Raw genomic sequence first — 72,089 nt, forward strand, 5'->3', positions numbered from 1 at the left:
ACCAGAACATCAGCTTCACCACCCCCAGACCCTCTGAGTAATAATCTGCATGTTTCCACATCCCTGGGCGTCTCGGGGTCCAGGAAAGGCTGAGAAGGTCTGCTCCAAGTTCCTGGAGGCCTGCCTTAAATGCCAGGTCAGGATTGAGCGTTCTGTGGGAGTCTTCCTAGGGTCAAGGTCTCAGCACACGGGGCTGCTATAGGTAAGAGGGCTCCCTGCAGCCACAGAGGACGGCAGGTGTGAAGGCTGTTGGCTGAGTGAGGCCCAGGAGTCACTCTGCCTGGACAGAGCACTGCCTGGACAGAGCACACTGAGAATCTGGTCCAGACACCTCCTCAGGGCTCCTGTCCACATGTGGGCAGGTGCCAAGCAGGGCTGTGGATGCCTGCCATCACTGCTGGGACACCTGAGGTCACTGTGACCATGGGGTCTCCTCCTGCCTCCCTGTCCACCCAGAAAAAGTCCAGTTCCATGGGTCCCTCCACTACACTTCATAAAGCTCCTACTATGCTCCAGGCCAGGGTCCCCACAGGGAGTGAGAATTGGTCCTGCCCTCTAAGACTTGCAGACCTGCTGGGGACAGATACACAAAGCAGGAAATGACAAAGTAGTGTGGAAGCAGAGGGGCGAAGCTGGACTCAGGTGTTGCCAGCGCACAGAGAAGGACCAGCCAGGTGACTGGTCCCGTGTGGACATCTGGCCAGCCTGGAGTTGGTGAGTCCGTATACAAGGGCTAATGTTTCTATTTCTCTAAATAGATCTTTCTCCTTCCTTGGAATTATTAGTTTTTGTTTTTATTTGTTTTTACATCTTTATTGGAGTATAATTGCTTTACAATGGTGTGTTAGTTTCTGCTTTATAACAAAGTAAATCAGTTATACATATACATAGGTTCCCATATCTCTTCCCTCTTGCGTCTCCCTCCCTCCCACCCTCCCTATGCCACCCCTCTAGGTGGTCACACAGCACCGAGCTGATCTCCCTGTGCTATGCAGCTGCTTCCCACTAGCTATCTATTTTACGTTTGGTAGTGTATATATGTCCGATGGAAACAACCTAAGTGTCCATCATCGGATGAATGGATAAAAAAGATGTGGCACATATATACAATGGACTATTACTCAGCCATAAAAAGAAATGAAATTGAGCTATTTGTAATGAGGTAGATGGACCTAGAGTCTGTCATACAGAGTGAAGTAAGTCAGAAAGAGAAGGAATTATTAGTTTGTTAAAGTACATTTACATACAGAACAGGGCACTAATCTTAAGGGTGCAGTTTAGTCTCGACAAGAATATACGCTTGTGTCATGGCCCCCACATCAATGCATGGAATATTTTGCCACTCCAGAAATTCTCTCCAGAGATGGCCACTGTTCTGCTTCCACCACCAGTGGTTGTTCTTTCATGTTCTTGACCTTCACATGAACAGACGCACATGGTGTGAGCATGCTGTGTCCCAGCACAAGGTCTGTGAGATGCACCCATGTTTGAATTTACATACATTGTCCTTGCTGTGTAGGATGTCAGCATGTGGATAAAATACACTTTATTCGGAGACTGGTGGACATTTTTGTCATTTCCAGTTTGGAACTACTATTAATAAAGCTGATGGGCAGTTTTTTTCATTTATTTTTTTTAATTTATTGAAGTGAAATTCACATAACATAAAACGCATTATTTTAAAGTGAACAATTCAGTGACATTTAGTACATTCACAATGCTTTGCAATCACTAACTTCTATTTAGTTCCAAAACATTTCCATCACTCCAAAATGAAAGCCCTGATCCATCAAGTAGTTTCTCCCCACTCTCCCTCACTACCAGCCCCACCTGAAGCCTCTGGCCACCACCAGTCTGCATTCTGTCTCTGTGAATTTACCCATTCTAGATGGTTCACATCAGTGGAATCATAGAATATGTGACCTTTTATGTCAGCTTCTTTCATTGAGCATCGTGCTGTCCAGGTTCATGCATGTGGTAGTGTGTCAGAACTTTACTCTTTTTACAGCCAGAGTCTATTACATAGTGTGGAATGACCACAATTTGTGCTACAGACACTTGAGTTCATCTTTTTTTTGGATACAGAGTACATACGTATCTAGAGTACGTATCAAGGAGCTAGATGGCTAGGTCATGGAGTGTTTGCAGCAGGTGTTTGGTTAGCCCTTACTAGACACTACCAAACAGCTTTGCCCCGAGGAGTGCACAGTTCTGGGGTCCTAAGCAATGGGGAAGGTTAGGGGTGGGTCCTGTGAGGGCTGATTGGCCTTCATGGTCAATGTGGACATCATGCTCCATTACCCAAGCCTACATGGGGACAGCTACGGGCCCAGGCTGGGAGCCTGTTCTCCAACCTCCTGAGCCCCATGAAACCATTATTCTCTGAAGCCCTGTCCCTTTCGGGACCCCTTGAGGATCTTGGGAATCACCCTGAAAATTTGAACAAAGCAGCACCCAGGCCCCAGCTCAAAGGTCAGGATTGAGTTGAATGTGTGGCCAGGGCTTGGACTCACCAGACTCCCCACCTTGCTCCAGCCTGCTGGCTGTATCCTGCAAGCGTCCGTGCATTAATGCCTTCAACAGACAGCTGGTCCCTCCACCATAAGTAGGGCGACGAAAGAGCCATCACCAATCTCCTTGAAGAGTCGGCACATAATTCCTCACCCTCAGCCAGAGGCCCACCTCCCTGGCCCACTACAGGGCCCTCTCCTGGGTTACTGCCCTTGCACCACAGGGCCTCGCAGCAGGAGACCGTTCACAGGGAAAAGGTGATTCAAAGTGGCCCTGTGAGGCCTGGCCAGATTCTCTCACATCCTGTTGCATTTCCCTGGTTGTGTGTTGCTTTCTGGTGCGGCTCCAAGGCAGGTGATGGAAATGCCTCCTGCACAGCCACACAATGAGTGTAGTGCTGCATCTGGGCCATGGCAGCTGGCACCTGTCTGCTCAAGTAAGGGGGCACTGAGCAGGTCCTTCCTGACCAGAGCGCCTCTCTCATTGTGCCAGTTTGGGAATGCACACGCTCTTCCAATTCCTCGTATTCCCTGAGGGTCCAATTCTTGGATTTCCTTTTCAGTAGAACATATATTCCAAGGAAACAGACACACAAGATCTAATACAATACAAGGTGTTTTCTGCATGATTTCTTTGGTAGTCCTTAAGTAAATAACTCATCAGCCTCTAAGTACTTTCCACTGGGGGAGAAAATAGCTAAGTAAATACAGCACCTGCCACAGGACAGGAGGAAGACAGCGACATCCGGCCAAGTCACAGTCATTTATCACTGATACCCAGAAAGCTTCCCAAGCTGAACAATCCCAGGGGCTGTGGCCTGCATAAAAAATCAACAGGACTTGGGTTGGTTTTTAAGGTCATTTAGAGAGCTGTTTTCTCCTCCTTCTTTTATGTTTTCATGCATGTACGACCATGCCTACACACCAAGAAAACAGAACACAAGTACAATAGAGTCTCTGGGGGCTAATTTGTCCCCTACAGAGAGGCAAAGGGTTGAATTGAGGTGGACAATTCCAGGCTGACATCACCAGTTCATTCTTCCCGAGAAGCAGCTGGGATCTGTGTTGAGAAAAGGTGTTCAACCAACATTTCCTGAGCATCTGAATGACGCACAGCAGGGAATTTGATGTTCAGGGTTTCATGCCCCAGGATCCTTGCCTTCCAAGGTGAAGCAAAATCAAAAGGAAAATAAATCAATTTATGAATTACTTTCTAATTGTCTAACGGATCATTCAAGGTTTGTTTCAAAACTAGAGAGATGCCCCCTCAACACCATCTCACATTTACTGAGTACCTTCAGCCACAGATATTTTCATACCAGTCACCTACTTCCCGGGGAAGGGGGCTTTTCTTAATAGGTTATGTGTGCAATGCAGAGGTCTGAACCATATGTCACCCATAAGACCGATAGGATGGAAAGTTAAATTACTGATAGAGAAAATTATTCTAAAATGCAATTATCAAAGGAAATATAAAGTACTTTTTAAAAAATAGCTAAATATTTTCTCTGTGTGAAGCTCCTTAATTGCCTTACCAGCATCACGTTTGAAATAACATCTGGAAGGATGCTTTTCTTCCAGCCATCCTCAGCACCCCAGCATCTCCTAAATGTCTGTGAATAACTCTGGGAGCTATGACTAGCTCTGCAGGCGTCTTTACATCTTTGTGCTACGTCTTTGCTTGTAATCTCCCCTCCAGCAGACAGTCATTGGCCATGTCGAAAGTGAATTAAATGACCAGAAATGGCTTTACTCCCAAGATGGATCTGTAGGGAGAGTGCAGTTTATCTGGAAGCCTTAACAAATCAGGCTCGAAGAGGAAGAGCAAAGGGAGAGGAGCTCCAGGGCAGAGACTGAAGCAGGGTCCTAAGGACCCCTCATGTGTGGGAGAAACAGGAGGGCCACAGACTTCTCCTTGAAGGGGAATCTGATGTCAACACACTTCAAACCGTCGCATACCTTTAACACGAGGGGTTAAACAGGAGCCGTGGGCCTTCCCGCCTACAATTCCTGGCTTCCCCATTTGGCCTATTCCTAAGTCCCCATGAGTCTTCTCAACAGTCCTGTTGGTCATGAAATGCTGAGGACCCCTTGTGAGGAAGCAGGAGCTGTAGGTGCAGAGCTGGCTTGTTCTAGAACATTCTACCTCCCTCCACACTCTCCATCCGGGGCTCAGGCAGAACCATTCTTACCAAACTGACACTTGGTAAGCACAGTCTGGGCCAGGGAGCCATGCCACTGTGGACTATGGGGACCAGATCCTGCTTTGCCAGCTGTTTTGTAATCAGGAAACCCGTGCATTAATGTGAAGTGAGGGGCACAGGGTGGCCACCAGGAAGAAAGGAATGGTGAGGCCACCACATGGAAAAGGGACTGCCGCAGAGCTGGGCCACTTACCCGTGCCATGATCTTCATCACCAGGTCACTCCTGCACTACTAACCTCCTGGCACTGCCTTCCTCAGAACTTGGCCATTCCAGAAGAAGAGGGAAGCACACGTGGCTCAGTGTCTGGACCTCATTACCCCTAACATGCCTCCCATTCACTCTGGGATGAAGCTGGAGTGGGGGGGGGATTAAAGATAGTTCCCATTTCTTTGACACACACACACACCCATAGACAGGTGGTTGTCTGTGTCCCTCCCCAGTGAATCTGGGTGGCTCTGGGTCTCCTTTGACCAATAAAATATGGCTGACATGACAGGACATGATACCAGGTTCTGGGCTCAGGCATTATGAAATAACTGCATTCTCTTCCCATCTCATGGGACCCTCTGGGAGAACCCTGAAGCACCATTAGGCAGCCTTCCACCCTCAGGTGCTCTGCTGAAGCCCTCTGAGCCATTGCCCTAGCCGGGTGTAGCCTACAACCACCTCCGCCAATGTGCCAGGTATGGGAACAAAGAGCTCGGACGCCCAGACACCTCTTGGCCAGTAGATAACCACCAAGTTAGCTCAGCCCATGCTACCTGGAGCTGAAAAGTCACCCAGCCATGCCCTGACAGAATCCCTGGCCCAAGGTAGCCATAAGATCTAACAAGTTGTCTCCAGTCGCTGAGTTCTGAGGAGATGTCATGCAGTAGATAACCAGCCAGAGCACAAGCAACCATGATGTCTTCCTCACACTATTTCCAGCTCCCGCTGGACTGACCATGAGGTCCCCCTTCACCGCTTTAGAGCAGAACAGGGTCCCCCTTACAGCCCCTGGGGCACACTCACACACCTAGTGTGCCTGGAGCTCTCTGGTGCTTGGGGTCCAGTCTTTGGGGACATAGGGAGCTACACAAGGAGGAAAGGCAGCAGCTGTGGCCAATGAGCCAAACTCGGAGCCTTGGCAGGACACCCAGAGCTCTCCTCTCCTCCTTAGAACCTCAGCATGAGGCCCGGCCACATGGAAACTCTCTCAGTCCACTAAGTAGAACCAGCCCTCCAGACAGCCACTCAGAACAGTTTCTCGACCTCGGCACCATGAACCTTTGGGGTCGGGTGATGTCATGGGGCTGCCCTTTGCCCTGGAAGACATTTGGCAGCTTCCTGGCCTCCTACCAGTTGTGACAACCAGATGTACCTCCAGCATCACCTAATGTTCCCTGGGGACAAAATGGCCCCGGGTCCAGAACCTGTGCCCTCGAGTGTTCTGACATGGCCAGAAAGAAACAATCCCCACTGCACTAGAACTTGCAACCCCAGCAGGCCATATGTCACTCAATTTATTCCTGCAGATGCCACCTTGGGAAACATCTGCCCTGTTTGGATCACCTGACTATTACAGATTTCCCCTTTGCATGTGGTCCTGGAGGGAGAGAGATTCCCAGTGACCGCCTTCCCCTGGGTCACAGCCAGGACCAGGAGGTGATGTACACTCACCCACTGAGGCCTCTCTCCTTCCACCTGCACCTTTGAGCTGGGAGTGAGGACACAGATGCAGGGAGAGGAACGTCCAGAACCCAGGGCCCCAGCCCAGGTGCCAGCATGCCCAGGCCTCTGCGCACCTGCCACCAGCCCCCAGGCAATCCTGCTTCCAGGGAGGTCGCTCCAGCTTAGGTGAGGCTCTCCCAGCACATCCCGTGGGTGCTACTCCTCGTCAGAAGGCGAAAGGTAGAGAAGGCCCATCTCCGGCCATTTAAATTTGTAGTGGCAATAAAAATTCTCCAACTCAACCTGAGTAGATAAAAGTTGTGAGAAATGCATTCTCCCTGCCACAAAAAAAAAAAGAGAACAACCTGTTGGCCTTCAGAGTACTTCAATTGTTCAGCGAATATGTAACAGCTACATCTCTCAAGCCAGGGTGATAGCCGGCAGGGATCCTAAGAGAAGGTGCATCATGAAGAAATGGGGGCCATGGGGATGCCCTGAAGGTGCCTACTTGGATGTAGATGCATGAAGTCCCAGGTGGCCTGAGTAGGAGCTGAGTGTGTTCTCTCTTGGGGGTGGGAGGAGCTGGATGGGAGTGGACTGGGGAGGGGAAGGTGCTGAGAACGTCCGTTCTCTCACGAATCTCATGAGAATGAGAGAGAAGAGATGGGGAGTATATGTGGGGCAGGCTGGGGGAAGGGAGGTGTTTGTTTAAAAGGAGACTCTTGATTATATTTAAAAGCACTGAGAAAGACCCAGTGGTGGGGAGAGTGGGGACTCCTGGTGAGAGGAGTCATGTTGGAGATGGAAGAGCCTGTAGACACAAGTGGATGGAGAGATGGATGAATGGATGGCAAGTCTAGGTGAGTAGCTGCCCTGCAGGGCACACCCACCCATCCCAGAACTGGCCTCAGGTCCAAGATGGCGGCTCCATCTCTACTCCTCATGTCGGGTACAGTGGCCTCTGTAGCCGTGGGGACAAAGCCCAGGACGTCTGCCCCACCTAACCACCGTGATGCACTTTACTTGCCTCTTGATGGTGGAAATAAAAACTTAGGAATATCTTTGCATCCAGTACTTCTTCATCTGAAACTCAGTGCCCCAAGCAAAGTAGCCACAGCCAAGTCCAGCTGGAGGAAGGACCACTCACCTCTTTAGGATTTGTAAAATGCGTGACCGGGAGGGGCTACAGGAGTCATCCAGCTCAGAGCCAGAAGAAATGAACACACAGGGGACGGGCTTGTACGTGCAGGGGCTTCAACCAGAAGTTCCGGTACCCTCTGCCGAGCATAGCTGAGGGGGTGTCATGGAACAGACTAAGGGAGTGTGAACCAGGCCCCCTACTTTATCTAGAGGGTCAGGGAAATGACACCTAAGCCACATTCCTAAAGGACGACATGGGTGGCCAGTCACAGCAGGGGCACCCACAGGCCAGTCCACTCCAGCATTGGCCTTGCTGGTGTTCCCATGAAGGAAAGCCACCCGAACTTTTGTCACAATCTCCTCTGCAGCCATCTCGGCACATCAGTGTCACAAAGCTCTTAATAGCCAGACTGGCTGCTCCCTGCCCAACTCCAGGGCTATTTCCTCTCAGTCTTTTTTTATCTTAATTTCTCTTGCTGCCATTGACTGCACAGAACTTGATCCCTGACTCAGGGATGCTACTGAAGGAGGAATTTTGTGAACTGTGATATCACAGCGTGATAGGGTGCCATAGTTTTCTACATACAGGTTTTCTGGACAGAGGTATTTAAACTCACGCCCTCTGCTTTCATCTGAAGGTGAGTTACTACTCCAGAAATAAATACATAGCCAATATCAAAATCCAAATTTTACTTACAAAGTGACACTTAAAATGATCCAACATAAACTGTGAAATCTCAAATAAAAATGGTGCCTTGATCAGTAACCTAAAGTTGTCAAAGGATTTTTTCACAGCTTCATTTACAATATTGATTAGATTCCCCTGAGACAAAAGTACATTTATTTCGTGTATTCAGGATTTAGATATAGAGCAATTCCAAGGTATAAGATTACTGAAAATGCATTTCCACGCATATTCGAATATTTACACATTTGTGCATTGAAGCGTCATCCCCAGGTATTCAATTTCTTTGCTGTTCGTAAATACAAAACTGAGATTCACATGTATACTCTTTTATACTCCAAGTATACATTTGAGTAGTTTCCATGCTAATGAAGACAGAAGACTGAATTTGCCACGTTCAACCTTCAGCACCTCCCCCTCACTCTGCACTTTATACCACTTTACAGGGCCTTATATGGCCCCCCACACACACACACCCAGTCCACTGTGCAGTGGAAAGAGAGGGGCAGAGGGCATGCTGCTCACCTGACCTGAAGAAAATCCCACCCAGTCATGGTGGCAGCTCTTGCAGGGCCCTTGGCTCCATCCTCCCCACCAGAGATAGCCTTGCCCTGAGTGCACCACCTCTAGCCTAGGCAGGTCCGTCCAGAGATGGGGCCATGCATGACACCATGCCCAGAGACAATTGGCAGTCAAGAGCCATCTGTCACAGCACCTGAGGCCATGAACCACCCAGGCACCTCCTTTTCCATGTGGAGACTTGCATGTTTAGAGGCAGAATCCAGAATTTGGGACACCTTAGTCCTCTTTCCACAGCTTTGTCATCCAGTTTCCATCTCCCCAGAAGCAGCGCCATTTCCACAGGGAGACAGTGTCAGAGGCATTGTAGTTCACCACCTTTGATTCAGTGTTGGCTGAGAAAGCCTGGTCTTTTCAAATAGCAATAGCTGAAGCAGGTGCACTCTCTCCAAGTCAGCTTTCCCAGGGCTACAAGTTATTTGTTTTTGGCCAACAAGTATTAATACTGTCTTCCTGGTGCCATCAGGGAGTGGGAAACTGCCCCCGGGAAGCAAAGTCACCCTCCTCCCCTCCTCAGTCCTAACCTTATTCCGTAATCATCCAACAGGAAGAGTGTCTCGGGTTCTCTGAAGAGAAAACAGGTGATTATTTCTCCCAGTGAGTTCCTCAAAGTCACGGAGGCACCTTTTAGCCCCGCAAAGAGCTCAGGGGAGTCTGGGGAAGGACCAGCGAGCTCCCCAGGCCATGGTGTCATGAAAGTGATAATAATAGATATTTTTTGAGCACTTACAATATGTCAGGCACTGGGTGTTCTTCTGTGACGACACATCACTCCCTAGAGGGGAGATCCTGTCCAGAGGAAGAGAGTCATGTAACCAAGATGCTTCCTGGAGCTGGGGTCCACTCACATGCTGCCTCACCCAGATCTCTCAGGCTCAACATCCGCTCTCCTGCCTCACTAGAGCCCACCCCCTGCAGAGAACCATGGGGAGACACAGCCATCAGGCAAAGATAGTGCCATTAGGAATAGGAAGACATCCCCACAGCTTCGGCACAAGGGGAAGTGGCACAATGGGAGAACAAGAAGGAAACCAGGGAGGAGGGACCCTTGGGCCCCCAGAAGCTCAAGGCCAATGCCACAGAGACCAGGAGTCACCTGCTGGTGAGAGGCAGGTTCAAAAGGTACTTTGCACTGCTCTCTGGATGCCCATGGGTCCATGATCAGCTGCTGACAAGACGGCCTTATTTGAGGAGATGGATTGTATCTGCAAGCTCCCCAGTGCTGAGGACCAGAGGGAACTCTTACACACACACTCGTGAGCCAGAATACCCCATACCCCCAACTTGATAGATGCCCAGAGAAAGGGACGGATGGATCCATGGTACCAGATTGAAGGCCAAAATAGACTAGCCCTAGAACGCCAGCCCCAATATCTTGTCCAGAGTATGCTCTGAGTGTAGAAGACCCCAGAACACACTCTGCTATCTTCCCAGCTGCTGTGGAGGTCGTAGCAATAACATTTTTCCCGGATGGGAAAGAAGGAAGCAGCAGCTGCCTGCATCTCCTGGAAACCCTGCCAAGGGCCAGATGTTGAAGCAGACTTCCCAACACAAAGTCAACCCTCCCCGGGGTGCAAGTCCCAGCTTCCAACTTGGAGAATTATTAACTCTGTGTTATGAAAAGCAGCCGCTTGCATTCAGCCCTAAAAATCGTCAAAGCATGGAGCTCACAGTGTACAGACTGCTATCTTGCCAGGTCACGTGATAGACAAGAACACCATCATCAAGGTCAGAACCCATATCATAGAGCCCATAAAAGCGGGTAATTAAAGTATAAGGAAGCCTCTCTCAGAGAGGCAGGTGGTTTCAGTTCTGCTGAGCCTGGGGCAGGCAGGGAGGGAACATCCAGGAAATGGATCGCTTGGGGTTGTTTATGCAATGATGCTAGTCTTATGAGTGGGTACTAAATCTACCTCAGGTGGCTTCTTGTAAACCTTGCAGCACATGTGTAAACAGACCAGACCAGGTGTCCAGACCCCACAATGGACACAGACATCACCCTGCCGGCCACAGGCTAGCTGATCACTTTGCTTCCAGTACCTATTGATAGCCCCCTGCCTTTTCCCTGGAACAGTGGTGCTCAAAGTGGGGTCCTGGACCAGCAGCATTGGCATCACCTGTGAGCTTATTAGGAATGCACATTCTCAGGTTCTTCCTAGACCCACTGAATGTGAGTGGGTGGTGACAGCCTACACTTACACCCTAAATAAGCTCTCTAGCTATTCCAATGCCCCTGGACCTTTGAGAACCATGGATCTCTAGGCTAACTCCTGAGCCTCTGCCCCCAGAGAGTCCTTCCTTTAACCCATGCTTTCTACATACAGAGAATTACCACTATCAAGCCTCAGAGGCCAAGTCATTCCCTCACTTGGATTCTGGAGGCCTTTCCATTGCCTCCTTGATAAATTCCCTCATTCCCATGGTTTTGTGGGTCCTTCACTTTTTTTAAATTTTTATTTTACATTGGAGTATAGTTGATTAACAATGTTGTGTTAGTTTCAGGTATAAAGCAAAGTGATTCAGTTATACATATACATATATCTATTCTTTTTCAAATTATTTTCACATTTAGGTTATTACAGAGTGTTGAACAGAGTTCCCCATGCTATACAGTAGGTCCTTGTCAGTTATCTATTTTAAATATAGCAATCCTTCACGTTTTTTTAATTGTGGTAAAATACATATAAAAAAATTACCTTCCTTACCATTTTTAAGTGTGAGGTTCAGTAGTATTAAGTACATTCACATTGCTGTGTAAGCCTAGCCATCTTCCATCTCTAGAACTCTTTTCACCTTGGAAAACTGAAAGTCTGTACACATTTAACAATTCTCCATTCTCCTCTCCCCTCAGCCTCTGGCAACCGCCATGCTACTTTCTATCTCTATAAATTTTACTACTCTAAGCCCTTCATATGAGTGGAATCATACGGTGCATGTCTATTGTGGCTGGCTCATTTTACTTAGCATAATGTCTTCAGGTTCATCCATGTTATAGCATGTGTCAGATTTACTTTCTTTCTGAGGTTGCATAATATTACATCCCATGTATTTATTTACCACATTATGTTTATCCATTCAGTCAATGATGGACACTTGGGTTGTTTTCCACATTTTGGCCACTGTGAGTACTGTTGGTATGATCATGGATGTATGAATATCACTTTGAGAAACTGCTTTCAATTTTTTAGTTATGTACCCAAAAGCACAATTGCTGGATCATATGGTAATTCTCTTTTAATTTTTTAGGAAATGCCATATTATTTTCCACTGGAATTGTACCACTTTACCTTCCCACCAGCAATGCACAAGTGCTCCACTGTTTCCACATTCTTGCCAAAACTTATTGTCTATACTAAATAGTAGCCAATCTAGTTGGTGTGAAGTAGTATCTCATTAAGGTTTTTTTGTTTGTTCGTTTTTTGTTTTTTTGGTTTTGGGGGGTTTTGTTTGTTTGTTTTTTGTTTTTTGCTTTTTTTTGTAGTATGCGGGCCTGTCACTGTTGTGGCCTCTCCCGTTGTGGACCACAGGCTCTGGATGCGCAGGCCCAGCGGCCATGGCTCACGGGCCCAGCTGCTCTGCGGCATGTGGGATCCTCCCGGACCGGGGCACAAACCCGTGTCCCCTGCATCGGCAGGCGGACTCTCAACCACTGCGCCACCAGGGAAGCCCTCATTATGGTTTTGATTTGCATTTCTATAATGATTAAAGATGCTGAGCATCATTTTGCATTATATATCTTCCTTGAAGAAATGTCTATTCAAGTCCTTTGCCAGTTTTTTAAATCAAGTTGTTTGTTTTTATGTCTTTGGGTTGTAGTGTTCTTCATATATTCTAGATATTAATCCCTTTTCAGATATATGATTTGAAAGCATTTTCTTCCATTCTGCAGGTTGCCTTTTCATTCTGTTATGTCCTTTGGTACACAGAAGTTTTTATTTTGATGTAGTCCAATTTATTTGTTTTTTCTTTTACTGCCTGTGCTTTTGGTGTCATAGTCGAAAAATCATTGGTAAATTCAATGTCGTGAAGATTTTCCCCTAGGTTTTCCTCTAACACTTTTATAGTTTTAAGCCTCACATCTAGGTCTTTGATCTTTTTTGAGTTAGCTTTTGTGTATGGTGTTAGGTAAGGTTGAACTTCTTTCTTTTGCATGTGGATATTCAAATTTCCCAACATTTGTTCAAGACTGTTCTTTCATCATTGAATGATCTTGGTACTCTTGTCAAAAATCACTTGCCCAGGGCCTCCCTGGTGGCGCAGTGGTTGAGAGTCCGCCTGCCGATGCAGGGGATACGGGCTCGTGCCCCGGTCCGAGAGGATCCCATATGCCGCGGAGCGGCTGGGCCCGTGAGCCATGGCCGCTGAGCCTGCGCGCCCGGAGCCTGTGCTCCGCAACGGGAGAGGCCACAACAGTGAGAGACCCGCGTACCGCAAAAAAAAAAAAAAAAAAATCACTTGCCCATAAATGAGGGGGCTTATTACTGGGGTCTCTATTAAATTCCATTTGTCTATGTGTCGGCCTTTATGCCAATACCTCACTGTTCTGATTACTGTGTTTCTGTAATAAGTTTTGAAATCATGAACTATCAGACCTCCAAATTTGCTCTCCTTTTTTCAAAATTCTTTTGGTTTGATTGATTGAGATTCATTCCATATGAATTTGGGGATGGATTTTTCTACTTATGCAAAAAAAAAAGCCATTGGGATTTTAATATGGATTGCACTATATCTGTAGATAACTTTGAGTAGTGTTAACATCTTAACAAGATTACATCTTCCAATCCATGAACAAAGAATATCTTTTTATTGATTGGTGTCTTCTTTAGTTTTATTCAATAGTATTGTGGGGTTTAATGTACAAGACTTTCACCTCCTTGGTTAAGTTTATCCTCAAGTTGTTTATTCTTTTTAATGCTATTGTAAAAGGGATGGTTTTCTTAATTTCTTTTTTGGATTGTCCAATGCTAATATATGGAAATGCAACTGATTTTCTTTTTAACATCTTTATTGGAGTATAATTGCTTTACAATTTTGTGTTAGTTTCGGCTTTATAACAAAGTGAATCAGTTATACATATACATATGTTCCCATATCTCTTCCCTCTTGCAACTCCCTCCCTCCCACCCTCCCTATCCCACCACTCTAGGTGATCACAAACCACCGAGCTGATCTCCCTGTGCTATGCGGCTGCTTCCCACTAGCTATCTATTTTACGTTTGGTAGTGTATATATGTCCATGCCACTCTCTCACTTTTTCACAGCTTACCCTTCCCCCTCCCCATATCTTCAAGTCCATTCTCTAGTAGGTCTGTGTCTTTATTCCTGTCTTACCCCTAGGTTCTTCATGACCTTTTTTTTTTCTTAGATTCCATATATATATGTTAGCATACGGTATTTGTTTTTCTCTTTCTGACTTCACTCTGTATGACAGACTCTAGGTCCATCCACCTCACAACAAATAACTATCAAACTCTTGGAGGAAAACGTAGGCAGAACACTCTATGACATAAATCACAGCAAGATCCTTTTTGACCCACCTCCTAGAGAAATGGAAATAAAACCAAAAATAAACAAATGGGACCTAATGAAACTTAAAAGCTTCTGCACAGCAAAGGAAACCATAAACAAGACCAAAAGCAACTGACAAAGGATGAATCTCCAAAATTTACAAGCAGCTCATGCAGCTTAATAACAAAAAACAAACAACCCAATCCAAAAATGGGCAGAAGACCTAAATTGACATTTCTCCAAAGAAGATATACAGATTGCCAACAAACACATGAAAGAAAGCTCAACATCATTAATCATTAGAGAAATGCAAATCAAAACTACAATGATATCATCTCACACCAGTCAGAATGGTCATCATCAAAAAATCTAGAAACAATAAATGCTGGAGAGGGTGTGGAGAAAAGGGAACACTCTTGCACTGTTGGTGGGAATGTAAATTGATACAGCCACTATGGAGAACAGTATGGAGGTTCCTTAAAAATCTACAAATAGAACAACCATATGACCCAGTAATCCCACTACTGGGCATATACCCTGAGAAAACCATAATTCAAAAAGAGTCATGTACCAATATGTTCATTGCAGCTCTATTTACAATAGCCAGGATATGGAAGCAACCTAAGTGTCCATCAACAGATGAATGGATAAAGAAGATGTGGCACATATATACAATGGAATATTACTCAGCCATAAAAAGATGCAACTGATTTTTGTGTGCTGATTTTACATTTATGAACTTTGCTGAATTTATTTATTAGTTCTAAGTGTTTTGTAGACATTTTAAGATTTTCTACATATAAGTGCAAGGTTTTCTACATATAAGTCATCTGAGAACAAATAGTTTTGCTTCTTCCTTTTCAATTTGGATGATTTTTATTTCTTTTTCTTGTCTAATTGCTCTGGCTAGGACTTCTAATACTATGCTGAGTAGAATCAGTGAAAGCAGTCATCCTTATCTTTTTCCTAATCATAGAGGAAAATATTTCAGTCTTACATCATTAGTAACATGTTATGTGAGGGCTTTTTATATATGGCCTTTATTATCTTGAGGTAGTTTTTGTTTATTCCTAGTTTGTTAGGTGTTTTTAAAATTATTATTATGAAAGGGTACTTAATTTTATCAAATGCTATTTCTGCATCAGTTGAGGTGATCGTATTTTTTCCTTCATTCTGTTAATGAAGTGTTTTACATTGACTGATTTTTATATGTTAAATCATCTTGCATTTCAAGAATAAATTCCACATTGCCATGATGTATAATCATTTGAATGTGCTTTTGAACTTGGTTTGCTAGTATTTTTTTGAGGATTTTTGCATCAATATCCATAAAGAACATTGACCTGTAGTTTTCTTTTCTTGTAGTGATTTTGTCTGGCTTTGATATCAGGGTAATTCTGGCCTCATAGAATGAGTTTGGAAATGTTCCTTCCTCTTGAATATTTTGGAAGAGTTTGAGGAGGATTGATGTTAATTCTTCCTCAAATGTTTGGTAGACTTAACCAGTAAAGCCATCTTGTCCTGGGTTTTACTTTATTGGAAGATTTGTGATTACTGATTCAATCTCCTTACTGGCTATAGTTCTGTTCATATTTTCTATCTCTTTATGACTCAATCTTAGTAGGTTTTTGTTTCTAGAAATTTTTGCGTTTCATCAAAGTTATCCAGATTGTTGGCATACAATTTTTCACAATTTTCTCTCATAATCCTTTCTATTTCTATAAAATTAATTGTAATGTCTTTGCTTTTATTTCCATTTTTAGTTATTTGAGTCTTCTCTCTTTTTTCCATTGTCAACTTTGTTGATCTTTTTGAAGAACTGACTCTTGGTTTCATTGATTTCTCTATTGTTTTCTGAGTTTTTATTTTAATCTCTGTGCTAATCTTCATATTTCCTTCCTCTGTTAGCTTTAGATTTAGTTTGTCCTTCTTTTTCTAGTTCCTTAAGTAGTAAATTTAGATTGTTGGTTTGAGGTCTTTCTTCTTTTAAAATGTGAACTTTTACAGGTATAAGTTTTCCTCTTTTCACTGTTTTTGCTGCATCCCATAAGTTTTGGTATGCTGTTCTTTCATTTTTACTTGTCTCAAGATATTTTCTAATTTCCACTATGATTTCTTCTTTTATTAATTTGTTCTTTCAGAATGTATTGCTTAATTTCCATATGTTTGTGATTTTCTAGTTTTCCTTCTGCTATTGATGTCTAGTTTCACTCTATTGTAATTGGAAAAGATAGTTTGTAAGATTTTATTCCTTTTAAATGTATCAAGACTTATTTTGTGATCTAAAATATGGTCTATTCTACAGAAGGTTCCATATGCACTTGAGAAAAAAATACATAAATTCTGCTACTGTTGGTGAAGTACTTTGCATATGTCTGTGAGGTCCAATTGTTTTATAGTGTTGTCTTCTTTTCGTTATCGATCTTCTGTCTGATTCTTCTATCCAGTATTGAAAGTGCGATATTGAAGTCTTCTATTATTATGACTCTTTCTTATGTGACTCTTTCTACGATTATTCTAGAGCTGTCTGTTTCTCCATTCAATTCTGTCAATGGCTGCTTCATATATTTAGGAAATCTGATGTGTGGTATATATATATATATATATTTATACTTGTTATATCTTTGTGGTGAATTGACCCTTTTATTTTTATATAATATCTTTCTTTGTCTCCTGTAACAGTTTTTGATTTAAGTATAATTTAGCTTGGTATTAGTATAGCCACCCCTGCTCTCATTTGAGTACTATTTACATAGAATATCTTTTCCCAACCTTTCACTTCCAAGCTGTGCATGTCCTTAAATCTAAAGTGAGTCTTTAACTGGTTTCTAGAGTTCCCACAAGGTCGCTTTGGTCTGCATGTTGTTATTTACTTGATGTTTCTGTAGAAGAGTGAGGACCTGGAACTAGTTTGTCATCTTGCTGACATTGCTTCCACATAGCCCTTGATTTTTACTAAATCAAATATTGCCCTGTTTCACCCCCTGGGATTTAACCTGCACCATCTCATTCCTAGAGCCCTGTGAAAACATCTTTTTCATAACACATGCCTTGTTTTGTATGAGAATAATTTCTCTTCCTCATCTGAGTATGAGAATCCCTGTGGACTTGCTGGAAACTGATTCCCAGGATCATCTCCTTGTGAATCTGCATCAGAACATTTCAGGTGGACCCCAGGAATTTCTATCTTTAACAAGTGCCCTAGGTGATGCTTAACCAGACAACTTTGAAAAATAACGTAGTACATGCTGTCATCGATATGGGAGCTGCCACTAAAATTTTCAGTGTTAGTATTTCCCACACTTAATGAAATGCTACTAGATAAAATAGTAATATCTAACATTTTTTCCCACTTACTGCAGGCCAGACACTGTTCTGTACACTAGATATATATTAACTAATTTCATCTTTCAATTACCTATGAGATTGTTCTTATTATTATCACTCCATTTTACAGATGAGGAAACTGAGATATGGAAAATATGAGCCATTTTCCAAGGTCACACATATGGTTAGTTGTGGAGCCTGATTTGAGCACAGGTCATATGGCTCTTCACTCTTTGTGCAGGTGCCCAGGCAGCTGTCACTCTTATTATGTATGTTTTCAATGTTTTATTACTTGAGGAAATCTCTTCACAGACAACATGACTTGCCAACTGGCATTAGCCACCTGAACTTCAGATATGCCTCAACTCCATCTTTTAGCTTTATCCTTGACGGTTTCCCAAAATGCTCCCACAGGACTTTCCTGCATGTAAACCAAAAGTCAGTTTTTTGTTTGTTTGTTTTTTTGTTTTTTGCGGTACGCGGGCCTCTCACTGCTGTGGCCTCTCCCGTTGCGGAGCACAGGCTCCGGACGCGCAGGCCCAGTGGCCATGTCTCACGGGCCCAGCTGCTCCGTGGCATGTGGGATCCTCCTGGACCGGGGCACAAACCCGTGTCCCCTGCATCGGCAGGCAGACTCTCAACTACTGCACCACCAGGGAAGCCCCAAAAGTCAGTTTTAATTCCTTCTTTATCCTTGTGTAGCATTTGGCACTGTTGGCCACAGGCTTTTCCAGAGAACTCCCATGTTCAGACTCTGTGTTCTCTGGCTTCTCTTATTGCTCTGTTTTTGTGGGTGCTTTTCACCCATTAAATGCTGGAACACCTTGGAGCTTGTTTTCAAACCCTCTTCTCCTGGGCATCCTCACTATCAATATGCTTACAATTCCCAGTCCTAGGTCTTCATGCAATACCCAATTACTGGGCCATTTATCTACATGCTATTTCCCTTTAGATAGCTCTCTGGCTCACCCAACTCAGTGCACACAAAACTGAGCTGGTCATTCACCCCACAGAGCTGCTTTCTTCTCAGCTCTCCACTACATTATACAGCCAGGTGCCCAACCAGACCTGCCTGAGTTCTTAAGGCTCTGAGAGCCAGTCTGTTCCATAAGTACTTATAATCAATCAGGCTAATTTTCTACCAAACACACAACTTGCAGTGTCTGGACACAACAAAACTTCATTTCACATTCACACAGTCTCCTATGGATGTTTCTTGCCATGGGGCCGTGTCTCAACAAAGTGCCAGTGGTCCTGACCCCACCTCCCATGCCCCTCACCGCAGCCCTGCTCCAGATCTCCGGGATAACTTCTTTTCATCTCCAAAGCTCTGATCAGGTGCCCCCTCCTCTAGAGGTGGCTTCATGGCCCCTACATCAAAATGGTGAGTTGTGAAACAGGGACAATAGGGGCCACTTTGCAGAGCTGCTGGAATTTTATGAAAAGAAGATGGCTGTACATCCTCAGGACGATGCTCCAGGAGATGTATGCTTCTTTTGTCTCTGCTCTACCTGTACCAGCACTCCACGTTCACAGCCCTGACTCTGCACAACAAGAGTTGGAGTGTTTGCCACCCTCCCAAGACTGTCAAACTTTAAAGTCAAGGATTTTGTCTCTTATCTTTGTCTCTCTAGAGCCCAGCATAATGCTGCTCTCATGGTGGAAGCTCAATAAACATGCATTCAAGAATTAAATGCAGAGGATAGAATGAGAAAAATGGAAGAAATTCTAGGCCAATAGTTCTCAAAATTTAGCGTGCATCAAAATCCCCTGGAAAGCTTGTTAAAAAGCAGGGTTCTGATTCAGTAGGTCCTATGGGACCATCAGCTGCTGGTTCTCCCACCTCCCTTTGAGAGACCCACTCTGAGGATTGTCTGCTCCAAGCCACCCTTGTGATAGATGCTGAGGTAGAAGGTATAAGATGTTAAGAAATCTTCTTAAAAATCCCTGAGTCACTTTTGGTCACCCACCTTCAATTTCAGCTGATGCTGCTGTGGCCAGTTCCAGAAAATTCAGAGTCTTCTTGTGCTGGACAAGTCCCACCTGAGCTCTACACACCTTCCTGCTTCCTAGTGGCCTCCAGCAGTGGCCAGTGGTCATGACTATCCTCTAGGAGGGTCAACCACCACCCATACTAACAACTCTAACATGGAAGAATGGAAACAAAAGCAGAAGCTCTCTAGGAAAAAGTGATCCTAAATTGGTTTGGTGCGTGACTCACTGACGTTTGCTAGGTACCTACTATATACAAACACGGAGGTAAGGGTTAAGGGACCAGAGAGGAGTCTGATGTTCTGAGGACCCTGACCCCCACCCCATCTACAAGGGAGGGAGAATGTAAGTAAACATGTTCAGAAAAGCACTAGAAGCACAATGGGAAAGGTGTGAGCAAGACACAGGAATGGGAAATTAACATTTGTTTCCACGAAGAGGGGAAATCAAAGAGACACTCTGGGCAATATGAATTCCAGCCTGGACCAGACACATGAAGATGCTTGGAATGCTGGTCACAAAGACACCTGGAGCAGCCCCAGCAACAGCTCAGACCTACCCCATCACTTCCTGCCACGGGCAGTCTGGCTCCAGGCATAGAGGGACAGTGTCTGCCTGTTTGCTTTGCTGTCTTCTCAGAAATACACTTCATTCTGAGATGCCTGCTAGATCTAGGGATTTAATAAAAAATATATTTGTTCAAAGCCAAGAAGGTGAATTTCCTATTTCTTGTCTGTTTTTACATTTTTTATATTGCATTTTCCTTTTCTTATTCCTCAGTCAAAACACATGCTGTGGAGAGACTGAGGTCTTCATTTTATGAGGTTATTTCCAAGAGGTGTCCAGCACCCCTCAGAGGAGGTGGTCTCCTGCTGACTTTTACATTATCCGTCCATCTCTCCCAAAGCCACTGACTAGCGTTGATGAGGCAGGATCACCAGCTCGATCACAGACCCAGGTTGTTCTGCATTTTAACCTGGTTGCACATTCCTATCACCCGGGTAAGTTTCTAATCCTCCAATGCCCAGGACTCACTCCAATGAATTAAATGTGTATCTGTAGGTTTAGCATCTAGACTTTGGCATTCTGTAAACTCCCCCGATGATGGACAGTCATGTGTAGCCAGGGCAGGAGCAACAGCTCTTTCCCAGGGATGACCACCATCCCACAAGCGTGTGCAATGGGTCCCCACAGGGACAGGGCAGGGAACACACATCATTTAGCAGAATTCCGTCCTTCCACGCACAGAGACCAACTGGAGCATCTTTGTGTACCCACCGCAGACTCACACAGCATTTTTCAGCAGATCACCCAAGCAGTGTTTGCCAAACCTGAACAAAAACAACATTCCCTTTAAAAGAAAAAAACCTCATCATGGATCTCCTGTCTTGACTTAATTATTCTCATTGTAATGTGACTTAAATATGTAACAACATGAAATTACGTATAAATTTCGTGTGCTTTTCAGCTTTTAAAAAGCTATAATAATTTTCAAATCAAGAACCATAAAACTGCAGACCTCATAAAATACAAATAGGCCACATTAATTTAATGTGACAGGTGATGTCATTTGGCAGAAACTAATTTGCCAGCATTGGGTTTAGAGCAGGAAGCTGTCACCTCTGGGCTTGTTTTAGAGATGATGTTTCTGGATTATAATTTCAATTAAAAAAAAATACAGGGGATGTCTGTCCCATAACGATGTTGTTCTGAAGATATTAATAATTCCAAGGCCTCGTTTGCTGGCTCAGGACGGCTTGTCCCTTCAAGCCCGGGCGCATCCTCTCTGGAAACACTTCTGTCTTAGGTCTTCAGTCAATGATCTAGGCAGCACCCTTGGTTCTTCTCTGCCCTCACTTAATGCTGGGCAAGTCCTGTCAGCTCTCTTTCCAAAATACGCCCCAGCATCTCCGTGTCTGTCCTCTGTCATGCCCTGTTGCACTAAGGCCCTGTCTGCTCGCCAGCCTCCTGCCTCCCACGGCTGCTGGCCACCACCCACTGTCCACCTACACCTAAGCCATTCTTCACACGTGTAAACAGAACCCTGCCCTGTGGCACCCTGTAGGAGTCCCAGTGTGCACTTGGAATAAAATCCACTCTCCGCTTTGTTCTACCCAAGACCCCTGCTCTGACCCCTGCCCACTTCTCCATCGTCTTTAGCTACTGCTTTACCCGCCTTGGCTGATAACAGCACAGCCTTGGCCTCTTTCTGCTTCTCAAACACTCCAGACACCTCAAACCTCAGGCCCTTGTGCCAGCCCGTGTCTCTGCCCGGAAGGCTTATGTCAGCTTCAGGCTGCCTCCTGGGAGAGGTGACAGAAACACCCACATGGCCAGCCAGTCACTCTCCAGCTCCCCGAGGTCTATGTAGAACTTGGGGTTCTCTGCTATTGTGCATCTTCATTTCTTTGTGATTTGGGGGAGGTATTTATTTAGCTAATGCAAGCTACTGTAACAAATAAGCTCCCAAAATCTCCTGGCTTATCCAGCTATAATTAAAGTTTACTTTGAACACATATGAAATTAAAAATAATTGTTCTGATGGGCAGGTAGATCTCCTCCAGGCAGTGGCTCAGGGACCCAGCCCCACCCATCTCAAGCTTTCTCTACCTTGGTTACGTGCCAGAGACAGGGAAGTGGACCTGGCATCAGCCCTCAAGCAGCAGACTCTGTTTTGGGCATGCCCACATCAACATGTGCTGTGTGCAGAGTTCATTCCCCCACTACCATTCTCTTTACTAAATTCTTGTCAGCTATTCACTTTCCTGGCCTTTCAGTCTTCATTTAGTGGAGTAATGACATAAGTCCATATTCAGATGCAGGTATAGAAGTCATGGTTCATGTCTGTGTGATGGACAGCCGGGTCATTCTTGATATGCTTCTATTAACCTTTGAAAGTTTTTATCAAACCCAAAGCGCAAAATGAGTGTGTGTGTGTGTGTGTGTGTGTGTGTGTGTAAAATAAATGAAGTCCACCCAAATGAGAAGGACCAAATGTTATTTATTCAAAGCTTGCTTTGGCAAGGGAGTCAGCCACCATTGCTGCCTTTGACAGAGACTCAAATCCTCACACAGAACAAGAAGGGAAAGTGTCACTTGCACTGAGCTGAGACAATGGGTCTGGGGAAGCTGGGGGAGGGCTAACAAGAAGGGACACCCCGTGCAATTGGTTAGGGAGCACATTTGACTTTCTCTGGTTGGTCCAGTGTTAGAAACAGGACAAGAAAAAGGGAAGCCAGTGGTCATCAACCAAGTTTCAACCATCCTGGGCTGGTTGCTATGGAGATCCCAGGTCAGAATTCTGCTGCCAGAAACAGGACAAGAAAAAGGGAAGCCAGTGGTCATCAACCAAGTTTCAACCATCCTGGGCTGGTTGCTATGGAGATCCCAGGTCAGAATTCTGCTGCCATATGTGGTCTAGCCATTGTCTGTTTGCCTATTCAATATATCACTGCTTATTCAGTGTATCAATACCTATGCATATGTACATGTACAAATATACACACCCTTTTCCTCTATTGATGGACCCTCTACTTAAAAAACTTTGCATAGAAAAAAGTTGTATTTCTCAGCACCTGTAATACTGTATTCACTCAACAGGTATTTATTGATGGTCAGGATATAAGGGCAGCAAGAAATTGGGCTACACTCATTTGCAGAAGCAAATGAGACACACATTGTCTCCAACCTCAAGAAGCATGTGGTCTTATGGAAAAGCCTAAGCAAGTGTCATCTGCTGTGAAAGCACTGCGGGCAGGGGCAGGGGTCAGGAAAGGCACAGAACCAGGCCAGGTCGAGAGACCTCCTGAAGATGAGACCTGAAGGAGTGGCTTGGGGCAGGTGCATAGCCCAGAGGTGACCCTCCAGGGCCACTGGGGGAGCCTCATGAGTGCCAGATGCAAGGAGGGAAGGCTTCCAATGAAAAGGTGTCAAAACAGCCTGAAAAACAGAGACAGCAAACCGTTCACACTGACCTCTGGGCAGAGGCTTCCCTCCTGTCCACCGGGTCATCCATCCCACAATATTTAGTCCTGAAGTCATTGTCCTGAGCCAGGGACCAGGGGTTGAGGACCAGCTGTGGCCAAGAGACAAGAGATCTAAGCTTTGATGGAAGGAATACTCTTAGGGTGAAACTGACAGCCAACCAGTACATTTAAAATATACACACTCACATTCGCAGGCACTAACTCACACTCACACACACTCATATAACCATAGACACACATACTTACCCAAATACATACACTCACAAAAACTACACGCACACACACACACACACACACACAGTGCTGCATACGGTGACAACCACTGTGGAAAAGTGTAAGAGAGGAAGATAGAGAATGGAGGGTTGTGGCAGATCACAGTTTTCAATCATGTGATCTGAGAAGACGAGATCCGACACGTGATCTGAAGAGGTGGGAACAAACCAAGACCTGAGGCATGTGTTCCAGACAGAGGCAGCAGCAAGTGAAAAGGGCTGGAGGCTCAGCTTGACGTAATGAAGGAAGAGCCATGAGGTCAGAGTGGCTGGAGCAGGGCAATCACAGGGGTCAGGTGAGGTCGGGAAGAAAACAGTCAGGATTTGAAAACCCGGTCAGGTCTTGTGAACAACTATAAGCACGTGGCTTTGCTCAGAGGGAAATGGGGAGCATTGGAGTGTTTGGGGCCGAGAGGTAACATGACCTGTCTTTGGTTTCCAGAAACTCTCTCTGAGTGCTGCGTGAAGAACTGAAGGTAAGGGAGCAAGGGTAGCCTCAGGGAGCCCATGGGGACGCTGTTGCACTGATCCATGCAGGACATGGCAGTGGCTTGGCCCAGGATGGCAGCCATGCAAGTGGGAGGGGAACCAACCCGTCATGAGGTTGTGGAGATTTGACCTCCACAAAGTCCCTTACATATGCCCACCTCTCCCACCTGGACCTCCCCAATGCAGAGCAAGCTCGCCAGGGCTGCCTCCACATGGAGTTGCTCTAGCCATTTCCACTCTGGCCAGGAGGATCCCCTCAAATTACACGTGGCCCACCAGCCAGGCCCCAATCCCCAAACTCTTCACAAAGCAGACAATACTGGCACCCACGGCATCCCCTTATCACGTGTTTGGCACATACTAGGTATTCAGCAAAAATATGTGGAAGGAATAAATGAATTTCATATAAGGGTATCAAATCAGCTAATAAGAGCAAGAGAAGCCACTAATGTCTAATCAAGGCCTATAACCAATAAATATAATTTACCGACTCAGCAAAGTAGTAAAAATCCATCAGCAGCCTTTAGCCCTGTGTACATAGTCTTCAGTAGAGCAATCCTTCTGACAGCAGTAACAGGAGGTTCCATAAGGCAGTCACCAGCTCTGGGAACATAGGAGAATGTATGCGCAATGGTTCATCCATGTTAGTTTCTAAATAAAATAACGTTACCCTTATTTCCAGACTTTACGACCACCCTGCAGATATCCAAGTAACAAGGTGACTTTAGATTCTAATTTCATACCCATTCCAAACAATGGAAATCAGCTAAGATCCTCTCCTTCTGTTGCGGAAAGGACAGAAATTCTTAATCTTACCAAGTATCAAAATCAGCCTAGATGAACTAAGGACGGGAGGACAAGATGACATAGACCAGTGAATTCTATGAGAACTCATGATTAAATGTTCATTCCACGCAGTTAGATCATTGCAGAAGTGAGCTGCTAGGGGTCTTAGGTACCTCTTGCTGCTGTAACAAATTACTGTAAACTGTGTGGATTAAAACAACATGAATGTATTATAATTCTGGAGGTCCAAAGCCCTAAGTCCATTTCACTGGGCTAGACTGAAGATGCCAGTAGGCCTGCCTTCCTTCTGAAGACTCCAGGGAAACACCTGTCTCCTTGCCTTTTCCAGCTTCAGAGGCTCTCCCTTTTCTTGGCTCATGGCCCCTTCTTCCATCATCAAAACACATTGCCCCAGACTCTGCTTCCATCCTTGCATCTTTGCTCTCCAGCTCCACCTCCGATTCTCCTGCCCCCTCTCTGATAAGAAACCTGGTGATAACATTGGGCTCACCCAGATATTCCAGGACAATCTCTCCATCTCAAGATTTTCAAGTTAATTCCATCTTCAAAGAAACTTTTGCTATGTAATGTAACACATCTGCAGGCTCTAGGTGTGAGGATGTGAACATCTTTGGGGGGCTATTATCCAGCCAACCATACTAAATAAATTCCAAATAAAAACGTGGTTTAGATCAATCTGCGCATTCCTTGGAGAATCACTATTTTCCTTAAAACTCTTCAGGGACTCCTGCTGGAGGTAAAATGAGCACTTTAATCTCCTGGCAATTTGATTTCCACATGGGGAGTTAGGAGCAAGAAGCAATTGGAAAAAGGCTCCAGTAGGTCCACAGAGCGCTCAGCTCCTGGACGACAGCTGAGCCGGCTGGCGGGCACCGTGGAAACACTCTTTCTCTGCAGCTGCTTGTGAGGCACCTGCTCAGTGGATTAAGGAATGACTAGATTTCCTTGGACTTGGAAGCCTCTCAAGCCCTCCTTAAAATAGATATTTCCAGAAAAGTAAAATGGAAAAAAAGTGTGTTATCTATTAAACTTTTATAATGGCCCTAAGACATGGATCACCGCCTGGATCCATGGGAACAAGAGGAGACGTCAGAAAGATGAATTAATACCATGTGGCATCTTTTTCCCTTCAAGTTGAACCTCTTCCCACACCTCCCCACCAGCCTCCATTCCAGTGAATTTTAAAATCTCTAGGTTTTGAGCCCTCCAAAACTCCAAGGAAGCCCCTGCAATCTTTATTTAAGTGACTTTTCTGCACATCCGTTGCTATCTTCGAGATGTTCTGGCCATTGTTCACAACAGTGGCCACCCAGAGGCAAATGTGCGTGACTCCAATGCAGAGTCTTCCCTGGTTCTCAGCATTTCCTTTTCCACGTGCAAAGTCCATCACAAAGCCTGCCAACTCCACCTCCGAACCACGTCTCAAACTTGCCCCAAGCTCTCCATGCCCATTGCCAATGGGCCAGTGCAAGCTGCACTGCCCTTGCCTGGACCACGTGACAGCACCCTAACTGGCCTCCCCCAGCTTCCTCCCTCCTGGCCTCTTCTCCACCAGCTCCATCTGGGGTGACCCAGCCCCAGTTCTCCAGCCTCTACTCCATCCTCCCTTTCATTCACTCTGCTGTGATCCTGGCTTTCTTTATGTTTCCCAGCACATGCCACCACCCTCTCTCACACTGCAAAGCCCTGCACACGCTGTTCCCTGCACCTCAACACCTTTCCCTTCACTCTCAGCAATGACAGCTCCCGATCCATTAACCTAAATATCTCCTTAACTACCCCGGGTGAAGCAAGGGCTCTCCAACAACTCTCCTCCTCCCCTGTGCACTGCTTGTTTCCTTCACGCTGCTTATCACAACCTGCAACTGTGATCAACCAATTGATTGATTCGCTCTTTCACTTGTTTCACTTCTGTGCCCCTAATTAGACTCTACAGGGAAGGGTGTGCTGCTTCCTCTTCCTGAAGCTTGCGCCCACGTGCAAGGAGCTGCACCAGGAGTGACACTCTTGGTGACTCTCCATGTCTCCTGACTCACCCCTTCAAAGGGAGAATGAGGGACTTTTTCTGGGAGAGAAATTAGGAATGCTTCATGTCAGGAGCCCACCCTGTTGACAGAGGGCCCGCGATCTGCTCTGTGCCCCTTTCACGAGCATTGAGGGTACAACTGGTGCCTGGTCACAGGTAAGTGAGTCCATCTCCTGGGTGTCCAGGACCAGCATCTCTTGCCTCACATATAACTTAGACTTGTCACTTTCAAGGCCAATATTCCAACTATCATACGCGTGACTCTTTGTCTTAGTTGTCAGATACTGTAGTGGAGATAGGATCCCCTAAAGTGTTTTTTATTACCCACTCCTCATGCCAAAACAACAACCAACCAAGCCTTGGCTGAGGGCTCAGCACATGCCCACCGCAGGTCTTTGTTCCTTGTGGTGATCAACAAGTCGGCATTGAACAAATGCAGTGAGGGTTTGAAAGGATTCCTGAGCGAGTGAGTGGGTGAGAAGTGATGGGTAGAAAAGCTTCTTGAGCAGGACAAGAGCCTTGAAGGCAGAGAGAACATTCAGAGCTTACACAGAAGCGTGGGGTGGGTTGGGAGGCCTGCTGCCCTCTGGAGTGGGTTGCTTTAGTTTTTCATCGATTGTGCCCCCAGGGAGGAATCCTGCACCTGCTAAAGTGGGTGGCAGTCCCATGGGGTCCTGACTGGCTCAGCCAGGTCAGAAGCATCTGGCTGTGGGCCTGCTTCCTGTGGATGAGAGCCTGGTGTGAGTGGTCAGTGGGAGCTGATGAATGTCCTCACTGCCCCTCACCTCTCTATTCACTTGGTCCTGTGATACTATTTGATCCCATGTGTCTTAGTCAATGCCGGCTGCCATAACAAAATGCCACAGGGTAAGGTGGCTTCATCAAGAAACATTTACATCTCACAGTGCTTGATGCTGGAGGTCTGAGATCAAGATGCCAGCAGATCCAGTGAGAGCCCTGTTTCTGGTTTGCCTATGGCCACCTTCCCGCTGTCCTCACATGGTCTTGCCTCTTGCATAGGCAGAGAAAGAGAGCAGGCTGACTGGGTCTCTTCTCATAGGCCCACCAATCCTGTTGGATTAGGGCTCCACCCTTATGACCTCACTTAACCCTAACTATATCCTTAAAGGCTATATCTAAATACAGTCACATTGGGGGTTAGGGCTTCACCAGATGAATCTGGGGGGACACAATTTGGTTCCTAACATCACATGAGATGCCCTCACTACCTTTCCTCAACCCAAATCAAGTGAAGTACAGCCCACGAGTAGGTCCATTTCACCACAGGAATGTGATAACAAAGGAAAGACAGCTCTTTCCATGGAAACCAATCAGAGCATACTCCGAAGATGACATTTTACATGGAAACCAATCAGAGCATACTGCGAAGATGACATTTTAGATCCTTTTTAATTGTCCTTGCATTTCTCCTTGAGACCGACTTGAACCTAGATTGGAAAATGGGCCCATCTGCTCCTCCCTTCATTTCTTTGTCTGGTCTAATTTCACCACAAGGATCCAGGGAGCTTCCATAGAAACCTACATGGATGATGATGTGTTCTTAAATACCACATCCTCAAAGAAAAATCCAATTTAACATGGAGAGCAATAACCATATCCTCAGGAATTGGGAACTGACCTCCGATGAATGTATATTTTTCAGATTATTATTTTGCCCTGAAACTTTGGATCCCTGCCTCTGTCCTCCCAAGGGACCAGAGTGCAGCCATGGATGCCTGTCCCACAAATAGAAGCGGAGGTGTTCCTCCAGCCAGGGGTCAAGCGAATGGGCCAGCAGTCCTGGGGTCAGGAAAATAGCCCTGCAGTGCAGGTGCTCATAGGATATGCTGCTTCCATAATAAGGTTCCCACGAGCGTGCCAGGGTTAAAGCCAAACTCCAAGACGATTTCCTTAAGCAAACCCATTCCAGGAAGTCAGAGATGAAAAAAACATTTCAAGAGAACAGCTCAACCCGTGCAGAGCAGGAACTAGGAGATCCTGGATGCTTTAAGAAGACAAAAAAAGTGCATTTGAATCTCTAAACTCTGTCTAAATATTTAAGGATATGAAATAAAGCTATGTGGCTTTTAAGACATTTACAAAGAGATGAGGCTTTTTCTCCAGTTTTACTCAGTGTTCTATTGATGTTTGTACTACAAACGTTTTTAAAGAACTGTTCAATCCTTTTCCATCAGAGTGAGAGCTACAGTCGGCCTCCTGAGCATACAGGATCAGGCTGGTATCAGGGTGCTCATCATCTCATAAGAGTCACCTCTGGTAGGGCATCCATGGTGCCATGTTCACAGGTTGGGCTGTTAACCTAAGTCCATACGGTGGTCCCCAGACTCTTCCTGCTTCCTTCCACCCCATTGACCATGCTCCTGAGAATCTCTGCTGTTCCTCCAACATTCCAAGCGAGTTCCCGCCTCATGCTCTTTGCATTCTCATATCCCCGCCTGGAACACTCTCTCCCCAGAAACCCACATGGCTGTCTCACTCATGTTACTTATGGTCTCTGCTTAAATACCTCCTTTCATGAGGCATCTCTGACCATACTTTGATACTCTTCCTCATAGATCTTAGCACCATATGCCATGTAGATATGCCATGTACTATTGACTGTCCTGTATCCCACCCAGGAAGTGAGGGCTTCAGAACAGAGGCTTCCTTCAATCGATTCTGTTGCTTGCTGTATCCCAGGTGCCCGGAACGTAGCCTGTGCATAGCAGACACTCAATAAATACTTGCTGAGTGAATGAATGACCATATCACAGGCCCCATCGTATCAGGAACTCCTAGAAAGCAGGCATGGTCTCATTTATATTCATTTATATTCACATGCTCAACAAATGCTTGGACTTGATTGCCTGCAGCTCTTCTCTAACTGCATATGTGATGGCTTTGGGTGTGTTCATCTTATCTCAGCTAGAGACAGGACTGGACTCTGCCTTGGACCTCTGTAATCAGCCTCGTAGGTAAGACATGTGTCGGATACGTGATGGACACTTGCATACAGAGATCAAATGTTAGTGAATCTTTAGTGCTTTAGAAGTCACATCCAGAATGTTTAGGAACTCAGGATCTTCATTTTCTCTTGTTCTATACTTGGGGAGCTGGAGGTCTGGGAGTGTGGAAAGGTTCCTATCTGCTTAGATAGAGGGAAAAAAAAACCAAATATGCCCTATTTTTCTGAAAAGCTCTCTTAGGTGTTACATACGTCATGACAGGCCGATTATGCTGTGATAACGACCCAGCTCACATCTCAGTGGCTTAGCACAGCCAGCATTCATTTTGCAGTCATCCCAAGCCTGCCAGGGGACCAGGTATTTCTCTGCCTGTGGGACTGGCATTCTGAGCCACCAACGGTGTCTCCATATCAATACATGCTTCCTGGATCAGGGAGGCAGGGGAAGGAAGAGAGGCAAGCACTGGTAAATAAATATCTCCAGGCCTGGAAGGGACACGTCACTTCCACTCATGTTTCACTTGATCACAGTAAATCCAAGAGTCCAGGAGGTACCACTCTCTCAGGCAGGTACAATGTAGATCTCCACGTTTGGGAAAAGCAGTGAGATCTGCCATGGGACCATTCCATTTCTCTTTAACTTTAGAGAGACCACCCTGGTGTACAGACCCCTCTTAAATCCTTTGGGGAAGAAGCCCCATCCTTCTGAACCACAGAACAGTTACCTATAGGTGCATCCAGGATAGCATTGCCTCGTGGCAACTATGACCCCACCCGACCTGCCCCAGGCCTTGACATCTGTGTGCCACTCTAAGCCACAGTACTAGATTAGATGATCTAGAAGAAGCTGTGGACAGAAAAGAGCCAAGGATCCTGCCCTGGGAAGTGACAATGTGTAGACACTGGGCGTGTGGAAGGATCCAGGAAAGTTGCTGAGAACAAGCAGCTAGTGAGATGGGAGATGCAGAGAGTGCATCCGGGAAGGCACTGAAGACTGTGTTTCAAAGGGGAGGGAGGGACTCACCGTGCCAAATGCTCTTCTACAATGTGACCTTGTCACCCTTTCAGAGGCAAAGTTCATTTTTCAACCTCCCTCTTGAATCCGAATGGTTCCAGTGACACTTTGACCATCAAAATCCAGCAAAAGGAGCCCGCACCTGCTTAGGTGGAGCCCATACGTGACCTGGCAGTTTCTGCTTTTTGTCTCCTGAATGCTCACCTTTGGAATACTCTCTCGTGGAAACCACGCCACTCAATGAGAAGCCCAAGCCACATGGAGAGGCCACGTGCAGGTGCTATGGTCAAGGGTCATGCTGAGCTCCCAGCCCACAGGCAACACCGACTGCTAGCTGGGTGAGTGTGCCATCTTGGATGCACAGCCCAATCTCGCCTTCGGGGGCCATCTGACTGCAACCACACAAAAAGCCCATCTAGAACCATCCAGCTGGGCCCAGTCAACCAACAAAATCATAATGATTCATAGCAATATATTGTTGTTTAAATTGGGGGCACCTTGTCATGCAGCAATAGATAGCTGGAGCCAGGACTGACCACTGGATTTAGCTACGTCAAGGTCAAAGGTGACTTTGAAGGGGAAAAAAATCAGACTGGAATGGACTCAAGGGAGAATGGGAAGAGAAGTGAAAACAGAGAATCATTCAAGAAGTTTTGCTGTAAAGAGGAGCAGAGAAATGAGGCAGCAGCTGGAAAGAGTGGTTAGGAGATTTATCATGGCATGTTTATACGCTAATGGGAATGATTCCGCAGATAGGAAAATTGATGGTGCAAGAGTAAAGGGGAAATTGCTACCGCAAAGTTAAGGAGAGCAAATGAGTGTGGAAGATGATGGAGACTCTGTCCTTCTGTAGGAGCACTGATGACTCACCCCAGTGATGAAGGCTGTCCTCACCCCGTGGGAGGCTGAAGCATCACCCAGGAGAGAGGACGGCACCCAGGGCTACACACAGAGGCTGGCCGATGTGGCAGGGAGCTTGTGAAGGCTCATATCTGGAGGCTTGTGTTTTCTCTAGGGAAGATATGTCATATCTTCAGTAGAGAGTGGGAAGGGAAAGGAAGGGTGGAAGGTGTGGGGAGAGAGAACTTCAGGGAGCCAGGTAGGGAAGCAGAGGGGACTGTGTGTGCTGTGAGTGCCGGAGGAACACAGGTAAGGGCTCCCTGCCCACGAGGATGCTGGAGGGCTTCACGAGGAAGTAACATTTACAGGGAATTTTAGACAAAGAAGAAGAATTTGCTGGGTGGATGCAGGTGGAGGGGTGGGGTGCAGCTTTGAGAAAAGAAAATGTGGGGAAACACGGAAACAGGAAGAAACAAAAGTGCTATAATGCAGGGACTGGCATGATCAACCTGTGCTGGGTCAGGACCTTTCCCAGCCTTAGCGACAGGCAGGATTTGCACAGGTGCAGAGGACAAACACTGGTGTCAAATATACTGCAATAAATCTACGATTTTGAATATATGATAAGTGTTAATGAACCAGGGTGTTTATTCATTCATCCAACAGACAATTACCATGTTCTACAGTAGTTTAAATTAGTTTGGGCTTTAAATACAAAGACATATAACATTAGCTTAAAAGAAATAAAAGTTTCTCTTTTGTGAAAAAGACAGTAAAACTAGTAAAAGAAGTGTTGAGGTCACCAGTTCAGTTAACTAGTAGTGTAATTTCAAAATGCTATCAGGAACACGAGCTTTGTTCTAGATTACAGAGCCATTGTTAACATTTTGCCCTCTTCCTTGGGCTTCCAAATAGCTACCAGAGCTCCAGCCATCACATCTGCATTCCAGGGCACGCTCACTCCTTTTAAGGAAATGTGTTAAACCCAGCTTTTGTCCTTCCCTAGATTTGCTAGGGCTTGGCTGCTGCTCTATCACTTCCTCTCCTAGACTGGCTGTCTCAACTGTCTCTGAGGTACAGGCAGGCTGCATCACAGCTTCTATTGTTTCCACCACAGAGGATGATAGCGACTCTGGTACCCAAAAAGCCTCTGACACTTCTCCTCACTTCTGGGCTCAGAGGAAGCCTCACACCATCAGTGGTGGAACCTGGCCTTCCCCAAGGCTACCTCAGCAGTGATACAAACAGGACAGGAAGTAGGGGGTTGTATCCCATGGGTCAAAATTTGAAAAATAAGAGGTTTGAGACAGGACGCTGGCAGATACACTGGTCTCCCTCCCTCCCTTAGCTGGACGGTTCTGTTGGAGAGGAGTTCCATATGACCAAGGAAATTGCCACGCTTCTCTGGGAAGCTGTGGACAGCTCAGTAAGGCATCTCCCGTGTTTGCCATCTGTCTCTCCTGCGGCAGAGTCCATTTTCCTGAATCCCACTGCCCTGGGCTGACACGTCCCAATAAAGCCTCTGTATGTATGCTTTGCAGGCTGTTCCCCAGGGAAGCTGGGCTGAGCCAGGGGCTCCTCCAGAGTCCACACAATGCTTGGGGCCACATCTCATGGAGGAGGATGTAGGAACAGGGTCACACGTAGCCATAAAGAAGCTGAGAAACATGATCTTTCACTGACTGCCGTAATGAGCCCAGATAAAACTTTGAGCTCTTGTTACTAAGGAGGAATAGAGAATGGATGTCGGGGGAGGTAACCAGCAGGCACATGTTCAGTGAGTGAGCCTGCCTCATCTAGAAATTTAAGACATTACAAGGAATTTATGCTATGGACTGATATTTAACACAGCGAACTCACGCTGGTAAGCATGTAACTGGGCTTTCAATTCAGACCTCCCTTTACTTATAAAGCAACATCAAGACAAGTCTTCCTGTAGCCCTGTCTGCCGGACGCCAGAGTGACCCTGGTGATTTCCAAGGAACCAGTGAAGGAGAGGGAGCTGTAAACATACACAAGAGCTCCACAACCATACCAGGAATGACACATTTCCAGGGAAAGCTTAAGGAACAAATTACTTGTATTTGTTGGCAGTTAAACCCACGCAAATATCAATCCCTTTTTCAGGAAAAGTAATACTGTCCTGGTAACAGGAAACTGGAGCTTGTGAGTTCCCACAGCTCTGCACAAACACAGGGTGTCCCCCCAAGAACCTCTGCACACCCCCAAACACAGGGTGCCCCCAGTAACCCCTGCACACCCCCAGACGCAGGGTGCCCCCAGTAAACCCTGCACACCCCCAAATGCAGGGTGCCCCCAGTAACCACTGCACACCCCCAAACACAGGGTGCCCCCAGTAACCTCTGCAGACCCCCAGATGAAGGGTGCCCCCAGTAACCCCTAGCATACCCCGAAACACAGGGTGCCCCCAGTAACCCCTTCACACCCCCAAACACAGGGTGCCCCCAGTAACCCCTGAACACCCCCAAACACAGGGTGCCTCCAGTAACCACTGCACACCCCCAAACACAGGGTGCCCCCAGTAACCTCTGCAGACACTCAGACGCAGGGTGCCCCCAGTAACCCCTGCAGACCCCCAAACACAGGGTGCCCCCAGTGACCTCTGTACACCCCCAAACACAGGGTGCCCCCAGTAACCCCTGCGCACCCTCAAACACAGGGTGCCCCCAGTAACCCCTGCAGACCCCCAAACACAGGGTGCCCCATGGTAACCTATGAGACAGCCAGTGTTCCTGAGGAGAAAAAAATTCCTGGTAAAAGCCAATCGAAATGCACTTAGAAGAAGGAAGGAGAAAAAGATTCAAGCAATTAACCAGCATTTTTACTCTTCTGCTAACCAAATTACATGCCACTTGCAGACAAACTCTGAAGCCTGTGACATTCAACTTTCTGGGATAAAGTGCTGCTCGATGGCGTTGGTTGATTTAACTGTTTCTGGATTTGAAGCTAAAATCTCTTGACAGTTTTCACTAGAAGTCCTTTATTGGGATTTGGAAGTTTTCTAGTCAGATATAACAAATACATGAAGTTTCCATTCATGTAAAACTTGGAGTCCGTGAAATGGGAGCTGAATAAAATTACTTTCAGTGTACTGGGACCTAACTGCAGAGGAAAATATGTAAGATGACCCAGGCTTTCTGTTCCACAGGAAAAGGCACTTCAGGGAAGCTGGACAACAGTGGTGGAATAAATCCATCTGGTGTCAACCCAATTGTGTGGAAGGGATGAGCAATGCTCACCAATTATCATCATTTCACAGACCCAGCAATCAACTTTGTCAAGGAAAGATTCCCATCCCCTATTTACAGATGAAGAAACTGAGTCTCAGGAGGTGCAAGGAGTTTGTTTGGGCTAGGCAAACACAAATTTGCCGTTTGGTCACTTTTAGTTCAAATCCAACAATCTTTCCACCGTGATCTAAAAACAAGCTTTAGGCAAAATAAATTCATTTGTGTCTCTCTCTTTCCAAAGGAGACCACTGACCCATATTTCTGCAGGATCCATGGAGTATTCTTAGAAGTTTCAAGCTCCAGCCCGAGGAGACTTCAGACCTTTCTTTTGTGTCTCCATTCCCAGCAGCAGAAAAGTAGTCCAGCAAGTAGTTAGTGGTCAGGACAGGGTATCCTTCACCATCCAAACTTCAGTATCGAAGCAGGAACCAAATATCGTTAGCCCCTGAGGGACAGATCTGCCCATGTTGAGTGGAAGGCATAGGTGTGAATGCTGAGGAAGAAAGAATAGAACTTTCCATGCACAAAGAGGTCCGCTTTGCTTGCCTGCATCGATTGACATATCATCAGCTTCAACGCAGTGTGATTCTTGTACTGAACAAAAAGGGACAAAGTCAGGCTGGTCACGGTCATATTTTGCATCGGACCCCTGCTCGCCCACGAACAAGCCGTTACTGAGAACCTAGCAGGTGCCGCATAGGATGGAGGGGAAATGGAGGTGAGTCTGAAAGAGCCCGGCACGGAGGAGAGCTGGTGATCCAAGAACTGTGCTGCTTGGAACCACAAAGCGGGTCTTAAACAGCCATTCTAGGAGGTCTGACCTGCTGTCAAGTTCATTGTCTAGCCTCAGGTGCCGGATGCTGAGCACATTCCCACCTCTCCTCCTGGTGGTATCCTTTGACCCACAGCACATTTCCACAAAGTAGGCATCCCTGGATCCTGAGCTGGCCTGCTGAGGAAGCAAGGTTGTAATAAATTCAAACAAATGTATCAGGATCACACCTCAATACTGGGCCTGGGACTTTCACCTACATCTTTTGTATCCAGGTCTAGTGTTTGTTCCCTTTCACCAACGCCCTTTCCTGAATTCTAGATTTTGTGAAGTCTCTAAGCAACAGTTACTAGGTCAGAAAATCTCTCCGGTTTTTTTTCTTGCAAATGCACCATTTATACAGAGCTGTGATGAGCACATCACCAGCTGGCTCCTTAGAAACCATATGCTGGGTGAGGCCACAGGACACATCAGCATCCGCTATGGATATGCATAGTCCATTGCTACTTGACACCTACATTTGAGAAGACCTTTGTACTATTAAAATGAGAGGGAAATGTGATCTGCCAAAGTCCCACTAAAGTGGCCCTTGTTCCCAGGAAGAAGTATGAGATTTTGAGTCTGTCTGCTAGGGCCTCTGCGTTTTTAAGTTTGGGGAAAAACAAAATAGAAACGTGGAACATTTACATACAACCACTTGTAATTAAGAACAGAGGGACCCATCAGCCCCTAATCAGTACTAAAACATGTCAGAGGAAACAGCACACACTGAAAAGAAAAGAATACAGGCCTTTGTGTTCATGTCTGGGAAGAGTCCCAGAGACCTTCATTGCTCCATCCACCCGGGCTCACCAGTGGGTCAAGTGGTATCCCAAATGACCCCCAGGCACTGCTTGGCACGGATATCTCTTAAGGCAAGTGTCTGCGGTTCCTTCAGAGGACAATAGAGTTTGATGATAAGGAAGCATGAGTTATTTAGTAGTAATGTTCTTAAAAAGGTCTTTTTTAAAAAGTGACCTGGTAAAGAATGGGAAGATGGCAGAGAAGACTCCAGCCAAGACACCTGGCAAGTGCTCAGAAGGAGACACAACTCTCCCTCCATGAGGGCAAAGCCACACACCAGGAGCCCACATCACGCTGAGGCAGGTGTTTAAAGAATGGACACAGGTCGCCCACCCAGCCTCTTGGAGGTAAGAAGGTCCATGCAGGTCACTGTACATGATGTGTGAAATGTCACGGAGGTGTCTTTCTCCCACACAGGGAATCAGCTGGGAGCCAGCACCCCAGGAGAAACACCTGTTCCTCACGCCCCTCTCTCATGGATAAAATGTGACCCCATCAGCGATACAAAAAGCTAGAGACCGTAGAATTTTATGGTGCCCTCGTTAATAAGAAGGTGGAAGGGGGAACGGATTTTTAAATGCTGCATATGACTGTCTCAAAAACCTCTAGCCCAGGGGCTTCCCTGGTGGCGCAGTGGTTGAGAGTCCGCCTGCCGATGCAGGGGACACGGGTTCGTGCCCCGATCCGGGAAGATCCCACATGCCGTGAAGTGGCTGGGCCCGTGAGCCATGGCCACTGAGCCTGCACATCCAGAGCCTGTGCTCTGCAATGGGAGAGGCCACAACAGTGAGAGGCCCGCGAACAGCAAAAAAAAAAAAAAAAAAAAAAAAAAAAACCTCTAGCCCAGCTCAGAAGAGAAAAGAGTCAGCCCTTAGGTACCAGAAATGAAGCAGAGAGACTCGAACAGGAGCAAAAACCTATGCTCCTCCATGCCCCACAACCTGGAAACAGGCCCAGTGATATTCTGGGTGGGAGGTAGGATGTGGACCCACCCAGGCAACCAAGATCCCAGCATCTAGCTGTGAGAACGGAAGGGCTATCCATAAATGACCATCCCTCTCTATGAAAAGAGGAGGTTAGAGGAATTCCAGCTGCCAGTCCTGGGATGTGTCATGCAGGATTGCCATCTGCCTGGGGCTCTGAATGGGAAGAAAAAGGTTTCCCATGAGAAATCAAACCCTCAAGCTGTACCACATGCCTGTAAGGATTCCAAATTTGCACTGTTCATATGGTTTAGGGGATCTTAAGCCAAGAAATGAATGTAAAAACTTGCCCTGGATGGGTGAAACCTGGGGCCCCCCAGCAGAAGAAAAACAAAGCCATTCCATGGGAATATTTTCTCAACCCAGGATACACGTGACTCAGGCCTCCCACGTGTGATCTGGGCTCCCGATCTGCTCAGGCTTGGTCTCCACATGCCACTTCCATTTTCTTGTTAAAACTCTGCTAAGCATGCAGATTGCAATCTCTGAATTACCCACTAAAAAGGACCAAGGCTCCTTGAGGAATGGCTGACTCCACACCTGGGGCAGCAATTGTACAAGACAGGACAGGAACAATTGTCCTTCTCTGAAAGCAAGGATGCTAATAAAACTATGAGGGTTGTGCAAAAAAGAATCAGGAGCCATTGAGAATGGGATCTCATGGCCATAGAAGAGACAGTAAGAGCAACAACAAAGATCATAAGGGCTGTAGATTAAAATACAACAAGGTATTTAAATCCTTGAATACATAATGGTATTTTTTTTCAAAAGTTATTACAGGAATTAACTCATTATCTTGAAAACTGGTGAATAAAGGGAAAGCATCAAAGATTTATCCTGCCTTCCCTATATAAACTTTTCACTGGGTATCAAGTAGCTAATGAGAGAAAATTTCCTCTTTATAGAAATATTCCAGCTAATGAATGATGAAAGAATGCTGGAAATAGAAATCAAATTTTGTACCATTAATGAGGTTATGTATTGGGGAAATGAACTTCAGTGGCTTTTGATATCACAAAGAGAGACAAGTAGATATCATGTACTGTCTGATGGAAGCACACACCATCTGTGAAATAGCCTCTCCCCCAAACAAATCAATCAATTCAATCTAAAGGTAAAATAAGCCTCTGAATCCAACTACCAATATATAGGAAATACCAAAGACAGAAGAACAAAGTAAATAAAAAGATGGGGAAGAAATCAACAAGATCCTAACTGTTGGGAATTCTATAAGGCAAATAACTAAATTTGAGAAAATAAGCAAGAAAGATAAAGAGGGAAGCTATAGATTAAAAGAGAGTTATAAGGCATAGAGATCTTTTCCAATGTAAGAACATTATTTGAATAGTCATTCAAATAATTGATAAAAATTTTAATTATAGAACATGGCCAAGTGAGATTGTGAGGTATACAAGACTGATTCAATATTAGAAAATCAATTAATATAATCTACCACATCAACAGGCAAAAGAAGAAAAAATATATGAACATATCAATTGATGCAGAAAAAGCATTCAAAAAAAACCACATCCATCCATGATAAAAAAAAAAAATTTCAGCATCGTAGGAGTAGAGTAGAACTTCCTCACCTTGATAAAGAACATGTACCAAACACACACACACGCACACAAACAAAACAAAAAGCCACTCTAGCTAATATCATAGTTAATGGTGAGAAACTAGGTGCTTTCTCCCTAAGATGTGAGATAAGGCAAAGATGTCTCCTCTTACCACTCCTACTCAATATTGTACTGGAAGTGCTAACTAGTGCAATAGGAGAAGAAAAGGAAATAAAAGATATATGAATTAGGAAGAAAGAAATAAAACTGATTTGCTCACAGGTAACATAATTGTCTATGCAGAAAATCCCTAAGAATAAACAACAACAATGGAAAAACACACCTCTTGGAGGTAATAATTGAGCAGAGCAAAGTTTCAGGATACAAGGCTAATATAAAAGTCAATCACTTTCCTATACCAGCAATGAACAATTAGAATTTGAAATTAAAAACACAGTGTCATTTACAATAGCAATACAAATGGATTTAGAAATAAATCTAACAAAAATTTATAGGATCTATATGCAGAAAACGACAAACTATTAGGGAAAAAATAAAAGATCCTGGTTGGAAGACTTGATATTGTTAAGAGGTCAGTTCTTCACATCTTGATTATAGATTTGATGAAATAGCAATAAAATGTCAGCAAACTATAGTGTCTGAGTCTAAAGATTATAGGGAATAGCAAAAGATCTAAAATAGCCAAAACAGTATTTAACACGAAAGAGGAGGAAGAGGAAGTAGAGGACGAGGAGCGGCAGAAGAAGAACAAAGTTGAAGGACTGATAATACATGATTTAGATACTTACTATAGAGCTACTGTAATCAAGACAGCATGGTACTGCTGCAAGAATAGACAAAATCAATGGAACAGAATAGAAAGTCTAGAAATAGCTGACACAAATATAGTCAACTGGTCTTTAATAAATTACCAAAGGGATTTAGTGGAGAAATGATAGTCTTTTTTAACAAATGATGCTGAAACAACTGGATGTTCATTAATGAAATCTAACATGCACAAAAAATGATGAAACTAACACATACCTTACACCTTTCACAAAAATTAACACAAAGATCAAAGACCTAAAATGTAAGACTATAAAATTTCTAGAAGAAAAGATAAGAAAAATTCTAGGTGATATGGGGTTTGGTAATGAGTTTTTAGATAGACCAAAAGCATAACCTATGAAAAAAAAAAAAACTTAGCTATATTAAAATTTAAAATTTCTGCTCTGCAAAAGACATTGGTAAGAGAGTAACAGATAAACCGTTTGCAAAACACATGTCTGGTAAAGGACTCAAACCCCAAACACAGGCATACCTTTGAAATATTACAAGTTCCATTCCAGACCATCCCAATAAAGCAAATATAGCAATAAAGCCAGTCACAAGAATTTTTTGGTTTCCCAGTGCACATAAAAGTTATGTAGTCTATTAAGTGTGTAACAGTGTTATGTCTAAATAGAGAATATACATACTTTAATTAAAAATACTTTCTTGCTAAAAATGTTATCATTTGAGCATTAGTGAGCCAATCCTTTTGCAATAGTGACATCAAAGATCTCTGATCACAGATCACTGTAACAAATATAATAATGATGAAAAAGTTTGAAATGTTGCAAGAATTACCAAATTGTCACACAGACACATGAAGTGAGCAAATGATGTTGGAAACATGGCACCAATATACTTGCTCGGAGCCCAGTTGCCACAAACCTTCAATTCGTAAAAAATGCAATATCTGCAAAGCTCAATAAAGTAAAGCACAATAAAATGAGGTATGCTTGTATACCCAAAAATTCTCTTAAAATTCAGTATTAATAAAACAAACTACTTGTTTAAAAATGACTACAGACATCTCACGAAGAAAGATATACAGATGGCAAATAAGCATATGAAAAGATGATCAACATAATTTGTCATCATAGAATTACAAATTAAAATAACAATAAGACTACACACCTATTAAAATAGCTAAAATCCAAATGGTGGTGAGGATGTGGAACAACAGAAACTCTCATTCATTGTTGGTGGGAATGCAAAATGGCACAGCCACTTTGGAAGACAGTTTAACAGTTTCTTATAAAGCTAATCATAGTTACATGAGCCTGCTGGGGCTCCCATAACAGAATACCACAGACTGAAGAATAACAGAATACCACAGTCTGGGTAGCTCAGACACTATAGACAGTAAAGCAAAAGAGTAATAAAAAGTCTTAACTTAATTATAAAAAGAATAACTTCCCAAGAATTTATAATACTACTATCCTTGGGAAGAGCTAACAGCATAGCCTCAAAAGAATTAAAACAAACACTAACATAATTTCCAGAAGAAAGTGAAAAATATGCAATCATACCAAGAGATTGTATTACTCTCTCAGAAAATGAAGCAGACCAAAAAAAAAAAAAAAAAGTTAGGATTTCGTTTTTAATCCTGCTGAGTATACCAATCTAGGAGACATATGCAGGACCCTGCATCCAACAAATGGAAAATGCAACATGCATTTCAAGTATGCATGAAATGTTTTCTAAAAGAGACCACCCACTGGACCACAAAAGAAATCTCAACACATACTCCAAAATCAATATCATGTAGACCACATTCTCTGTCAATCAGATGACAAAATCAGAAATCAATGCCAATAAAATAACTGAAAATATGCCTTATATCTAAAAATTTTAAAGCATATTTCAAAAAAAAATATGTGTATCACCAGGTCATTTTGCCTTTTGCCATGTCAACCCACCATAGGCTTGCTGGCTTTCAATTCTAAGCTCCTCTCTCTGTTCCCAGCGAGATGAATGGGAAACTTCTACAACTCACTCATGGTGATGGGACCAAGGGTACAGTGGGCAGGAGAGGGGTGGGTGGGATGTGGTATTGCCCACATCATCTCTCACAGCCTAAACATGCAAAACTGACATTTCCCCTCTACTGAAGCTTTTACAGTTTTATGCAAGGCCCTCCTTGGATGGTATCCTCCAAAAGACCCAAAAGACCCAAAAGGAATTGGGATCCACTCTTCTGAGAGCCCCTAACCTGCATCAATTTTATCTGGAGAGAACAAAGCCAGAAAACACATAGCTGAACAACTGCTCTTCCTTTTCCCTCAGGCCATTTTCCTGAAATCAGGTCTCTCTGATTCTTCTTTCTGGCAACTGGAAACTTCTCTATGCCATGCCCTCTCTTGAAGCAATTCTCTCCTTTCCCAGTGAAAAAGACTTATAGCTTAAAATTAATGTGTAAGGGTTACAACATGATTAATAAGAATTATGAGTTTTACTAATATTAATTACTAGAAATTTTTAAATCTCATTCATGTTTTCAAACTATATCCACATTGTACATATCCATACTGGACAGGGACAAAAGTCTACACATGGTGATGGAGGAATGAAAGATGAGAAGGGGTAAAGGTGAGCTAATTTACTCATGCTTTTTAGTGAGGTTTCAATAAATACTTTTGTTCTTGTTGCTGCTTCTAACAATGGTAACTCAAAATATAGACATTTTGACATCATTTAAAGAAAACCAAAATAAGAAAAATGTATTCTAAATTACCAAAGTAAACGAAAAGACAAAGAAGACTATGGAACAAAAGACAGAAAGCAAAAGAAACATTTTTAAGTAAACAGTAGATATGAGATAAAATTAAGACCAAATTGATTTGATATGTTCATAAACGTGAGATAAACTTATTTGTTTAAAATAAAAAGAAGTTCAGAATGTGTTAATTAGGAAAACCCAACTATACATTACAAAAAAATCATACAAAATAATATTCAGAGAAAAATTTGTAAGCCATTCATATTTATATTACTAAACAGAAGTGATAATTTTATGAGATGGATCAATTAGTCTACTGTAGAATAGACTATCATTTAGTTAAACATATATTTGCCAAGGTGACCTCCAAAGAAATTGGAAACCTAATAAGTCAATAACTATGGAAGAAATTGCAGAAGCTAGCTAAAACCTACCTGGACCCCAAAATGCCTTATTTAGATAGTTTTATGTGGGAAATCTTGAAAATTTTCAAGGAATAAATAATTTCACTAACACTTAATCTTTTCTAGAATACAACAAAGAAAGAAATCTTCCAGATTCTTTTTTTCAAGGTCATCAAGACACTAATACTTAAATTTGACTAATATGAAACAGAAATAGACCAGCCTTACATAAGAAAGCAATGTCAACATCTTAGCAAATATAATTCAGTAGTATTTTAGAAGGAGAACACACTCTACCCAAGTTGAGTTCATTCCAGTAATGCAAAAACGGTTCAGTGTTAGGAAATCCACTTATGTAATTCACTGTATCGGTCAGGGTTCAGTTACAAAAACTAGAATCCTCTCTAGCTGGTTTAGTACAGAAAAAGATTCATCATGGGCTGTTGAGTGGCTTACAGAAGCCCAGGCAGGACTGGAGAAACAGACACCAGGATGAGCTTTTGGGAACAACTCCCAACTCCCAACAACTTTGGGAACAAAGCAGCATAGCTGACTGGGTCAGGGAGGGGTTGCTGCCCCCTCCACAATCAGAAAGCACCACCCTGCCACCGCCAAGATGGAGAAGGCCACAACCAAGAAGCTGCCTCCATTGGAAAGCCACTAGGATCAGGACGTGGTCTGACTGGGAAGACAGCTGCCACTTGCAGGGTCACACCACCCTGCTGTGACCTGTCGAATGGGTGCCCTGTGTCCTGATGGTCAGTCTTCACAACCCCAGAGACTGGACCCTGCCCTGCTCATCCCGCCACCAGCAAGGCAACGTCTCCACCGCCATGATTCTCAGCAGAAACAGCAGATGCAGCAGGAGTGCAGCCTTCACAGCCCTCTGTGTTGCAAATCTAAGGCCAAAGCGTCTGACATTTAAACCTAAGTCGAACAGAGAAGCCTGACTCGAAAGGGAATTCAGAATCATGCATTTGAGCTTTCGTCTCTGCTGTGCAGGAAGACAGTCTAGGAAGGGAGAGCGGAGTCATCATATGCACCCAGCCACCCTGTGGCTTCTCAACATCCTTCTGTGCCATTCCCACAGCAGTCACACTCCAAACAACGGCACTGATCTGCCTCTCCTTTGAAATGCGACCCTCCCCACATCAAAGGAAGACACCCGCCTCTCCCTTGAAGTGAAGACCCCGGTCCCATCTGTCACTGCATCATGGCTGAGAGATGTTCTCTCCTCGTCTAGCTCCATAAAAACCCAGACTCAGTATCCTGTAATAATCTAAGGGCTAAATTATAGCGTTAACACCAGTAGCACAGCCTAAATAAAACAGTAGGGGGAAAAAAGCAGAGGAAAGCTGGTAAACATACATAAATATAAACCATTCAATGAGAAAACATGTATGGGAAACAGTCCTAAGTTCAGCAACTGGTCATGAGGCCAATGTGGACACGAGATGGATAGATAGACGACAGACTGATAGACAGAAATCGATATATGTTAGGTCAGTTTCTTATTAATTATAATGTATAGCAACTTGTTGAGATATAATTCACATACCATATAATTCACTCATTTTAACAGAACAGTTCAATGGTTTTTAGTATATTCACAGGCTTGTGCAAACGTTATCACAATCACTTTTAGAACATTTTCATTATCCCCAAAAGAAATCCCATATCCATCAGCAGTCCCTAAACATTTTGCCCTAAACGCCCCCATCCCAGCCCTAGACAACCATTACTCTATTTTCTGACTCTTTAGATTCACCCATTCTGGATGTTTCATATAAATTGAATTATCCAATATGTGGTCTTTCTGGACTAACTTCTTTCACTTTGCATAATCTCTTCAAGATTCATCTATGCTGAGAGAGAGCTTCAAGATGGCGGAAGAGTAAGATGTGGAGATCACCTGCCTCCCCACAGATACATCAGAAATACATCGACACGTGGAACAACTCCTACAGAACACCTACTGAACGCTGGCAGAAGACCTCAGACCTCCCAAAAGGCAAGAAACTCCCCCCACGTACCTGGGTAGAGCAAAAGAGAAAAAAAGAAAAAACAGAGACAAAAGGATAGGGACGGGACCTGCACCAGTGGGAGGGAGCCGTGAAGGAGGAAAGGTTTCCACACACTAGGAGCCCCTTCGCGGGCGGAGACTGCGGGTGGCGTGGGGGCGGGGAAAGCTTCGGAGCCGCGGAGAAGAGCACAGCAACAGGGGTGCGGAGGGCAAAGCGGAGAGATTCCCGCCCAGAGGATCGGTGCCGACCAGCACTCACCAGCCTGAGAGGCTTGTCTGCTCACCCGCCGGGGCGGGCAAGGGCTGGGAGCTGAGGCTCGGGCTTCGGTCGGAGCGCAGGGAGAGGACTGGGGTTGGCGGCGTGAACACAGCCTGCAGGGGGTTAGTGCGCCACAGCTGGCCGAGAGAGAGTCCGGGAAAAAGTCTGGACCTGCCGAAGAGGCAAGAGACTTTTTCTTCCCTCTTTGTTTCCTGGTGCGCTAGGAGAGGGGATTCAGAGCGCTGCTTAAAGGAGCTCCAGAGACGGGCGCGAGCCGTGGCTAAAAGCGCGGACCCCAGAGACAGGCATGAGCCGCTAAGGCTGCTGCTGCCGCCACCAAGAAGCCTGTGTGCGAGCACAGGTCATTATCCACACCTCCCTTCTGGGGAGCCTGTGCAGCCCGCCACTGCCAGGGTCCCGTGATCCAGGGACAGCTTCCCTGGGAGAGCGCACGGCGTGCCTCAGGCTGGTGCAAGGTCACGCCGGCCTCTGCCGCCACAGGCTCGCCCCGCCTCCGCCTCCGTACCCCTCCCTCCCCCCGGCCTGAGTGAGCCAGAGACCCCGAAGCAGCTGCTCCTTTAACCCCGTCCTGTCTGAGCGGAGAACAGACGCCCTCAGGCAACCTACACGCAGAGGCGGGTCTAAATCCAAAGCTGAACGTCAGGAGCTGTGAGAACAAAGAAGAGAAAGGGAAATTTCTCCCAGCAGCCTCAGAAGCAGCGGATTAAAGCTCCACAATCAACTTGATGTACCCTACATCTGTGGAATACCTGAATAGACAACGAATCATCCCAAATTGAGGAGGTGAACTTTGGGAGCAAAGATATATTATCCCCCCCCCCCTTTTTTTCTCTTTTTGTGTGTATGTGTATGCTTCTGTGTGTGGTTTTGTCTGTATAGCTTTGCTTTCACCATCTGTCCTAGAGTTCTGTCCGTCCGGTTTTCTTTTCTTTTTTTTTACTTTTTAAATTTTTTTTCTTAATAATTAATTTGTATTTTTTAATTTAATAACTTTATTTTATTTACTTTACTTTATTTTATTTTATTTTATCCTCTCTCTTTCTTTCTTTCTATTTTATCTCCCTTTTATTCTGAGGCGTGTGGATGAAAGGCTCTTGGTGCTGCGGCCAGGAGTCAGTGCTATGCCTATGAGGTGGGAGAGCCAACTTCAGGACACTGGTCCACAAGAGATCTCCCAGCTCCATGTAATATCAAATGGCAAAAATCTCCCAGAGATCTCCATCTCAATGCAAAGACCCAGGTTCACTCAACAACCAGCAAGCTACAGTGCTGGACACCCTATGCTAAACAACTAGCAAGACAGGAGCACAGCCCCATCCATTAGCAGAGAGGCTGCCTAAAATCATAATAAGGCCACGGACACCCCAAAACACACCACAAGACGTGGACCTGCCCACCAGAAAGACAATATCCAGCCTCATCCTCCAGAACACAGGCACTAGTCCTCTCCACCAGGAAGCTTACACAACCCACTGAACCAACCTTTGCCACTGGGGACAGACACCAAAACAACGGGAACTACAAAACTGCAGCCTGTGAAAAGGAGACCGCAAACACAGTAAGTTAAGCAAAATGAGAAGACAGAAAAAAAAAAAAAAAACACCAGATGAAGGAGCAAGATAAAAACCCATCAGACCTAAGAAATGAAGAGGAAATAGGCAGTCTACCTGAAAAAGAATTCAGAATAATAATAGTAAAGATGATCCAAAATCTTGGAAATAGAATAGAGAAAATACAAGAAATGTTTAACAAGGACCTAGAAGAACTAAAGAGCAAACAAACAATGATGAACAACACAATAAATGAAATTAAAAATTATCTAGAAGGGATCAATAGCAGAATAACTGAGGCAGAAGAATGGATAAGTGACCTGGAAGATAAAATAGTGGAAATAACTACTGCAGAGCAGAATAAAGACAAAAGAATGAAAAGAACTGAGGACAGTCTCAGAGACCTCTGGGACAACATTAATGCACCAACATTCAAATTATAGGGGTCCCAGAAGAAGAAGAAAAAAAGAGAGGGAGTAAGAAAATATTTGAAGAGATTAGAGTTGAAAACTTTCCTAATATTGGAAAGGAAATAGTTAATCAAGTCCAGGAAGCACAGAGAGTCCCATACAGGACAAATCCAAAGAGAAACATGCCACAACACATACTGATCAAACTATCAAAAATTAAATACAAAGAAAAAATATTAAAATCAGCAAGGGAAAAATAACACACAAGGGAATCCCCATAAGGTTAACAGCTGATCTTTCAGCAGACACTCTGCAGGCCAGAAGGGAGTGGCAGGACATATTTAAAGTGATGAAGGAGAAAAACCTACAACCAAAATTACTCTACCCAGCAAGGATCCCATTCAGATTTGATGGAGAAACTAAAACCTTTACAGACAAACAAAAGCTAAGAGAAATCAGCACCACCAAACCAGCTTTAAAACAAATGCTGAAGGAATTTTTCAAGGCAGGAAACACAACAGAAGGAAAAGGTATACAACAACAAACCCAAAACAATTAAGAAAATGGGAATAAGAACATACATATCGATAATTACCTTAAATATAAGTGGATTAAACGCTCCAACCAAAAGATATAGACAGGCTGAATGGATAAAAAAACAAGACCCATATATATGCTGTCTACAAGAGACCCACTTCAGACCTAGGGACACATACAGACTGAAAGTGAGGGGATGGAAAAAGATATTCCATGCAAATGGAAATCAAAAGAAAGCTTGAGTAACAATTCTCATATCAGACAAAATAGACTTTAAAATAAAGACTATTACAAGAGACAAAGAAGGACACTACATAATGATCAAGGGATCGATCTAAGAAGAAGAGATAACAATTGTAAATATTTATGCACCCAACATAGGAGCACCTCAATACATAGGCAAATACTAACAGCCATAAAAGGGGAAATTGACAGTAACACAATCATATTAGTGAACTTTAACACCCCATTTTCACCAATGGACAGATCATCCAAAATGAAAATAAATAAGGAAACACAAGCTTTAAATGATACATTAAAGAAGATGGACTTAATTGATATTTATAGGATATTCCATCCAAAAACAACAGAATACACATTTTTCTCAAGTGCTCATGGAACATTCTCCAGGATAGATCATATCTTGGGTCACAAATCAAGCCTTGGTAAATTTAAGAAAATTGAAATCGTATCAAGTATCTTTTCCAACCACAACACTATGAGACTAGATATCAATTACAGAAAAAATCTATAAAAAATGCAAACACATGGAGGCTAAACAGTACACTACTTAATAACGAAGTGGTCACTGAAGAAATCAAAGAGGAAATCAAAAAATACCTAGAAACAAATGACAATGGAGAAACAACGACCCAAAACCTATGGGATGCAGCAAAAGCAGTTCTAAGAGGGAAGTTTATAGCAATACAATCCTACCTTAAGAAACATGAAACATCTCAAATAAACAACCTAACCTTGGACCCAAAGCAATTAGAGAAATAAGAGCAAAAAAACACAAAGTTAGCACAAGAAAAGAAATCATAAAGACCAGATCACAAACAAATAAAAAGAAATGAAGGAAACAATAGCAAAGATCAATAAAAATAAAAGCTGGTTCTTTGAGTAGATAAACAAAATTGACAAACCATTAGCCAGACTCATCAAGAAAAGAAGGGAGAAGACTCAAATCAATAGAATTAGAAATGATAAAGAAGTAACAACTGACACTTTAGAAACACAAAAGATCATGAGAGATTACTATAAGCAATTCTATGCCAATAAAATGGACAACTGGAAGAAATGGACAAATTCTTAGAAATGCACAACCTGCCGAGGCTGAACCAGGAAGAAATAGAAAATATGAACAGACCAATCACAAGCACTGAAATTGAAACTGTGATTAAAAGTCTTCCAACAAACGAAAGCCCAGGACCAGATGGCTTCACAGGCGAATTCTATCAAACATTTAGAGAAGAGATAACACCTATCCTTCTCAAACTTTTCCAAAATATAGCAGAGGAAGGAAAACTCCCAAACTCATTTTACGAAGCCACCATCACCCTGATACCAAAACCGGACAAAGATGTCACAAAGAAAGAAAACTACAGGCCCATATCACTGATGAACATAGATGCAAAAATCCTCAACAAAATACTAGCAAACAGAATCCAACAGCACATTAAAAGGATCATACACCATGATCAACTGGGGTTTATTCCAGGAATGAAAGGATTCTTCAATATATGCAAATCAATCAATGTGATACACCACATTAACAAATTGAAGGAGAAAAACCATACGATCATCTCAATAGATGCAGAGAAAGCTTTCGACAAAATTCAACACCCATTTATGATAAAAATCCCCCAGAAAGTAGGCATACAGGGAACTTTCCTCAACATAATAAAGGCCATATATGACAAACCGACAGCCAACTTCTTCCTCAATGGTGAAAAATTGAAACCATGTCCACTAAGATCAGGAACAAGACAAGGTTGCCCACTCTCACTACTATTATTCAACATAGTTTTGGAAGTTCTAGCCATAGCAATCAAAGAAGAAAAAGAAATAAAAGGAATCCAAATCAGAAAACAAGAAGTAAAGCTGTCACTGTTTGCAGACGACATGATACTTTACATAGAGAATCCTAAAGATGCTACCAGAAAACTAGTAGAGCTAATCAATGAATTTGGTAAAGTAGCAGGATACAAAATTAATGCACAGAAATCTCTGGCATTCCTATACACTAATGATGAAAAATCTGAAAGTGAAATTAAGAAAACACTCCCATTTGCCATTGCAACAAAAAGAATAAAATATCTAGGAATAAACCTACCTAAGGAGACCTGTATGCAGAAAATTATAAGACACAGATGAAAGAAATTAAAGATGATACAAATAGATGGAGAGATATACCATGTTCTTGGATTGGAAGAAACAACACTGTGAAAATGACTCTACTACCAAAGCAATCTACAGATTCAATGCAATCCCTATCAAACTACCACTGGCATTTTTCACAGAACTAGAACAAAAAATTTCACAATTTGTATGGAAACACAAAAGACTCTGAATAGCCAAAGCAATCTTGAGAACGAAAAATGGAGCTGGAGGAATCAGGCTCCCTGGCTTCAGACTATACTACAAAGCTACAGTAATCAAGACAGTATGGTACTGGCACAAAAACAAATAAAGATCAATGTAAGAGGATAGAAAGACCAGAGATAAACCCACACACATATGGTCAACTTATCTTTGATAAAGGAAGCAAGAATATACAGTGGAGAAAGGACAGCCTCTTCAATAAGTGGTGTTGGGAAAACTGGACAGGTACATGTAAAAGTATGAAATTAGAACACTCCCTAACACCATACACAAAAATAAACTCAAAATGGATTAAAGACCTAAATGTAAGGCCAGACACTATAATACTCTTAGAGGAAAACATAGGCAAAACACTCTATGACATAAATCACAGCAAGATCCTTTTTGACCTACCTCCTACAGAAATGGAAATAGAAACAAAAATAAACAAATGGGACCTAATGAAACTTCAAAGCTTTTGCACAGCAAAGGAAACCATAAACAAGACCAAAAGACACCCCTCAGAATGGGAGAAAAGATTTGCAAGTGAAGCAACTGACAAAGGGTTAATCTCCAAAATTTACAAGCAGCTCATGCAGCTCAATATCAAAAAAACAAACAACCCAATCCACAAATGGGCAGAAGACCTAAATAGACATTTCTCTAAAGTAGATAAACAGATTGCCAACAAACACATGAAAGAATGCTCAACATCATTAATCATTAGAGAAATGCAAATCAAAACTACAGTGAGATATCATCTCACAATGGTCAGAATGGCCATCATCAAAAAATCTACAAATTATTAATGCTGGAGAGGGTGTGGAGAAAAGGAACACTCTTGCACCGTTGGTGGGAATGTGAATTGATACAGTCACTATGGAGAACAGTATGGAGGTTCCTTAAAAAACTAAAAATAGAACTGCCATATGACCCATCAATCCCACTACTGGGCATATACCCTGAGAAAACCATAATTCAAAAAGAGTCATGTACCAAAATTTCCATTGCATCTCTATTTACAATAGCCAGGACCTGGAAGCAACCTAAGTGTCCATCAACAGATGAATGGATAAAGAAGATGTGGCACATATATACAATGGAATATTACTCAACCATAAAAAGAAACGAAATTGAGTTATTTGTAGTGAGGTGGATGGACCTAGAGTCTGTCATACAGAGTGAAGTAAGTCAGAAAGAGAAAAACAAATACCGTATGCTAACACATATATATGGAATCTAAGGGAAAAAAAAAAAAAGGTCATGAAGAACCTAGGGGCAAGATGGGAATAAAGACACAGACCTAGTAGAGGATGGACTTGAGGATATGGGGAGGGGGAAGGGTAAGCTGTGACAAAATGAGAGAGTGGCATGGACATATATACACTACCAAACATAAAATAGATAGCTAGTGGGAAGCAGCCGCATAGCACAGGGAGATCAGCTAGGTGGTTTTTGACCACCTAGAGGGGTGGGATAGGGAGGGTGGGAGGAGGGAGACGCAAGAGGGAAGAGATATGGGAACATATGTTTATGTGTATCTGATTCACTTTGTTGTAAAGCAGAAACTAACACACCATTGTAAAGCAATTATACTCCAATAAAGATGTTAAAAAAATAATAATAATAAATAAATACATGCACTAGGAAAAAAAAGAAAAAAGAAAAGATTCATCCATGCTGTAGTGTGTAGCAGTGCTTCATTAATTTTTATTTCTGAATAATACACCATCATATGAGCGTGCCACATTTTACTTATCCATCCATCAGTTGTCACTTCCCTTTTTTGTCTATTCTGAATAATCCTGCTACTAACAGGGGTGTACACATTTTTGTGTGGACATGTGTTTCCTTTCTCTTGCATGTAGCCTCAGAAGTGAAATTGACTGGTCACATGTTAACTCTATGTTCAACCTTTTGAGGAACCGCCAGACTGTTTTCCAGAGCAGCTGTACCATTGTGTATTCCCACTAGCAGGGAATGATGATTCCAATTTCTCTGTGTCCTCACCAATATTTGTTATTATCTGTCTTTTTGATGACAGTCATCCTTGCAGGTGTGAAGTGATAGCTCATTGTGATTTTGATTTGCATTTCCCTGTTAGCTAATGACATTGAGCATCTTTTCATGTGTTTATTGATCACTTTTATATCTTCACTGGAGAAATATTTAGTCAGATCCTTTCCTCATTTTTTAATTGGGTTGTTTAATGTCTTTATAAGAAGAAGGGAGGTCACACATACAGTAATGGAGTGGTTCTATTAACCCTTTACTCCCAATTTAATGATTCTGCATTTGTTCCTGTGGATCTGAGTTACCATCTGGTGACATTTCCTTACTTCAGTACAAGTTTGTGATCTTACTGTCAAATATGTCACATTTCTGCTGGAGACAAGTAGACAGACATCCATCCAGGGAAGACTGGATAAATAAATCAAAATCCATACTATAGAATACACTGTGATCTCTTAAGAAACCAGATGAATCAACATGTGCTGATGTGGAACTGTGTACAGCACATACTGTGATGTAAAAAAATGTGCAGAGAGCAAAACAGTACCCATCTATGGCTTCCATCTGTGCAAAAGTACATACACACTAAGACATCCCCTAAGTGCTATACCCTGAGCTAGTAAGTGACTCCCTCTGGCCATGGCCAGTTGCTTATATACCCTTCACGGGAATCACTGCTGTTTCTGGGTTTATAAGGAGCATGAAATTCCTTTATTTATCTTTTTAAACCTGATACATAGAGACACAGACAGCCATGTCCTGAAAGGCAGGCCTTCTCGGTGATGAGAGACCACACTGCCACAGACTGTGTGCTGAGCTCAGGAGGGGCCGTTCAGAGTCTCAGCAGGAAGAAAGAGTCTTCAGATTTGTGGTCCTGATGAGAAATGACCAGTTTCTTGGGGAGACTTGGGCTTCCCTTCCCAGGACAGCTGTTTTAGTCAGAAGGATTGAACAGTAAGGTCAATAAGAAAAGTCATTTCAAAGTCATTTCACTCACAGGGAAAATCTTCAAGGTTAGGGGATGGCCCAGAGCTGGCCTTCCCGGTGCCTGCCAAAAGGAGAGCTCTTGCTTCTTACAGGATGTCATGCCCCTCTGCAGGTCCCCACAACCCAGGCTCCCAAATCCATCCACTCTCCTCCTGTCCCATCCCATGTGCTCCTGGGTGAAGCCGCTCTCAGGAGAAACGACCAGTTTGTTCATTAGAGTCATTCACAACCTTGTGAAAATGAGAGACTCAACTCCTCCAGGACATATATTTTACTTAAAAAACTCAACTCAGAGGGGCTTCCCTGGTGGCGCAGTGGTTGAGAGTCCTCCTGCCGATGCAGGGGACACGGGTTTGTGCCCTGGTCCGGGAAGATCCCACATGCCGTGGAGAGGCTGGGCCCGTGAGCCATGGCCACTGAGCCTGCGCGTCCGGAGCCTGTGCTCCGCAACGGGAGAGGCCACATCAGTGAGAGGCCCACGAACCGCAAAAAAAAAAAAACTCAGAAACTACACCAAGATGGTAAAATGGGCATTTGTGAGAGCACACACACATACACACACCCTTGAAAAACACACAACGGGTCCTCCAGGTGGACTTGAGTTGTGAGAAATTCTCCAGAGGTAGAAGCCGTTGGGGTCAGAATGTCAGGAGCTGGGGAAGCCCCACACCAGAGCACAGGCAGGACACAGCAGCTGCTGGGACACAGGGGACCACAGGCTGCCCCCAACATCAACAACAGCCAAGGCACTTTCTTGGCTGCATCACAGGCAGGATGCAGCCCTGGACTCAAACTGGGAAGAAAACGAATCCGGTGTCTGAGAGGGCAGCCAGACTGTGAATTGACACAAGGGACACAGAGAGCAAAACAGACGTCCCAGCTTCTCTGCTCTTGGCCCGGGGTGGTGGGGAGAGGGGAGAGAACATGGGGGCACGTGCAGGCCAGGCCTTCTGCACCTCTCCCTGCTCCAAGCAGGGCCTGCTCACTGCACAGTGAGGCCTGGCCCAGCCCGTAGGAGCCCAGCAGTTCTGCCCAGTACTGGGGCCCATTAGAAGGCTCACAGGCTGTCACCCAAAGCCTTGTCCCTAACGTAGGCTTTGTCAGGAGAAAGATGGCAGTGAGGTTCCCATCAGCCGCGTCTGTGATTCCTCAGTTTCAGAACCTGGATAGAGAAGAGGGTGGGCCTCTTGGGCACCTGACACTTCACTTTCATGACCTCCTAAAAGAGGCAGGGCCCATGGCCCTACTGAGCTGGCCGAGAGGTGCACCCTGGCCTCAGAGGAAGAGGCCCTTGTTCCAACCCCCGAGACACCTCCTGAGGGACAGGAAGCACTGGCCTAAGTCTGCAGTTTTCAAGTGTGGCCTGGGAGTCCCTGGGGGCTCCCCGAGACCTTCTCAGGGCTGGATAAAGTCAAGACTGTTTTCATAATAATAGTACGTGATATGCTCCTTTCATTCTCACATGAGTGTGCACAGGTGGGCAGTGGACATTTCCAGAGGCCACATGATGCGTTAACAAGTCCATCACTCCAGCAAGCAAGTGCATGTAAGTGAATTCTCGTGTTTTAAGATTGTTTTAGTTTTGATAGCTCATGTAGTAAATATTGTTAGATACACCCACACAAACAAAAGTCTCAGGGTTCTTCATGGTTTTTAAGAATGAGCCCAAAAAGTTTGGGAGTCAGACATGCAGAGGTCTCTACCTGAGCATCCTCACCTGCTCAATGTTCGCTCCTCAGGGAGATGGGTGAGTCCAATTCGACATCCCCGTGGCCCCTGCTTCAACTCTCACACTCCATTCTCAACAAGAGAGACCATAAATGTCTTGAATCAGAGCACGTCCCTCTCCCATTAAAATCCATTTAGAACAAGATTCAGATGCTGACATGGCTGAGAAGGTCCTGGGGGTGCCATCCACTCATTCACTGCAGGAGGCTGGGGGCCCTCAGCCCTGGATCTATAAGAAGTGTCTTGTTTTGATGTCATCCACCTGCTCCTGTGGTGATGCCTGGGGACTCTGCCCACCGCTCCCACCTCCTTGAGCCACCCTCCTTCTCGCCGACTCTAATCCACAACGCTGGCCCTGTTGGCACAGCTGAGATAAGGTGGGGCCCAGGCTCCATCGCTCCCCGACTGTGCCCTTGCTGGGAGTGCACATGCCCTTACGGACCTGCTCAGAGGTCACCTCACCAGGGGGTCTGCCCTGACCCGTCACAACTCTCTAACTGTCTGAATTACATCACCCACACCTGGGCCTGGTCACGGCAATATGCTCAGTGAGGCAGGGGGTCTAACAAAGGGGTCAGCATGCTCTGGTCTGTGGGGATCCGAAAAGGGACGGTCTCATAAAGAGGATGCATTTCTTATGATCAGAGCTAAAGATTGGGGGTATCTTCTCTTACAGGACCTGCTGAGCTTTTCCAGCAAATTAATTTCATCCAAAAACTATTTAATTTTTTTATTTTATCAAGTTAAAACATGCATGTAGTATTTGGAAAAGAAGACTGAAAGCTACAAAATAATACTGAAAGAAATTGAAGAAAAGTTAAATAAGTGAGAGATATACCAGATTTTGAGGACAGAAGACTCAACACTGTTACTGTGATGACTCTCCCCAAACTGAAATGTGGATTCAATGCAAGAGATTCCAGAATTCTCCATCATGAGCCCTGATTTCTTCTTGTAAGTCATCTCCAAATTCCCCATGGTCTGCAGGCAGCCCACACTGGCACAGCCCACCTGACCTCAACACAAGTTCCCACGGCTCCCACCATCAGCTGCAGCTCCACTGTCACCCTGTGGGCCTGAGGTCACCCTCTGGGGTCTTCCTTCTGGGAAGCCCTGGTCATCCTGAAGCTGCCCCTTCTGCTCTTATTTCCACAGACGCTAAGGTCTGTCCTTTATTTTCCTGAAAGTCCTTTCCCATGACCCTTCCTCAGTATTCCCACTGCTTCACCAAGACCGTGTCTGCCAGACTGAACCCCCCAGAGCTCTCCCTGGCATGCCTGTCCCATCTGCAGAGGGCCCACCTCACTAACTTCTGAGAACTCCACTGTAGGTATCCTTTAAGTAAAGCACTAAGTATGGCCCCAGTGTCCTTCTGAAATCCCTGTCTTCCCAACTCCCCCGACACATGCCCTGTCCTCCAGAAAGATTGGTGCCCCTATAGCCCAATCAGCCCACAGTAAACTTTCGCCCAAATTAGGGCTTGGTGCAGGCAGTTCCTTCTGTCAATTTTGCATCTTTTTTCCTCTTCACTGTCCCCCTTATGCAAACCTTCCTTGGTCTTCAAGGCCTATAGCTTGGATGTCAGCCTATAGGTCTTTCCATTTCTGGAATCCTGATCCAGTTTCATTCTGTAGCACATGCTTTGGAGTCAACGTTCCTTTAGTGATAACATGCATTGTGCCTTTGACATAAGATTTTCTTACATGTCACGATGGCCAAGGGAGGGGAACATTTTTTTTTTGTCCCTGAGGAACAGCCCCAAGGTGGCATTTTTATTTGCAAAGAGAAATACTAAGTGTGCCGCTCATGTGTTTGTACATGAAAATTAAAGGATGCTCAACATCACTAATCATTAGAGAAATGCAAATCTAAACTACAGTGAGGTATCACCTCATACCGGTCAGAATGGCCATCATCAAAAAATCTACAAACAGTAAATGCTGGAGAGAGTGTGGAGAAAAGGGACCCCTCTTGCACTGCTGGTGGGAATGTAAATTGATACAGCCACTATGGAGAACAGTATGGAGATTCCTTAAAAAACTACAAATAGAACTACCATATGACCCATCAATCCCACTACTGGACATATACCCTGAGAAAACCATAATTCAAAAAGAGTCATGTACCACAATGTTCACTGCAGCACTATTTACAATAGCCAGGACCTGGAAGCAACCTAAGTGTCCATCAACAGATGAATGAATAAAGAAGATGTGGCACATATATACAATGGAATATTACTCAGCCATAAAAAGAAACGAAATTGAGTTATTTGTAGTGAGGTGGATGGACCTAGAGTCTGTCATACAGAGTGAAGTAAGTCAGAAAGAGAAAAACAAATTCTGTATGCTAACACATATATATGGAATCTAAAAAAATGGTTCTGAAGAAACTAGGGGCAGGACAGGAATAAAGACGCAGATGCAGAGAATGGACTTGAGGACACAGAGAGGGAGAAGGGTAAGCTGGGATGAAGTGAGAGAGTGGCATGGACATATTTACACTACCAAATGTAAAATAGATAGCTAGTGGGAAGCAGCTGCATAGCACAGGGAGATCAGCTCGGTGCTTTGTGACCACCTAGAGGGGTGGGATAGGGAGGGCGGGAGGGAGGGAGATGCAAGAGGCAAGAGATATGGGAACATGTGTATATGTATAACTGATTCACTTTGTTATAAAGCAGAAACTAACACACAATTATAAAGCAGTTATACTCCAATAAAGACGTTAAAAAAAGAAAAAGAAAGGCCCTGACTCAGGACGGGGATACAGAATTGAACAGGATGTAAGCTGTGGCCCAAGCTTGCTTACTTGACGATCTCCATGTAAAACCCGTATTTGGGTAACAGACCTTTCTACGAGAGCAGTTTATGACACTGCAGACAACAGGGTGAGCGACAGGAGACTTTGGGGGTTCTGGTGACACCACGGCTGTCAGAGAAAAGTGAGCCTGAGAACTTCCACCATGAATGCAAAAGTCAAAGGGAGAGCCAAGTGCTGGCTCCATCTTCAGTCAGATCAGAATGGAAAGCTCTGGGCATTTCCATGCCCAAGGCCTGTGACTTTGCGGCCATCCTCAGAGCACCCTCCTGCCCTCCCTCAGGGCATTTAGTTCACTCTCACTGACCCAGAACTACTACCGTGAGAGCTGCGGTCTGCCTTTTATACCACTGTTTTCTTTCCCTGCCTTGTGTGATGGAAAGGAAGGTCCCTAGCATTTATTAGAGGTCTCTAATAGAAGGGACATTGACTAGGTGAGTTACAGGCACTGCCTGCCATCATCCTAGCCACAGCTCTCTGAAGCAGAGTCTACCTCCAAATTGTGAATGAGAAACTAAGAAAATTCACATATGCATTCACAGTCAGAAAATATGAGCCCGCCATCTGTGCCTGGCAGGGGGTGAGGTGCCAGATAAACATTGGCGACTTAGAGACAGCCCCGCCGCCCTTTAAGCTGATGAGCTTATAGGTGAGAATCAATGCAGTTACCATAGAAAATGAATACAAATTGTGATCAGTCCTATTAAAGAAATAAAGAATGTGGTGAACCAGTACAATAGAGGAAAGCTAACAGATAGGGAGCCAGCTAGGCCTCTTCAGGAAAGGGCTTGGTTGTGGGGCAGGGGTGTTCTGAGCTGAGGAAGGGCTGGCAATGCGAAGGTCCCAGCCCCACCCCTGAGGTTCCCACTCAGCAGGGGGGTGGGTCCGAAAACATGCATTTCTGACCCGTTCCCTCCTGCGGACCCACTATGAGAATCATTTTGCCACGCCACATCAAATGCCCCTCTCCGGTCTCCTCTCCAGTTTAGGATTTCCTTCTTAAATGTCAAAAGGCGAACAGCAGTGAATGTGGACTGGAGATAAGTCATCTTCTCCTGACAGAAGCCCCCGCCCCGTGCCACTTCTACAGGTGGCTGGGCCGTGGCTTCAGTGCAGTGAGGACTGTCCCTGGGGGCAGCAGCTTCCTGGAGTGATTGTTTCATCCACCTGACATTACGGTTGCCCCAGCTTTCCAGGAGCTGGCCTTTTCTCCTCACATAAAAATAGCCATTTCTCATAAACTATTTAGTGGGAATCAGTGCACAGCAGGAACCAACAGCCTCACAAAACAGGAGCTTTGTTGGTGGCTGGAGGAAGTGACGAGAAGGGCACAACCAAGGCCAAAGTCAGGCTTCCCTCTTGTTATATTTCAGGGAAGGAGGTATTTTAGCTCTGGGTCAGTGAGAGTGAACTAAATGCCCCGAGGGAGGGCAGGAGGGTGCTCTGAGGATGGCCACAAAGTCACAGGCCTGGGCACAGAAATGCCCAGAGCTTTCCATTCTGATCTGACTGAAGATGGAGCCAACCCTCGGCTCTCCCTTTGACTTTTGCATTCATGGTGGAAGTTCTCAGGCTCACATTTCTCTGATAGCCGTGGTGTCACCAGAGCCCCCAAAGTCTCCTGTCGCTCACCCTGTCGTCTGCAGTGTCATAAACTGCTCTTGTAGAAGGGTCTGTTACCCAGATACAGGTTTTACATGGAGATCATCACAAGTTGCCAGACTCACATCACCGTGTGCCTGCAAATTTCAAATGCTTTTAGAAGTGCAATATCGACGCATAAATAGTATTGGTGGGCTATGTATGTGTGCATGCATGTGTGCATGCGTGTGCATGCGTGTGTGCGCGCACATGTGCGTGTGTGCATGTGTGTGTGCACGAGAGCATGTGTGCGTGTGCGTGTATGTGTGTTTGCGTTCGTGTGTGTGCATGCGCATTTGTGTGTGTGTGTGCGTGTGTGTGCATGCGCGTTTGTGTGTGTGCATGTGTGTGTGCACGTATATGCGTGCGTGCGTATGTGTTTGTGTGCATGTGTGTGTGTGCGCGTATGTGCGTGCGTGCGTATGTGTTTGTGTGCGTGTGTGTGTGTGCGTGTGAACCTGTGTGTGTGTTAATGTCATACACAGCTCCTCCTGAAAGGATTTCCAAGCATATTCTTTCTAAATGTGAAGGCTGCTGGGCCTGCCATCCCCACAACCCCAACTTTCAGGTTCAAATATACATTTCTTTGTTTCCTTTGCTTTTAGACAGATCTTGTCTCAAACTCACGTGGTGCATTAGCACCTCTTTAAAATAAAAATTTTTGTCAACCCCAATCATTCCCTTTCCTTTCCACCCCTCCATACCCAGGAAATAACCTGACTAACATCACCTGAGACTCAAACTATGCAGGAGTAAAAGGACTCTCAGCTCTCCTTCCAAAATATATCTAAACTCCTCTATTAAGCTATCCTGTTTTAGGTTTCTCCCAAGAAATCCAAATTAACCTTAGGTCATCAGTTAGTGCAAATGTCTTTGCTAGGATTTAAAAGGCTCTATAAGCCCTTAAACAGGCAGGGGTGTCAGCTAAGTATTGCTCCTGCCATGACTGGGCCTGCAGTGACCTCCCACATAAAGCCATGCCTTGTTATGGGGTGACCAGGCCTGTCCACTGTTCCATCCTAATGCCTGAGCATAAGGGGCAGCTTTGCATCTTTGTCCCAAGTCCCAGCAGGGAGCAGGCATGAGGGCCATGAATCTCAGTGATGGAGAATACTGAGTTCATTAGCCAGGGATCTTCAGAGAAACAGAACCAATAGGGTATAGGCGCACATACAGAAAGAGTTTTATTATAAGGAATTGGCTCATATGATCATGGAGGCTGACAAGACCCAAGATCTGCAGACAGCTAGCTGGAGACCCAGGAGAGCTGATGCTATAGTTCTGGTCTGAGTCCCAGGAAAAGTGATGGTGGAAGTTCCAGTCTGAATGTTGACAGGCTCAAGACCCAAGAAGAGCCAATGTTTCAGTCCGAGTCCAAAGGCAAAAAAAAAAAAAAAAAAGACTAATGTTCCAGCCCAATAATCAGGCTAGAGAAATTCTCTCTTACTTTGCCTTTTTGTTCTATCAGGCCTTCAGCTGATTAGATGAGGCCCACCCATACTGGGGAAGGCAATCTGCTTTTCTCAGCCTAGATTCAAATGTTAATCTTATCCAGAAATACCCTCCCAGAAACACCCGGAACCATGTTTGACCGAGTATATGGGCACACCCTGGCCCAGTTAAATTAACACATAAAATTAACTGTATGTGAAAGATCACAAGAGGCTTCCTTGTGCAATGCCCTGGGCAGAGCTGTGCAGGCAGCTGGACATCTGAGGGCAGCTGGTGTATTCACTGCTGCAGATTCTGGTAAGGGAGCAAAAGGCCAAAAGCACATGGCCCCAGATAGTGCCCATGGAGCTACAGCCACAAACCCATGGCCACCTCACCAGGCCCAGCTACATTTACACAGATGTCCCAGCCTGTTCACTGGAAACAGGCCAGGAGTTCTTGCACTACCAGGTGCTCCTCTGAGCTGTGCTTCCCCCTGAAAGTGACTGTATACCACATCAGCACTCAGATCCCAGGGGCCATGGCTCAGCTTGGAGCCAGAACTCAGCTCCATCAGACCCTGACCACACCCATTCGTTTGCTCCCCTGTGCCCATCTCTGGCCCTGGAAGCATCAGGGTTGGGGGATGCTCTCTGCCACTCTGCCTGAAGGTGCTCAACCTCTTACAGAATTTGGAGACTTTCAGGTCTGATCCCTTCCTCCTAGTCATCTCCTAGCACAGACCTCTCAGGGCCCGCCATGTATGCTGTCTGGATGAATGAGGATGTCACCTCCCCAGATTTCTTTGAGGCTCCACCCCGCATCCAGCAAAGGAGTGAAATTTACCCTGCAAAGGAGACAGTCGTAATTCAAGAGGCAGCATGGCTTTCCCAAACCTGGAATGTTTCCTCCCAAGTGGGGATGAACTCGTTGAGAAGGACACTGAGGGGCCACTTTCCTCCCAGGGGGGCCAAGCTGCTTCCTGTCAGTCAGGAGGGACACCGACCCACCTGCTCGGGAGAAGGAGGCCTGTCCTCCAGCAGGATGTGAGGTCAGAGCAGCACCACAAAGCTGGGCCATGACCACCTGCAGCCCTTGTACTATGAAGAGCACCACTGGCCTCTGTGGCCAGACCCCAGGACATCAGGGCCACCTGCAGAGCCTGTGCCCGAGACCCGCTGAGCCTGGGCACAGCAGAGGCCCATGGGTCAGGGCAGGTGGGCTTTCTGCAGAGAAAGGACCCAACCCTGAGCCTCCACCTCATGGGCCCACCACCTCACCCACGCCTCAGCTGTCAATGAATGTGAAATCTGCTTCCCTTCTGTGCTGTCCTGAGAGTTCTGCATCTACTTTCCCAGTTGCCCTTTAAGTCACAGAACATGCAGGTGGAAAGGAAATGGAGATTGTCAGGCTTGTCTTAGACAGGGCTGTCTTGCCTGGGCTTAGAAATGCCCCCACCCTGTCCTCCTTCCTCCCCTCATCCACCTCCTCTACCTCCATCTATGCCCCCATTTCCTCCCCCACCTTCCCCACTTCCCCCCAGCTTCCCCCTCTCCTCCCTCACTCTACCTCTCCCATCCACCTCCCCAACCCTGTCCCATCTCCCCCACCCCATCTTCTCCATCCCCATCCCACCCCTATCACCTGCCCTAACTTCCCCTCCCATCCACTTCCCCCACATTCCCCATCTCCTCTTCTCCATACGCCCCTCCCCCATTCCATCTCTCCCACATCCCCACCCCACACTATTGGGTTCCCTGCCAGCCACAGTGGCAAAACTGCTAGAAAAGAAAGACCACGCTGTGCCCACATCTTGGGATTCCTGACGGTCTCCAGGGCCAGCCTCGCTCATGCTCTGAAAATGGCACTACGGAGCCTCCTCTTCAGCCACCAGGCCCTGTGTGCTCTCTGCAGTCAAGGACCCTGGTGAGAGGGCCACCCAACCTCTGTGGTGGCCTCCAGTGGCTGCCCTTGAAGGCAAGGCCTGCTTCCCCCAGCTGTCACTTCCCCAAGTCTGGAACTGGCCCTTCCGCATGTGTGTTCTTCTATTCCCCATGCCCCAAGCCAACCAGCAAGTTCCTCTGGGGCCCGGCTTCTGGCCGCTTTCCCAGAGGAAGGCCACGTCCCCACAGAGCCCTCCTTCCCTAGAGGCCAGGCCCATGAACTGCCCCCTCAGCTTAGCCCTGCAGCCCTGGGAGAGGAGGCCCCTCCCAGGGCAAATCCCAGGCCCTTCCCTGGAATTCAGGAGCTGCTTGAGATGATTCAAGTGGCAGTCCATCCATCTGGAAAGCTCACTTGAGTTCCAGTCTTCACTAAGCAACCCCAGAGGAGGAGACCCAGAGCCAGAGGGGAGAGGCCATTTGCTCAAGACCCCACACTCAGGGAGCACAGGGCAGCTCCGGCCTCAGTTCAGGCCTCTCTGTGACTCCCCAACAAAGAAACACATCTCCCACAGGAATTCAAACATGTGTCCCCAATTCAGGGGAGCAGGGAGCCCCTCACCTGACTGGAGATGCTGAATGTGGCTGAACAGACAGACTCGCTCCTCCCAGATCACCCCAGCCGGCGCCACGCGTGGGATTTGGCTTCGAGACACTGGCCATCCTGTCCCAACGTCAATGATCTGAGCTACTTATTAAAAAACTAAAATAAAATCAAGACAGGTTTCCTAGCACACTTCAGAGTGGGTAACTCTATCCATCTTCCATTTGCCAGGCGTCATTCTCCAGCAGCTGGGTGGGGAAGAAAGCTTAATCTCTTTGAACCTACATAATATCCACACCCTATGACTATATAAAGGTACAGCTGGGCAAAATGTCATGAAAACTTCAATTCTAGGTAATGGGGTGTCAGATGCCTCGCATGCTTTCTCACATTTCCAGGACACGCTCCAAAGAAACCCCTGGCGTGCTGACGCCACGTGCCGCACAGAAGACACAGCAGCCAGGCCCTTGGAAAGATGAAGCATTTTCAGTCTTTATCATGGGGGGCGCAGTGGTGGGGGAGATACAGAATGCCTGGAAATGTGGTGATGGAGGTAACGAACTAGGAAACCCCTGGGGTCTAAAAAGTTGCTTGAGAGGTGGGGATTCTTACGGATCCCTGCATTTCTTTGAATCCCTATGGAACTCGTATATCTGTGTTTCCCCCAAAGCTCTCCTTCCTCCAACCGTTTGCTTTTTCTTTGTTATTTCTAGAGGCAGGCCTGACTACTGCTGTAAACAGTTTTCACAAATCACTGTGGAGCTAAAACTAGCAGAGGGAAAACATGCCCAGGAACAGAGGCCCTGTTGCCCTTGATGACAGTCGTGTGCTTCTTGTTCACTGAGTTCCTTCCACACACCAGGCTCTCATGCATCCTCATTTAAAGGAAGATGAGAAGGGGTCATGCTAGGGGTCATGCTGGGGCCCATGGCCAGTCAGCTCCCACTACTTTAGATAAGATGGTTGAATGAGTCACTCAGCGATTTAAAACAACAATAATCCTTTATTACCTCTCCCAGTTCCTGTGGGTCAGGAGTTCAAACAGGAAGCATCAAGTGGCTTGTCTCTGCCCTGTGGTGTCTGGGGCCTTTGCTGGGGACTCAAATCAGGGCAGGGACCACCTGAAGACCATTCCCTCCTAGGTCTGGTGGTCCACGCAGACCCAGCGGGCCTTTCAGCTGGAACTCCCAAACGTGGCCTCTGCATGTGCCCCCAGCTTCCTCCCAAGATGACGGTGAGGCTTCTAGAGCAAGTGTCCCAAGAACAAGAGAGCCAAGAGACCAGGGCAGAAACTGTTAGGACCTTTGCAATCTGGTTTCTAAAGACACCTGGCACCACTTCCACCATGTTCTATTGATGGAAACAGTCACAAAGGCCTGCAGGGTCCAAAGAGAGGGAACACAGAGGGCTCCCTTCAGTGCAGGAGCCCATGTCTTATTGTAAGAAGGGTGTGGAGGATGGGATGTAGAGAGATGAGCATCTTTGGAAAATATCTTCCACGACGATGGGAGGGCAGGTGCTGCTGAGGATCCCATCCTCTGCAGTCAGCACTGTGAAGCCACAAAGCCTATCAAGCTTTGCTTCATTTCTTTCCATGTCTAGTTAGGAAGCCCAGCTCTGAGTCAAGAAAACAATTCTTTATATGATTTCACCCAATTAAGTATGCTTCACCTGGGCTCTCTCTTAGGATTGCTTTTGTGTTTTCTATAAGATTCATATCCAGAATTTTTTAAGTGGAAGAACAATAACCAGGCCTTCAAGGTGGCCCCTGTCAATCATTCCTGACAGTTTCTTGGCTGAGGATGGCAGCCGGTAAATTGGGATTCCTGCCAGTTTACAGCAGGAGCCATCAGGAGTGATTGCTGGCATATTGCTTTGCCAAGCTCAAGGTTGATTCCGAGGAGATAGTTCATCAAGAGCTTGTCACCCACTGAGAGAGGCCCGTGATGACCCACGGTGGGGAGCCGCGTCTGCAGCAGGGAAGGAGCTGGCTCTGGGCTAAGCTGTTCTGTTGGCACCAGCCCATCAGCTAAAATTATTGCTTACTGTCCTTGCCAGGCGTGGATCAGGAGGATGGGCTGGCATGACCCAAGGCCCCAGGCCCACTTCCTGTGATGCTCCGTGCACACTGGCCATGCCCAGCTGATCTGGAAAAGCCCAGCCCCTGGTGATGAGGCTTTTCTGTCCACCCACTAATTGTACTTTTCCATTAGCTGTATCTGGCCACAGTTCCATTCTGACACCTCCACCGAGTCCTCCAGCTCCAACGCAGGGGTCTTTCTGTACTGCTTGTCAGTTTACAGGATCAGCAGCTACACAGGCGGACAGATCACAACCACATACAGTCTTCATGAAAGTCGCCGAGGTTGGAGGCCTCGGTCTTGCATGGGGCAGATTGCACTTGGGCCACTCTGGGCCCTTCACGGAGGCATGGCTCTGGGTGCACAAACACTCAAATTATGACTCCACATTCTACAGAAGCAAGTCTGCAAGTCCCAAGGCGGAGGGCCCAGTGCCAGGGAGAATTTATCATTCTTTCTGGCAGAGTCTTATTTGCCTTGAAGAAGCCAACAGAGGGCTGCTGCATGGAGGGACCACATGCTGTCAGGCATTAATCTGCTCTCCAGAAAGCCCACCAAGGACACACTGTGTTGCAAGGGGACAGCTTTGAACTCCAGCTGCCACAGCTGGGGGAACATTTGATAGCGGAAAATGATCACAGCCAGAGAAGGGAGGTCATCTGGCTGAGAATATTCATGAACATTCCCCAGGAGGCTTTAGCAGGAAAAACACTTCTATCTAATCGTTTCTCTTCCTGAATTGTCAGCTTCTGCAGGATGCTGACTAGGAGCAGAAAAAAGGAGGTCAGGAACGAGAGAGAGACGAGGCTGGGACCCTCCGTTCTTTTTTGGTTTGTTTATTATTGAGGTAAGGTTGAAATACAAAGTTATGTAAGTTTCAAGTGTACAACATGGTGATTCACAAATTTTAAAGCTTATACTCCATTTATAGTTATTATCAAATATTGGCTATATTCCCTGTGTTGTATAATATATCCTTGCAACTTATTTATTTTATACATAGTAGTTTGTACCTCTTAATCCCCCACCCCTATCTTGCCCTTCCCCCTTGAGACCCTCCATTCTTTAAAGGGTTTTGAACAACGACCCAGAGCCACAAAGAATTCCCCGTGATTCTTCTGTCAGGAAGTGACCGACCTGCATAGGTTGCAGAGAAAAGTCATCCAGGGGCGCAAGACCAAGCCCAGGCCCCACCTGCCTCAGGTTCATTGAGCTCCCAGAGGTGGAGTGCTAAGATACTTGAGGGTCCAACAGCGCATGCTAATAATGATGGTAAACAACACAGTACTGTGTCTACAAAGTGGGATTTCTTTCTTCTTTCTGGGAAAACTGCATTGTTGGCGGGACGTTGGCAGGACAACACCCTCTTGCGTGCAGTTCACTGTTTTCTGAGGGGTTACTGAAGTAAACAAGACCTGTCCTCCACTCTCTGCAGGAGAGGCCCCAGAGAGGAGGAGGGTGATGTGTCTTCCAATGCAGGACTAAACAAGTACCGAAGGAGCTCTGGGGAGAGACAATAAAATCCAGTGGGGGTGGTCCTGTCCCCATGCCAACACCCCACAGCCCTGATTTTAGAACCCGAGGTTCATCAACAACTTATAGTTTACTGTCAGCAATGTGTTTTCTCTTATTGTATATATATTTATTGTTTCTAGCAATTTAACCTGTAGACTTGAAATAACCTGATGAAGAGCATTTTAAGAGGCAGTTTTTGGTCAGCACAAGGGCGCATCTCCTTACTCAGGCATCCTTTCCCACATGATCTGATTTGATGACATAAAGATATCACCACTTTGGTACCAAAGGGTCTGCAGTGCAATCGTGACACACTAGCTACCCGGGATGAGGTCAGACTTTACAGGCTGAAGCATGGTCTTCCACACAGCGGCCCTCACTGCAGTCAGCAGCCGAGAATTCAGGGGTTCCCAGGGCCCCTGACAGGCCTGCTACAAATTCAGGAGTTCCCTTGACCCCCTCACTTTTTATAATTTACTAGAACAACTGGCAGAATTCAGGAAAGCACTATACTTAAGATTACAGTTTTATTATAAAGGATGTGAATAAAGACCAGCCAAAGGAAGAGATGTATGGAGCTTCCAGATGGGAAGCTTCTGTGTTCTCAGGACCTGTCCCCTCCCAGAACATGGAGGTAAGTCCAAGCTTCAGGTGAGTAGTTTCTACTGTAGTCTCAGCATGTAGACACAATTGATTGAATGACCCTGAGGTTGAACCAGTCTCCATCCACCTCTGTTCCCAGAAGTTGGCCTGCTAGCCTGGGGCTTAAAGTCCCAGTGCTGTAATCCTATGGTTGGTCTTCCAGGTGAGACCACCCACCTCCTGAGTCACCTCATTAGCATAATCTCAGATGTGGTCAGAGGCCCACCTCAAATAAGAAAGACACTGTGGAAATTCCAAGGATTTAGCAGGTACTTCCCAGGAACCCGGGACAAAGGTCAGCCAAATCTTCCATACAACAAATTTCAGGTTTCAAACTCAGTGGCTATAAAGTCAAACTCTTCTTTCTTGCAATCCTTTCTCCCATGATCATAGAGAAGAAAGAGCCTGACCTGGATTTCCCCTGTCACTTTTCTGAGGCTGTTCCAGCAATCCTAACACCTCTGTCTGTAATGTCACCCATGTCTCCCAGTCCCTCACTGTCCACGCCTACAACCATCCTCAAGCCCATCTGTCACACACCCCTCTCCCCAAGTCAAGGTTACTGCTTCCTGAACACCGGCTTGGACTCACACCTCTGCCTTAGTCCGCTGGGGGTCCGATGATCAGCTGTGACCCCAACCCCTCACACAGTTACCACTTGACCTCCCCCTCAGCCCTCCTTCCTGAAAAGGGTTGTCTGTGGCCCTCTATGTCCCACCATTCTCCAAGGCTTTCTCATCTGCTTTTTCTCCACTTGGTGAATTTCTGGATCTCTCTCACCTGCCACTGAAGCAGGAGTCTTCCTCACGTACTTGGCAGCCCTCACGCAAACTCTGGAATCACCACAGGAGTCCTAAGCCTGATGCTGAACCTGGACTCTGTACCCCAACATCAAATTAAATCTCAGAGGCAGAGCTTTGGGTGAAGTAGAAAAGAATAGCTTTACTGCTTTGCCAGGCCACAGTGGACTAATGCCCTCAAAACTGTGTGTCCCAATGTACTTTCTCATACACTGGCTGCCTCAGTTCCCAGGGAGGTAACTTCCACCTTGATAGAGACCGTGAGTAACTCTCAGTACATTGTGGCTGGTTTTGTTACTGAGTCCAAGCTTGCTCTGCTTGCCACACGACAGGCCAGTAAATTGGGAGACGAGGTGTTGAGGCAAGGAATAACAACTTTATTTGGAAAGCCAGAAGACTGAGAAGATGGCAGACTACTGTCCCCAAAAAACGATCTTATGTGGATCAGATGCCAGTTTATTTTACAGAACAGAAAGAAGGAGGAGGTAAGGAAGTAAAGTAAAAAAGCCATTAGTTTTGCAAAATATCTCCTGGTTAGGCCAGCATAGGGGTGGGGATGTGTTAATTTCTTCTTTTCTGCAGCCATTCACAGGTGAGCAGGGTCAGAATGTCTCCCTGTGAGCTGAACAAAGGCACTTTACCATTCAGGCAGTAGGCAGGGTTCCCTGAGGCAGGCCATTAAGTATGCTTACAGCTATAGACAGCATCCTTCTAGTGGTTACAGTAACAAAAGCAACAAAAACAAAGGTTAAAGTAAAAGAAACAGATCCAATATGGAGTCAGATTCTATTCTTCCCCATTGCAGTTTTACTTTGTAGACAATCTCATCTTTTTTTCTGAGAAAACTCCTGGTCTTTTTGGAACCCCGTTAATATTTCTACATAAAAGTAAATGCAAAGTAGTCAAATTTATGGTCACCTCCAAAAATAAAAAAAATAAAAGCTTGATTTTGTCTCTAAGATTTGACACAAGGTTTGGGTTATGTGTCATTTTCATGTCTTCATTTGTGAAGGTATTGATTAATCCATTCTCAACTGGCTGTGGTTCTGCTATATGTCACGGTTAAACATCTCCATCTGACAAGGGAGCAAAACTCCAGAGCATTAATAAAACAACCAGAGGATCTGACTAAACAAAACTAGGACATAATTGTAAGTTCCCTCAGCACTTTCTTCTAATGGCACCAAGCACCCCACTGCGTGACCCCACGCCTCATTACCTAGGCTGTGATAAAAGGACAGGCATAGTAAAGAGAATGCCTGAGTTCACTCAATATTCATTTTGCTGGATGTTTAAGCTGCTTTTATTTTTTTGTACTTAACTTGTCCTCTAAAAACATCTTTTTAACCTATTCTGTACCATGAATCTGAAACCCAGCAGGACCCTGTGGGCGCCCTCCTAAATACTATAATCTTTTCCATGTCCCCCATTTCCTGTGTGCAGGAAATGGCTTCATTCGGCCTCCTTGACCTTCCCTGAGTTCCAAAGGGCAGATTCAAACAGTTAATAATCAGGGAAAGGAGGAAATCAGAAACAAAGGAGGAGCAGTCAAGAAACCGTAGTGCAGTGATGGGACAAAGTCCTGGTTCCTCCTGAAGGAATATACATGTCGATACCTTTGAGTTCTTCTGCAGGAACTAAGACCCCAACCCAGGTGGAGGATGGTAACTTCAAGCTGAGCATGAGATTCCTGGAATACCACCCTGTTACCTCATCACCAGCCAATCAGAAGAAAGTCACACACCCTGTGGCCCTCACCTCAAAGTTTACCTTATAAAAGCTTCTCCCTGAAAACCATAAGGGAGTTTGGGGTATTTTGAGCATGAGCCACCCGTTCTCCTTGCTTGGCCCTATAATAAACCTTTCTCTGCTCCAAACGCTGACGTTTCACTTGTTTGGCCTCACTGCACTTCAGGCACACAAACCTGCGTTTGGTAACAAACCTTTGACATGAAATAAAAGAAAAGATGTGCCAACATCTCAGGTTTGTTGCCGTCAACCAGAAATGAGATATTGCTTTATAAATTCTCCATCAAATCTTTGCATCACGGCCCGCTCTGCTTCCAGGGCACCCATCATATGTGGGTATTAGTGACACCACCCTGCCTGGGAAAACCTCCACATGCCCTGCGAGGCCAAACACAGTGGAACTCTAGTTGAGGCTCATGGGGAAACGGCACAGGATCACAAAAGCCACGATGCTTTCTGGAAAAGGTGACACTCAAAATATATGTACTTTCTTCCAGTACTTCCCTCCAGAAAGCTGTTCTCTAGAAACTGACACTTACCTGATTATAATTGCAAACCATTGCACACTCCAGCAATGCATTATTTTTTTAATTGAAAGTTATGTAGAAACCCCTCTGTTTCATCCCTTATTGTCCAAAGCAGCTCTAAAATATGCCAGAAGGGAATGTCCTGAGCCTAAACGTATTTCCAGTAGCAATCAGGGACATTGCAGGAGCACTAGAGCCTTTTCATTGAAATAACAAATCCCCATTTTGTAATCTTAGAGTCCCAGAAGGCATGGGGTGGGTGACAAGCCTGGGACGTCCCTGGAAATTCTCTTTTTTGCCCTTCACATCTTTCCAAAAATAATGAGAATATCCCAGGTCATCTCAACTCACTCTGATTCTTAGTGATGACTTGTATACTCCCTGTATTGCTTTAATACAATGCAGAGATTTCAGAATCAGGCCATACCCTGAGGTATCACTGTAATTAAAGTATTGAATGCATAGGAAGAAGATCTGAGCTTTGTTTTCAGTTACAGGACACATTTGAAAGAATATTCAGAATTTGAGTTATAACTCATTCTGCTTTTCACTCAGCCTGCGATGTGTGGAATGTGCCCTGGAATCTGAGGTCCACCTCTCTGAGCCTCCATTTCCTGATCAGTTAAATGGGTTTAATGAGAATGCCTACTGCATGGGTCAGTTGTGCAAACAAGGGAGATAAATATAAAAACCGTAACTCCAAGTAAAGATAAGGAAATAATAACTATTGATAAAGGAAATATTTATCCTTGAATGCTGATTTCCCCCAACAAAACGACTGGCCTTCTCTGTCCACATTATTTGGGCAGCTGACCCCAAACTTACCCAAGCAGACATTGGAATAGATGAGGCGGGAGTGGAGCCAGGGAACACATGGGCTCTCGGGTCAAAAGTACAGGTGTGGGGCTTTCCTGGTGGCGCAGTGGTTGAGA

This window comes from Hyperoodon ampullatus, assembly GCF_949752795.1.
Source record: "Hyperoodon ampullatus genome assembly, chromosome: 6".
Taxonomy (NCBI): domain Eukaryota; kingdom Metazoa; phylum Chordata; class Mammalia; order Artiodactyla; family Ziphiidae; genus Hyperoodon; species Hyperoodon ampullatus.